Source organism: Pistacia vera, unplaced genomic scaffold (genome assembly GCF_008641045.1).
Source record: "Pistacia vera cultivar Batoury unplaced genomic scaffold, PisVer_v2 Contig23, whole genome shotgun sequence".
Classification (NCBI taxonomy): Eukaryota; Viridiplantae; Streptophyta; class Magnoliopsida; order Sapindales; family Anacardiaceae; genus Pistacia; species Pistacia vera.
The window spans coordinates 601,944-674,032 of record NW_022196035.1 but is presented as its reverse complement, the minus strand read 5'-3'; the positions used below and the strand labels follow the sequence as shown (position 1 = coordinate 674,032).

The 72,089-nt window shown below is 34.6% G+C and overlaps 2 protein-coding genes and 3 long non-coding RNA genes across 6 annotated transcripts in view; 2 read left to right on the top strand and 3 right to left on the bottom strand.

The window, feature by feature from the left end:
- LOC116131168 (zinc finger BED domain-containing protein RICESLEEPER 1-like) overlaps nucleotides 1–1,420 on the bottom strand; it is a 3,188-nt gene extending 1,768 nt beyond the window's left edge. Inside the window, exon 1 of the mRNA XM_031416807.1 lies at nucleotides 1–1,420. This exon is cut by the window's left edge and continues 308 nt beyond it. Coding sequence (XP_031272667.1) covers nucleotides 1–1,420 — 1,420 coding nt within the window.
- Nucleotides 1,421–49,065: 47,645 nt separating this feature from the next.
- On the top strand, nucleotides 49,066–50,971 carry LOC116131139. Its single transcript, XR_004128215.1, has 6 exons — nucleotides 49,066–49,344; nucleotides 49,538–49,636; nucleotides 49,731–49,790; nucleotides 50,296–50,369; nucleotides 50,483–50,553; nucleotides 50,698–50,971. It is a non-coding gene; the product is annotated as an uncharacterized LOC116131139 (long non-coding RNA).
- A 169-nt stretch (nucleotides 50,972–51,140) lies between these two features.
- LOC116131133 lies at nucleotides 51,141–53,565 on the bottom strand. Of its 2 annotated transcripts, none has more exons than XR_004128213.1 (3): nucleotides 53,289–53,565; nucleotides 52,337–52,692; nucleotides 51,141–51,647 (listed from the first exon to the last, which is right to left on the bottom strand). It is a non-coding gene; the product is annotated as an uncharacterized LOC116131133 (long non-coding RNA). The 2 variants fall into 2 exon arrangements; XR_004128214.1 differs by having other exon boundaries at nucleotides 51,141–51,639.
- A 499-nt stretch (nucleotides 53,566–54,064) lies between these two features.
- Nucleotides 54,065–55,802, top strand: LOC116131107. Its single transcript, XR_004128205.1, has 3 exons — nucleotides 54,065–54,490; nucleotides 55,400–55,585; nucleotides 55,674–55,802. It is a non-coding gene; the product is annotated as an uncharacterized LOC116131107 (long non-coding RNA).
- Nucleotides 55,803–64,134: 8,332 nt separating this feature from the next.
- Nucleotides 64,135–65,649, bottom strand: LOC116131178 (ankyrin repeat-containing protein NPR4-like). Its single transcript, XM_031416821.1, has 3 exons — nucleotides 65,615–65,649; nucleotides 64,968–65,503; nucleotides 64,135–64,781 (listed from the first exon to the last, which is right to left on the bottom strand). The coding sequence occupies exons 1-3, from the start codon at nucleotides 65,643–65,645 to the stop codon at nucleotides 64,158–64,160; spliced, it is 1,191 nt and encodes a 396-aa protein (XP_031272681.1). The 5' UTR covers nucleotides 65,646–65,649; the 3' UTR covers nucleotides 64,135–64,157.
- Between the last annotated feature and the right edge of the window lie 6,440 nt (nucleotides 65,650–72,089).

Below are 72,089 nucleotides of genomic sequence, written 5' to 3'. Positions count from 1 at the left end.
AAGAATTACTATCAACATGGTACGAAGAGGATGATGATTTAGAATTGTTTGTGCCCTCTGCATATTTATTGTAAATATTTCTAACACCATCAATGATTTTCTTAAAGGGTGTGTCTACTTGATTACCATAAATCTCTTCGTAAAAATGTTCTACAATATTCATTTTGAATCGTGGATCCAAAATTACTACAATTACTAAAATCAAGTTAGAATTGCCCCAACATTGATCAAAATAACTCAAAAATTGTGATGCGACCTGGCAATAGTAAAGATTTTCACTTTTTCCCAACTGAAGCAATTTGAAAAATATGTGATAAACCATTGGGAAATACACATTTGCAGTTTGTTTAGGTTCTAAGGAGTTCCAAAGATCATCTCTCAAATCTTTTAACACTTTCCAACTGTTGTACAGTAAAGTTGCATCATCCCATTCTTCTTTTGTAAAATTTATGGACTTGAAATCAGGATCTATATGCTCCAATTCACAAAATGCTTCTTTAGAATTCATTACCCACTCAAACGCATCGTCAATCAAGCACCCAAATGGAGGAACACTTTCGGAAATTACTGTTTTGCCCATGGACTGAGCATTGCTTATTGCAGATTGAAACTTATTTACATTTGATGAGATCCTGACGTATCTAAGAAGCTCCGACTGTTTACATAAAATATAATTTCCCGAAATTCTATCCAACGCACCTAGACTGATAATATGACCAAATTTATCCAATAAAAGAGAAAACGACCGAAAATTCCCAATGAAAGGAAGTGATCCTCGTTCATTGAACCAATTGTTAATATTCTTAATAACTTCCTCATTTTCAAATACATTAAAAAGTTCACCTCTTGCCATAGAGCATAACTTTTTGTCCATGTTCCAATCCACAAGCCAAGACCTCACAATTTCATAGACAACTTCATCTTCGTATCTTCCCAGTAAACTAATTATCCTTTTCAATTCCCAATTATCATCGATAAACCAGCTTGTCAGGAACCATAAGCCAAACTGCCTCTCAATTGTTACATTAAAACGAGATGGGAGTTTATGTAAATATCTATGAAGCTTATCCTTCTCTTGTTTGTAAACATCAAGTATATCATCCTTTATGGCATTTAATCCGCACTTAATAATCTTTTGCACCAGTTCAGAGCCATTCAATGCTGGATCAATCAAACTTTTCTCTTTTTCTTTATCTACAACTCCACCTGGATTTCTCGAACCTTGGCAACTTTTTAAATGATTTTTTAGATGTGTGGTTCCACTCTTACTTGAACCTACAAAGTCTTTCTTACAGTGTTTACATTTAGCCAATTCCTTCCCATTTTTATCTTCATACTTTGTGAAATCCTCCCAAACCTTTGATTTCAACTTTCTTCTTTTAGCACTTGATGTGTTCTCTATATTTGGATTCATCACCATTTCATTCTCTTGATTTAGAATATGTTCAAAATAGGCATTTTGTTCTCTTATTTGAGTGATTTCCTGTTAATATACAAACAACTCAATAACCTAATAAGCAATTAAAGGAAAATAAAATTTAGCTCAATGAGAGAGACTGAATCTCTTAAACATATTTAAGGCAACCAAGTCAACTTATGTAGTTTGCTAGCAAGGACAGGGACATTGGCCAAGAATTCCAAGGATAGCTGAATATATGTTTTTTATTATTATTATTATTATTATTATTAATTGAGGCATGTACAATAGAACCTCTTTATAGACATAATGGTGGAACCAACTAATTTTATTACTATGAGAAGATTATAACTTAATAGAGGTATAGTTACAAAAATTATTATTTTGGTTTCTTAGTTTATAATTCATGTTTTAGTAGTATTAGGATTTCAAATTATTATTTTAGTAGTATTAGGATTTCTTATTTACTTTTCCTGATGTAGGAATATTACTTGAAACCAGAAAATATAAATGTCCTTAATGGAATTGTAAATGCATTTGCTACATGGTTAATTGATGTGAAGCTATAGACAATTGCCAGATATTTTAAGCACTGTAAAATTAGGACTCTCGATGTCAATGATGCAAGTTACAAATGAAGTGAATGAGGAGAATCAAAGAGTCATTGCAGAATTGAGTTGTTAGATTCGACAACTTCATTATACTAATCAAATGGATATTATTGTCTTTCTCAATCATCCAAATGAACAACAAGTCGTGTATACTTTAACTGAAGAAGAAATCATTGCTATGATTAGACAACAAGATGAAGGAGATAATATTGAGGATGATAGTACAGAAATCCAAGATGTTTTGTGCCAAAAAGCTCAAAACATGCTTGAGAAGTTAGAAAAATTTTGGCTTCAACAAGAAGGTGTTCATGTTGGTGAGTTATTATGTACCCATAAGTTAAAAGATGTGGTAACAACTCTAAAGTATAAATTATTGTCCCAAACAACTTTAAATAAACATTTTATTTCATATTATTTTTATTTTTAACTGACCTAAGTAATTGGAATTGAAATTTTTTATAAATATATCGAAGTTATTCCTACATAGAGTATTACTATATAGAGATTCTACTGTATATGGTAAGACACATAACTACTAAAACTAAACAAATTACATAAGATTTATCTGACTATACATATAATATAAAGAGAGAGAAAAGGAACCTGTCCACGTTGTAGATCTGTTCCATTGGCATTGGAATATGCAGGTACTTCTCCCTGTTGTGCTAAAGATTCAATCTCCTTCACATATTTTAATGGAAGAAAAAAAAATTTCATTTTGGATCGGACAAGCACGGTATTCACAGTAAAAAATTAATATGAAAGTCTTATTTATCATGAGTTAATTAAGGTCCCATTGGTATAAAATCTCCTTAACCACTTCATTAATGTAATTTAAATATTTTTTCTTGAATTAAAAAAAATATATAATAAATTACTTTGAAATATGGCTATTTAATATCATTCAATTAAATATTTACTCTTATTCTTGGAATACATATACATAACCATTCTTGAAGGTAAATCTTTTCCCGATAGAATATTCAAAATTATTTTCCATTTAAGTGTTAGGTAAGTTTTATTCTACTAACTTTTTTCTTATTGAAAAACAATAAGGAAAAAAAAAAAAGCATATTTCATCCCATTCTATTAAATTTTCTCCTTTCTATATATATATGCTATGAATGAGATTTTACAAAAGGAAATATACTATTGTTAGTGTAAACAAAATAAAATAATTAACATTATATATCTTTTTTTATTATAATTACTATTAACTTTTAATTTATATTATTTTAAATAATAAAGTTATTTAGTGTAACACGAATTGAGCTCAATTAGAGAGACTGAATCTCTTAAAAATATTTAAGGCAACCTCAAATTATATAGTTTGCTAGCAAGGACGGAGACATTGGCCAAGAATTCCAAGGATTACTGAATATATGCTTTTCTTTGTTAATTGAGACACGTATATGGTAAGACACATAACTATTCTAAAACTAAACAAATTACATAAGATTTATTTGATTATACATATATTATAAAGAGAGAAAAGGAACCTGTCCACGTTGCAGATCTGTTCCATTGATATTGGTATATACAAGTACTTCTCCCTGTTGTGCTAAACATTCAATCTCCTTCACATATTTTAATGAAAGAAAAAAAAACTATGTCATTTCGGATTGGACAAACAAGGTGTTCACAGTTAAAAATTAATATGAAATTCTTATTTATCATCAGATAATAAAGGTCCCATTGGTATAAACTCTCCTTAACCACTTCATTAATGTAATTTAAATTTTTTCTTGAATTAAAACAAAAATATAATAAATTATTTTGAAATAAGGCTATTTAATATCATTCAATTAAATATTTACTCTTATTCTCGGAATACATATTCATAACCATTCTTGAGAGTAAATCTTTTCCAAATAGAATATTCTAAATTATTTTCTATTTAAGTATTAGTTAAGTTTTATTCTACTAACTTTTTCTTACTGAAAAAAAAAAGAAAAAAAAAAGCATATTTCACCTCCTTCTATTGAATTTTCTCCTTTCTATATATATATATATATATATATATATTAACACTATAAATGAGATTTTACCAAAGGGATTTTATTATAAGTACAATTAAATTTTAATTTATATTATTTTAAATAATAAAGTTATATAGTACAGCACAAATTGAGCTCAATTAGAGAGACTAAATCTCTTAAACATATTTAAGGCAACCAAGTCAACTTATATCGTTTGCTAGCAAGGATGAAGACATTGGCCAAGAATTCCAAGGATTACTGAATATATGTTTTTCTTTATTTAATTGAGGCATATATATGGTAAGACACATAACTATACTAAAACCAAACAAATTACATAAGATTTATCCAACTATACATATAATATAAAGAGAGAGAAAAGGAACCTGTCCACGTTGCAGATCTATTCTATTGACATTGGAATATATAGGTACTTCTTCCTGCTGTGTTAAAGATTTCGATCTCCTTCACATATTTTAATGAAGAAAAAAAAAAGATTATGTCATTTCGGATTGGACAAACAAGGTATTCAAAGTAAAAAATTAATATCAAAGTCTTATTTATCATGAGTTAATTAGGATCCCATCTGTTGATGCTCGATTTTGCACCAACGAATTTTTACGTGTATAATATCAAGTGACTGTTTGATGTACGTGAAAATAGAATGTCAGAAAAATAAAATAGCTGTAGAGGGATTTTTTAAGTGGTTCGGATGCTAAGATAGCAAGTCCTACTTCCACTGATTTGTATTGATATTTGTGGGTGTCAGGTCGCGGTCGCGAGCTGACTTACAACAGACGAAAAAGTCAAAGCAAAGTTTACAAGAGAGAGATTTCTGTTTGTTCTTTTTTATGTAAAATGGCCGAATCCCCTTAATGAAGGGGTCTTCCCTATTTTATACTGAACTGAAATGTATAATCATTGCTAAATCCGTGGTTTGGTGTGATTGTCAGTGTATAATCAGGCTTTATGTCCCATTTCCCTTTTTCCAAGCTGACATCGCACGACTTGTGGCAGGAGAAAGGACGCGTGTGGGCTCCACATCACTTGGCAGGTCTGACGTGTGCGTGTTGCTCTGACGAGAGCAGGTCGCCCTTCACGTGACTCTTCCCACGTCAGCCCTTTATTTCCTTAGGCATAACAGAATTTTTAAATATAAATAAGATTTATTGAAATAATCAAGTTTTTGTTTGTTTATAGTCTTAATCGTATGTTCTAAGAGTAAGTTTTTATTCTTCCATTCAACAGAGTTTTGACTGCATTAGATATTTGGGTGAATGTGAGAGCACTTAGAAACGAGGAAGAGAAAAGGGAGTAAAATATTGTGTCTAATTTTAACATCACAATTTACCCCTCGATTAAACAATGCGAAACTTATTTAACAGCACTCCACACTAGTTCAATTAGGTTTAGAGTCGTTGAACATGAACCCTAGTTAGTAAATACAGGTACGGCAAAAAATTGTACGGGAATTTTACGGGTATAATACGGCAAACAGTAAAAAATACGTTTATAAAAATTCGACCATAAAATTCGGATATGGGAAAATACGGTACGGATATATACGGGTTTAATACGGTACATTGTCAATAATACGTTTTAAAAAATACGGTAATATCAACCTTATTTTAACACTTTTATGGATTAATTATTAATGTATATTTGCATTGACTTCAATTAAATCTTTGCTTTTGCTTAATCTTTTCTTTGCCTTAACAAATTCCCAGGCCCATGTCTTGTTCTAACCCGCCAGTAGAAAAGATAATTATTTATTTTTTTGTTTGTGCAATAGAAACGTAATCTGCAGTGTTGAGTGTTGACACGTATACTAAAATCCACCCCAAACACAAAACACCCATGACCCATCTTAAAAACCCCCCTCCCTCTCTCTTCTTCAATCAAATCATCTCTCAATGCCTCACGCTCACCCAGAAGGCCAACTGCTTCTTTCAGAGACAATGACATCTGCTTTACAGGCTATTCTTTCTACCAATACTTTCCCTTCCTCAAACTTTTTCTTCTCCCCCAAACACAAACACAAACCCATTAAAAATCTCAACCAGTTCGCCATTCTTCTCCCCCAAACACAAACACAAACACAAACCCATTAAAAATCTCAACTAGTTCGCCGTTCTTCTCCCCCAAACACAAACACAAACCCATTAAAAATCTCAACCAGTTCCCTGTCCGAGCTGAGGAAGGGAAAGTATTGGTAGAAAAGTTGAAAACGTCGAAGAACTAAGGAAGAAAAGCTGAAAATGTCATCCGTCGAAGAACTGAGGAAGAAAAAAGAACCGAAGAAGAGAAGAGATTCTGTTTAATTTTGAATTAAACCCCACTAAAACGACGTCGTTTTTGGGTGAGCAATGGGTTTTTTTTTTTTTTTTTTTTTTGCAATAATTCGCGAATTATACGGGTATTCATATTATACGTGTATAATTTGGCAGTTTTTATAACATACGTTAAAACGCGTTTTATACACGAATTATACGGTTGACCGTATAATTCACTTAGAAAACGCGTATTTACTATCTAGGAGTCATGAACTACATTTATCATAATATATTAACCTTTTTAAGTGTATTGGTTAGATTATCAATTAAAATATACAATTATAAACTGTCTTAGAAATCAAACTCAATTATAGATGAAAAAAAAAAAAATATTACAATCATATGAGGCTAATTAATGGCTATCTTTTTACATATAAATTAACTAGTAACTTATTCCACTAAAATATTAATTAATTAATGGGTAAAAATCGCTTACCTCCTAAGGTTTATTAGAAATTATCACTTAGATGTCAACTATCACTATTTTAATCAAGCTTCCCTCAAAATTATATAAGACTTCATCACTCTCTACCCTAAAATGGTGATAGTTGACATCTAAGTGATGATTTTTAATTAATGGGTAGTGACTAGTGAGTGATGAATTCTTTAAATAGTTTTGGGGAGCTTTTGATTAAATAGGTACCTGTTGATATCTAAGAATAATTTCTAATAAAACTAGGGAGGTAAATGATTTTTACATTAATAGTAATATCATAATTCATAATCACAAAAGTAGTTTCACATTATCAGGAAAGTAATCCCTATATCTTAATTAATCATAAAAAGCTCTATTCTATGATCAATGTTTCTTATAATTAGCAACATGAATATTTTTATCCAAAAGGAAAAATCAGATTCTCAACTTTCTTCTATCCATTTCTCACTCTCATTTTATTTAGGACAAATGATTTGTTATCAATCAGTAAAATTATCGGATCCGTTTTAAACAGTGCATATTTATTATGGCTTTATTTATTAAGCATATGGTTCATTAGTTTCATCAAAAACTTACTCTACTTTGTATAGTTTCTATATAAAAGAAGTTTGTAAGCTAAAGTTAAGCTATTAAGCTTATAAAATTCCTTTTTCACAGAAGTCATCAACTTCTTTAAACCTATAGATGAAATCTAAAAATTATAACCATATCTCACTAATAAAGATTATATATACAATGAAAACAAAGCATTATGATCATATGGGACTGAAAAAAATTCTCTATATCCATAATTTTTGTCAGTTATGGAGCCCTCTATTTAGGCTCCGAGAATTTAATTATCAAAATTCATATAGAAGTTTTCTCGTCTATTAGAGCTACTGACTTGTGTCAATGGCAAACACCTCTCATTCACTCAACAACTCTAACAAGATGTTGAAGCAGTCAACTAATCAAACTACATTAGTTCTAGTACTGAGCTTGCAGGTAATCAATCCAAAGCTTACGCAAAACAACTATTGCTTTTGGAGTTCCCAAGTCCTATCTACCGTTGGCTCACATAAGCTTGAAGATCACCTTCTTGGTAGAGTTTCTTACCCTTCTCCTCTGTTAATTTCTGATTCCCCAATTGAACATCACTTAGGTCAAATAGGGAATACTGTTAAAGTCAGTAATGTTTCTATTGATGAGAAATTAAATCCTGCTTATATAATGTGGAAGAGAACCGACAAGTTCTTGATTAGTTGGCTTTTGGCGTTAATTTCAAAAAGCATGTTTGGTAGTGTTTCAAAATGCAGAAATTCTACTGAAATTTGGTTAGCCCTAGAAAATGAATTCATCACTAACTCCAAAGCAAGAGCCCTGCACCTTAAGAATTTGCTCCAAACAACACAAAAAGGCAATCTAAGTATAGGTGACTATGTTAAGAAAATGCAAGAGATTTTTGAAAGTTTGTCCGCAAGTGGACTTGTTATAGCTGGTGAGGACTTACTACAGTATGTAATTGATGGTCTTGGACCAAAGTTTGATCTTGTTGTAGTGAACTTAACCTCTAGAATTGAGTCAAAATTTGAATCTGTTACATTGCAAGAAGCACAGTTTTTGCTTCAAAAGTATGAGATTCGTCTTGAAAAATTCAACTCGGTTGATCTCTATAATTGTTCTGCTAATATAGCCTGTACTCTCCAAGTTGAATCAGTGAATCAACAGCAGTCTGCCAAAACCTTTGGTTCTACTTATAATATTGTACCCTCTCTGATATCCTTAGGTAACCCACACTATCCTCAACCTTCTATCATACCTTCTCAAACATATAGCGAACCTATTCCTCACAACAGACCTCTTGTATTTGGAATGACCTATGGCCGAGGAAGGGGTAGGAATACTGGAAGAAGAAAATTGATTTGCCAATTATGTAATAAGGGAGGACACTCAGTAGGATAGTGTAATCACCGGTATAATTCTGCTTATACTGGAGCAATACAACCCTCTTTTGATAATGCATCATCTCACCATGAAGACTCTTATAATGGTTCAGTTCCTTTTAATAGTAATAGAGCTCATTTTTCTTATATTGGTCCTGCTAACTTCAATGGTTCTGGTGGAGTTCAAATGCCCTATAATGGTTTTGTCCCTTTTAATGGAAATGGTTCTGCTCATTTCAATGGTACTGGTGGTGTTAATCAATCAACTGGTACTCAATAAGCACACAATGCACAATATGGGGCTCACATTGGTGTTCATCCTTCTTCTAGTGCTGTCAACACTTCTATTTTTGGAGTTCCTAGCCAGCAACCTACTGGTTCAAGTCAAGCTCATTTTGCATCTACTAGATCTTCAACTTACTCACATCATGTTGACATACCATCTTTACAACATACCAATACAGCAGCAACACTCCCCACACAGAAGAATCAGCAGTACACTCTTGCAACATCACTAACCCTAACTGATCTAGTGTGCTATATGGACTCTGGGGCTACTGATCATTTCACTGCAGATTTGAATCACCTGCATATCAGTAAGAACTATAATGGGTTGATCAACTTTAGGTTGGAAGTGGTGAGTATCTTAACATTTCTCATACAAGTCATACCTTTATTCCTAGTAACCTGCACCCTAAATGCTTGCATCTTAAAAATATTCTTTGTGTTCTTAAAATCACAAAAAACATGTTAAGCATCTCCAAGCTTACCAAAGATAACAATGTGATAGTTGAATTTTATGCAAATTGTTGTATTGTAAAGGACAAGTCCACAGGAGCAATGTTGCTGCAAGGGGACCTTAAAGGTGGCTTGTACCAGCTATATTCTCTCCCCATTCAGACCTCCTCCAGCCCCTTTGTGACTGAAAATCAAATTTCTTCTCAACTAGCCTCTGTCACCTCTGTTACCAACATCAAACCAGTCTATTATGATTCTCATAATCATTCCATGTGCTGTAATAAGACAATTAGTTCCTTAGAGTCAAATAGTTGCCTTAAAGATTCATCTAATGTTTCATCAGTTGTGTTGAATAATGAAAACTGTTATCAACCTGTATCGAGTGAGTCATGTGTCACCAATGGTTCTCAATGTATCCCTTCTATTGATAATAAAACTAAGGATGATAGCTTTATAATTTTTAATAGTATTACTGCATTTCCTCTATCTGGATGTTTACAAGCTTCTGCTAATGTATTTCCTCCTGTTTAAATTCTGATGCTTCTACAAATGAGAATGCTTTTACTTCATCTGCTCATTCACATACTACTAATTCACATACAGATGACATGGCTATATCTACTCATTCATATACTGCTCATTCACATACAAATGACATGTCTTGTTTAGTTGCCAACACCTATCATTCTAATTATGGTCTATGGCACAAACGGTTAGGACATCCACATTCCAAAATCCAACAACAAATTTTATCAGACCTGCATATCAAATTTCCCTCAAACTTAAACACCTCATCTAGTTATAACCTTACCTTTTGTGATGCTTGCCAATTAGGCAAATTGCATCAAAACAATTTTCCCATTTCACAGTCTCATGCCACTGCCCCTTTAGAATTAATGCATATTGATGTTTGGGGTCCAGCCCCTTGCACTTCAGTTGAAGGTTTTAGATACTATATTCAGTTCCTAGATTACTACAGTAGGTTTACATGCTGAAAGACAATTTGATTGTAAAATTAAAAGCTTGCTATTTGACCAAGGAGGTGAATATAAGGTTCTTTTCCATACTTGACTGATCTAGGTATTCAAGTTAGATAATTATGTGCATATGTTCATCAACAAAATGGTAGGAGTGAAAGAAAGCATAGACATATTGTAGAGTCAGGTCTTACACTCCTTGCTCATGCATCTATGCCCTTGACATTTTGGTAGCTTGCTTTTGAGGTAGCTGTTTATCTCATAAACAGAACGCCTATTACCACACTTCATAACATTTCACCCTATAAAGAAATATTTCATCAAGTTCTTGTTTATGATAGCTTAAGAGTTTTTGGATGTTTTTGTTTTCCTTACCTTAGGAGCTATAACAAGCACAAGTTTGATTTCCATACGGTTAAGTGTACTTTTATAGGCTATAGTCTAATTCACAAAGGGTATAAGTGTTTAAAATCTAATGGACTGATTGTCATTACTCTTAGTGTTTGATTTAATGAGTTTGAGTTTCCTTTGCCCTCACCAATTCAAGTTCTTCATCTCAAACTCAGTCATCCACTCTAGACACTCAAACCATGACAGTTTCAGTTTTTCCTCCTATAGTTACTTCCAATTCTCTTCAACCATCAGCTGGCACAACTTCACCTATAGTCCCTTGCTCTATGGATAAGTCCTGCACAGCCCATGCAACAAATGGTAAGAATTTTTCTCCTAATCATATGGTATCCACTAACACCACTCAACAAAATTCTCCCCATACCACTAACCCAAATACTACAACAAACACTACAGCCTCATCTTTACAACCTTGTCACCTTATAGTTGATCTCACATCTTCCCAATTCCCCAACACAACAGTTACCTCTCCTTGTACTAAAACTCATATTCAATCCTTAGATAATCAAACCAGTATTCTTTCTTCCATTACCACTCCAAATACTGACACTACACACAAATCATTTTCACCTAACCACTCATCCATCTCACCATGTCCAAACCAGCCTATAAACACTGAGACCTTATCTCAGTCACCCTGTCAGCTTGTGGTTGATCTTATTGCTTCTTAGTTCCCTGATATAGCAGGTGTTTTAAGTCATAACAGTTCACATGATCAGTTCCCAGTCAGTACAGATGTTTTGGATAATTCAACTCTTGACAAATCATATGCATCTTCTGTTGTTTCTCATGTTGTAGCATCAACAAACATGCATCCCATGATTACAAGAGCTAAATCAACTGTTGGATTACAGTTGGTCACTTCTAATCAAGATGATATTCATCTTGCTTACTTAGTTGATGGGTCTACAGCTCCTAAACAAAACCTTAAGTCAGTTTCTGATACACTTAGCAGTCGGTATCAGTTGGTAACTCCCAATCTAGATGATATTCATCTGGCTTACTTAGTTAGTGGGTCTGTAGTTCTTGAAACAGAACCCAAGTCAGTTTCTGATGCACTTAGCAGTAGCAATTGGAAGGCTACTATGCAAAGTGAGTTTGATGCTCTTATTCACAACAACACTTGCACTCTTGTACCCTCAGCTGCAGATAGGAATGTTGTTGGAAATAAATGGGTGTTTCGCACAAAATTTAATGTTGATGGTTCTCTTCAGAAATACAAAGCTAGATTGGTTGCTAAGGGTTTTCAACAAATTCCTAGCCTTGATTACTTTGAGACATTTAGTCCAGTGATCAAACCGTCAACTGTGCAAATTATTCTAACCATTGCAATTACCAAAGGCTGGGATTTTCAACAGATTGACGTCAATAATGCATTTTTAAATGGGGTTCTAATAGAAAATGTCTTTATGCAACAACCTTCAAGCTTTGAAGATCAATCCTTTCCAAAAGCTGTTTGTAAGTTAAATAAGGCCTTAAATGGTCTTAAGCGGGCTCCCAAAGCATGGTTTGAAAAGTTGAAAACTGTTCTTTAGCAAAAAGGGTTCCAAAACTTTGTTTTAGACTTAAGTCTCTTCATCCTTCAGCAAGCTTCAAGTTCTACCTATGTTCTTGCGTACGTTGACGACATACTAATCACTGGTTTAGATGCAATCTTTATCACTCAGTTGATGAAAGAACTCAACAATGACTTTGCTTTAAAGACCCTTGGGTCACTTAAATACTTTCTCGGTTTGGAAGCAACTAGGATATCTGATGGTCTTCATCTGAAGCAGTCCAAATATGCTACTGATCTTCTTATTAAAACCAAGATGATGGAAGCACATGCTTGTTCTACTCCCATGAATGTTGGGATAAAATTGAGTTCAACCGATAGTGAACTATTTCAGAATCCTAGTTTATATAGAAGTACGATTGGTGCACTATAATATTTGACCTTTACAAGACCTGATCTAAGTTTTATTGTGAATAAACTGAGTCAATTTTTACAAGCCCCACTGAACTCCACTGGCAAGCTTGCAAGAGGGTGCTACGGTATGTTAAAGGCATTATCCACTATGGCTTATTTTTCAAATCAGCAAAGGCATTACATGTTGAATGCTATGTTGATGCTAATTGGGGTGGAAATCTTAAAGATCGGATATCAACCAATGGTTATTGTGTTTATCTATGACTAAATTTGATTCAATGGAGTTCTAGAAAACAGAAAGTTGTTGCTATTTCCTCCACTGAAGCTGAATATAGAGCCCTTGTCCATACGGCAACAAAGGTAGCTTGGTTGGAGAGTTTGTTTACTGAATTAGGCTTGGTTTTTCACACTACTCCAGTCATTTGGTGAGATAATGTTAGTGCTGGAGCTCTTCCATCTAAGCCTGTGTTTCATGGTAGGACTAAGCATATTGAAATTGATGCTCATTACATTCGGTAGCAAGTTTTAGCCAAAAATGTGGCCATTCAATATGTTCCTTCTAAATTACAAATAACTGATGTTCTCAGAAAGGCTTTATCAGTTGGTCAATTCACTGATCTAAGGGGAAAGTTGAATGTCACTATACTTGGTGAAGACTACAACTAGGAAGAAAAGTTTTCGTGTTATGCAGTTCTATGCTGATTGCAGTTTTATGCAGTTCTGTGCTTATTGCAGTTTTATGCAAGTTTTTGTGCAAAGAAGTCTTATGCAGTTCTGTGCTGGTTGCAGTTTTATGTTGCTCTGTGCTGGTTGCAGTTTTTATGCAAGTTTTTGTGCAGTGAAGAAGTGCTATGTTGGTTGCACTGGTTGCAGTTTTTTTTATTTTTTTTATTTTTGCAATGTTGTGTTGATGTAAATTTTATGCAGTGATGTGCTGCTAAAGAAGTGTTATGTAGTGTTATCATGCTATAAATCCTATGCAGTGCTGAGCTGTTTTAGCTTTATGGAGTACTGATTAAATGTTGTTTGTAAGATTGTGTTGTTGAAGTTTTTCTGCAGTTGTGTTGTTGAAGATTTATGGAGTACAGTTGAAGGTTTTCTGCAGTTTTGTTCGAGAGAGCATATTGAAGTTTTTCTGCAGTTGTGTTGTTGAAGATTTATGGAGTACAATTGAAGGTTTTTCTGCAGTTATGTTTGAGGGAGCATATTGAAGTTCAAGAAGGATGGAAGAAAGTTGCTGAAGCTGCTGAAGTGTACAAGAAAAGTTGTTGAAGGTTTTATGAAATTTTATGCAGTCACGTTTGAGGAAGCATGTTGACTATAAAGTAAAAGTCAACAATCTATACATACAAAGTGACGTAATACTACTCTTACATTGTGATATCATTCATTATCATTTAATTTGCATTTATCAAACTATTTAACCAATGTAGCTAGCTTTTTGAAAACTTTGGTAACAAACATGACTTTATTAATATATGTTTGGCAAACAAAACACAATATAACAAACGTTATCAGTGCACGAAATGCTAGTTTATCTTTTTGTCTTCTAGTCTCCATTTATTTCGCAATATTTTGCTAAGTACAAACAAAAGCTTAATTTGGTGAGCTTACTTCTTTAACAGTTGCATAATTAATAAGCAGTCCTCCCTTCCATTTGTTACTCCAAATTTCATATAAACCAAAGAAAAGGTCCTTGTCCTCGTCACCTTTATCATCTTCAGGCTTAGGAATTTTAACGATGAACTTTTCTTCAGGCTTAGGAATATCAAATTTCTCTTCACGTCCAGTCTCCTCCAGTGGCTTAATCTTTTTCCATATGGATTTTCCCTTTGCCCCAATCTTAGCCATCAGAGAAAGTGGGAGGCCATTCCACCCAAAGGCGTCAGCTTTCAAAGTAATGTTGAACTCTATTTCATATGACTTCCCAGTTTTTACTCTTTTTGAACCGGTTACCTGAAGCCAACACACCTGCTTTAGCTCGGCAGTTTTTTCTGACCTGTACAATGAAATATATGCCGGATTTTTCAGATTTATAGATATTATATACTACTGTAAGAAGAAAACTCTAACAAATCATGCAGCATGGAAGAAGAAGATGCTGTAGCAACTTTAATTTATGCAATAACTAAAAACTTTATAGGAGACCCCTCACTAGTTTTCAAAAAAGATCATAAGAAATATTACCATACTTAAGATGTTCTACAATGGCAGATTTTAGATGGCATAAATATATGTTTTATCAAAAGTTTACACTAGAACAAACTATAAGAAACCCTATTGGAAAAAAAGGTTTATAGACATTTTACCGAAAGTATTTACCCAAAAGTAAAAAATGCATTAAATAGAAAATTTGATGGCAATATTCCATATGAACAATTAACGTGTGGAGAACTAATTCTATATATTGGACGATAATAATTAGAGAAAGGGAGATTTTCTCACGTTTCATGTCGTATCCAATATCTTGAGTCGTCGCCCCACGAAATATCAAAGTCTTTAGGGAAGATTTTTATACCCTGTACATGTCAAAATTAGTTCTCACTTTCATCATATATATTTCTCACTGTACAACCTAAACTCAACATTTAGGTCATAAATTTAATAAAATATTCCATAAATTCAATAATAATTTGCATAATTTCATCTAAATATCATCATTCTCAAATCGAATCAAGATTCACTAACCCTTACAATTACCTTCACCAAAAAAAACTAAAAAAAGAAATAGAAAAAGAACAATAATCTAAGTTAAAACATGTATCAAATAAAATAAAATACTTTCATCTAAGCATATCTCAAAAAAAAATAAACAAAACAAAACAAAAAAAAAAAATTATGCTCAACAGATATAGAACTTTATAATATATGAATAAATAAATAAAAATGAAAAGATAAAACACGTTATGCTGGACCTTGTCTTCTTCTGTTGTCTCTGCTTCGTCTGGCTTCTTGCCTTCTTCTTGGGTTTTCTTCTTCTTCGTCACCCTCTGGTTCTTTTTCTGGCTGCTTGAGACAAATTGAAATCAAAATTTTCTTTCAAGCCTTTAAGGCTGTCCCGAAATAATCTAAAATAATTGATTTTCATTTTGATGCCTTTGAAATGAATCTTTTTTATTTTTTGAGAATAAAGTCTAATAAGAAGAAAAAAGTGTTGTGTATAGTTTATTGGAAAAATATTAATATAAATTTTCATTATATTATTTACAGGTTTAAAATATAACTAATATGACTTAAAAAAAATTCAATTTCTTTTTTCTAATTTGATAAAGAATCTTAAAAATAGAGAACTTTTTGGTAAGTGACTAACCCTGAGTCCCTGACTCTAACTGCATTTCATTTTTGTGTTAGTGAAGAGGATTAAAAGAAAGAAAGAAAGAAAAAAAAAAAAAAAAAAAAAAAAGAGGATTATTCTCACTTTAATATGTGGTAAATTTATAATAAAATCAAAAATATAATTTATGTTGAAACAATACCGGAGTAGTAGGGGAAGGCTCCTGGGATGATGATTGACCTTTTAGCGTTAGAAGTAAAAGAGAAAAAAAAAAAAAAAAAAAAAGAATGAATTAATTTGTTTTTAAGTAAATAATAGTATACCCTAATTAATATATTGGGTTTTGAAGAAGAAGTTGGAGAAATATGTATTAGGGGGAATTTTCGTTCTTCAAAATTAGGAAAAATAAAAAAACAAAAAAAAACTCTAAAACATATATCCATATATGAGAAAAAATATGAGACGCAATTGGTGCAGTAATTTTTTTTTAATTAAAAAGAAAAGAGCCCTTGGATCCCAGATCCAAGAATTCTAAGACTCAACATGTATATCATAAATTTTATAAAATATTTCATAAATAATATTTTTTTCCCAAATATCATTATGCTCCAATCAAACCAAGGTTCAGTATCTCTTACAATTTCCACAATAATAATAATAATAATCTTAGTTAAATTATGCATCAAATATAATTAAAATAAAAACTTTCATCTAAGAATTCAATACATATATATATATATATATATATATATATAAGAGGGAGAGAGAGAGAGAGAGAGAGAGAGAGCACCTTTTGATTTTCATCTTGAGGCTTTTTGTTGAACAGCTGGAAAAGGTTCCGCACTGCCTCCTTCCCACTCTTAATTGTTTTGCTCATTTTCAAAATAATCTTCTTTCAATTACCGACACTTGATTTATATTAGAACCATACTATACTTACTCACCATCTTACTAACCATCTTACTATCCTTTGTAAATATAACGAATAGTACTGGTACTATATGCATAGTACGGATACCATGTAAAATTTTAACAAAGGTTGTATGGCAATTAGTACAAGTGGTGAGTAAGCATAGTATTTTTCTTTATATTAACTTTTAATGAAAACTAAATTACGTTAAGGTCCATGAGTTTTGAATAATAAACATTTACGCTCTTTGTTAATAACTCGTATTCATCATATATTCCCTTTGACCACACCCCAGAGTTGTCAGACCCTTTTACAGCTGTCGATTGTCTTGTCCATGTCTCTGCTCAAGACAAATTCATGTTAGAAATACATTTTATTTTTAAAATTGAAATTTTTTATATTTTTTGTTGTTAAATGTGAAATAAATTTTCTATTTAAATAATTAATTCTTAAATTCATTTATTTTGTTAAAACAGGAAAGAAAAATATAATAACTTAAAATGCTTTTAAATAGTTACATAATAAAGTATTATAAAAATATTATTAATTATTTTTATATGTTAAAAGTTTTATGTAAATATTAAAGTAAACCAAGGATTAAATTGTCTTCTTAATTAATTTACATTAATTAGAAAAATTGACTTGCCAAACGCCTACAGTCAACGAGGAGGCAAAGGACACTGAACACATTGTCACCACCAAACTATCGCAAAAGAACAATTTTCCCCCCTTAATTTCAGAAACACCCAACATTACCCCCATCTTGGAGAGTAAGTCGTTGAAGAAACAGAAAAATTAAAGTTGGAAACAAGCATGGACGGCAACTGGCCTACACGATCTGGGTGGTTGGATTTGCGGCGGGTCTCTGGCTTCCGCCGATCTAGGTTGCTCGATACGAGCTTGGTGGCTTGGTCGCGATTGACCGACCACCAGATCTTGGGCTGGACCACCACCAGATCTAGTCGGTCGTGCGTTGATTTGACCCTTTCTGGCCAGATCCCATATTATATAACACCTTATTTTCCGTCATATCATGCATGCTTTTGATTCTAACACTACAATTAACGTTTAATAATATGCCACTTACAGACAATTTCAACAACATTGTTGGATTAATAAATATAATCTTAAAAACATTAAATATACTAAAAAAATCATCTAAGATCAAAGTTCAGGAAACAATTCAAAATATAAATAGGAATATAAAAGAATCTTTAATAATTATTGCAGGTGTTATACAAATAGAAGCAGTTAGAGCATAGAGGATAAAATAAGGCAAAGAAAGCAGAAGAGCAAATGGGAGAGGATATGAAAGTTCTCAGAATAATTTGATTGAAAGCATAAACATTGACTTCTTCAAGCGTTGGAGAGAAGTTTTCGGATTTTTCTTAGCAGTGATATGCCGATTGGAGGGGTAGGAGAAAATGAGAGAGACAAAGACGTTGGATGAGCAGTAAAACTTCAATAATTGATTTTTCATAACTATTCATAATCAAAAGTATGATGAAAATCTTTTTGACCACAGGATGTAAGGATAAGAACTGGACAATGAAAGCGTGGCTCGATAATTGAGGCTCCGTTTGGTTCACAATTTTATATTTTTGGAAATTTTTTTTTGAAAAAAGTTAAAAAAAAAAAGTTGAATTGGACGGGTATTACGATGTAGGATTTACAAATTAAAATACCCCTTATGTTTATTTTTTTACAAAATACCCCCTATAATAAAACATTAAAAATTAACAAAAACACCCCCAACCCACCCTCAAATACGAACAGCTAGCCACCACCGCCGGAGGGTGGCCGGAGTCACCGTATCGATGCATGACTGGCTGGATCTTGCCGATCACCGACAAAGGCCAGATCTACGGCTAGATCTGGCCATTGACGACCAAATCTGACCGTATTTGCTATTCAACGACGGCCAACAAACGGTCGTCATCGTTGGTCAACGACAACTATTTGTTGGCCGTCGTTACCGATTGGTTATGGTCGGAATCTGGTAAATGTGAATTGTTGTGGTGTTTTTGCAATTTTTTAAAAAATATTTAGGAGTATTTAATTAAATAAACAAATTTAGAGGGTTTAAAAAAAGTTGAATAATATTGTGAGTTTTTGGGTATTTTACTGTTTAACTTTTTTGGGAATACTAAAAGTAGTATTCCCAAAATGCAACCAAACGAAGCCTGAGTTTTTTTCTGGAACCGTTGGATCGACATGTTACGTTAATTATTGCCTTGAGGCAAGAATCGTGACGCAAGATAGATGACGTAAGATAAATATTATGTAGGAAACAGAAAATGAAGCCTGTGACAGGCCCTTGGTAAATACTGAGGAATAAAAGCAATGCTAGTTTTACAAAGACACATATAAATGGGGCATACAAAGATAATTCACATCCTTGATTTTTATGATTTCTCTCTCTCTCTCTCTTTCTCTTTTTCCATTTTTTTTTTGTTTTTTTCTTCTGGATAATGTCACTTTATAACCCTCTTTGTATGGATCTTTGTAAGGATATCATTTTTCTAGGAATAATTAGGTTGACCCACTTATTTGTTTGTCAACTTGGTTTGGAAGTAATATTAAAAGCAAACCCTTCATGTAAAACGTAGACTAAAGGAAATTATAAATGAAGTACATCATATTTTTTCTTTTTAATATATAAACAGATAATTTTCTTCAAAAATAATAATATGTAGTTAGAGAAAAAGCTAAGGGCCCATTTGGTTCACTCTTGAGTATATTATAGTAATAAAATTAAACAGTAAAAATGACTTATTCTCCAAATATTTTTCTACATTATTCAATTTCTTTTAAACCTCTTAAATTTGTTAATTTAACTAAATATCTCTAAGTATTTTTCTTAGAAATTACAAAAACACTCCAGCCACCCTCCGATGATGGTGGCCGGTTGTCTGTATTAAATGAGTGGGTTGAGAGTGTTTTTGTTAACTTTTAATATTTTATTATAAGAGTGTTTAGTAAATAAACAAACATAAAGGGTATTTTTGATAATTTCCAAATCTTACATGGTAATACTTGTCCAATTTTACCATTTTCAAAATATTATTCTAAAAACTATCAGAATAATGAATCAAATGGACCATAAAATTTCTTTTTATAAAAACTTAAATAAAAAAAAGTAAAATATTCGTTTTCAAGCCAAAATTTAAGTTCATACAACCTAATATATATATATATTTTCAGCTTTTTTTCTAACTACACTCGGAACTCTCATATATATAAAAAGGCTGAAAATTCTTTTATATATATAACCTCAATCATGTCACTAGCTGTATCAATTTCCAACACAACATGAGTTGGTTGCCACACCCCACTTCATTAAAAAGGAAAAACCCATCTAACTACCATTGTTTTAAAAGCTGGATCAGAGGGCAACCCGCTCAGCTTTTCGGGTCACAGTGGACCGTCGGTTGGACAGGTGACATCATCACACATCATGATGACATAAGCACATTTTAAAAAACCTGTTAATGCCTCTTCTTGGATGAGTTTTGCAACTCAGAGCTCATTGTAAATTATAAAAAATAAAATATAAGGCCTGATACAACATTGAAATCATTGAAGAATGATGTTCAAGTCTCTGTATCATGAGAGTGAGTGTTAGACCAGTCGTCACGGTCACAGAATTAAACCTAAGTATCATAGTTAGCGGTAAGCAAGGTCGAATCCACAGAGAGCAAGCCTAACGACCTAATGTATATTTGAGTTAACGAAAGAGAAATTGACAAAATGATTGATTAAAACTAAGGAAACTAATTACTTGCAAGAAATTAAAAGCATTAAATAAATTGCTAACTAAAACACAATATTAAAAGCGTTGTCGTTACAGGTTCGGTTTGACTCAAGACCAACTCTCACAATTCCTCTCCTCGCTCTTCAATTTCCTAATCCTACAAGGCTAGGCAAATCAATAGAAATATCTCCTGGCAATCTAGGCATAATCTATCCTGTCTCCCCGTTGTCTTAGTTACAAATCGATTGGTTAAAGACTATCATTGACTAACCGAAAAATGCTAAACCCTTAAACACCACTTGTTGGTACAACGTTAACAAGTACAACCTACAAACTTGTATCATCCAATCAACTAATTACACAATAAATGCATTCCTAGTAGAAATGATATTAAACGCTACTACAACTTGATTGCAATCAGTACCGAAGCAATTTAAAGTCATAATCAACATTCAATAATCTCAAACCGACATTCAATTATGCGAAAAGTTATATATCAATAAATGTTCTCAATGGACATTATCAATTCAACACGTCGAGCATCAGAATAATATTAAAGTATCACAAACAAACTGAAACGAAAACAAATATAATCTGAATACAAAGAAACTTAACCAAATATCTAACATTCGGGCTCATCCAACTAGTCGAGAGCTAATGAGGAGATCAGTGGAGTCAATCTCGATCTCGCATACACCGTAACGGACAACCGGGAACTTAGTCGCTCATGGTGATGATGACTGAGGCTGAAACGGTGGAAACGAAGCTGATCATGGCGAATAGGAGGTAACCGACAGCGATATGATGCGAAGAAGGGCCGAAAATGACCAACGGACAGCTCGAAATACGAACAGCCACACTCGCCGGAAAACGTTAATTTTTCGACGGGTCTTTCGGAAAACGGTGGCGGAAATGCGATCCGAAGGTACCGATGGAAAGCTCTGGTGATGGGGAGTTCAAATCAGGTCCTGGGGAGGTGAGAAGTCATCGAAAATGAGCAGGATCTGGGCTGGAAGATGAAGAGGCGCAGCGGCAAAATCGCGGATTCCGACGGTTTTCGCGGCTGCTGAAGCAAGGGAAGTGTAGATCCGGCCGTGGGGAATGAAGATCAAGTCTTGGGGGGCCGAATCGTCTCCGAAAAACGGCCAAAACTGGCCGGGAAGACGAAACGTCGCAGTGGTGGAAGACGAATCGTCGCGGCTTTGTGATGTTTCACGGTGGTGGTTTGCGGTAGCTGATGACAGATCGGTGCATGGGGAGATGAATCGTTGCCGGAGGGAGACGAAGGGTCGCCGGAGCTCGCCGAAAAACTGGGTGAACAGCCTCCCCTGTACGCGACTTTTCATCTTCTTTTTATAGAACAAAATGTAAAATATCATTTTGGTCCCTACATGTTTGAAAGTGACAAAATCAACCCCAAGATTATGACAATTTGACCCCTGAATGGCATAAATGAGACAACATCAACCCTAGAAAATAAATCACATCCTAATATCAACTCACACAATCTCAAATTTCAATCAAACATGCCAAATTAGTAAGAAAAACTCAAAATATGATTTTTAAACATAAATTCATAATTTCTCTTAATTGTCTCAATATAACTTCAATTCAATTACACATAGGGTCTTTTTGTCACCAAAGTAGAGTCACTTTCATGACTCTAACAGTGAGTTAACCCTATTCATAGAGATTAGAGATGTTTGATTCTTAGGTGAAAGACTACAGTAACATTACATGTAAACTTTCTTCATTCTAAATTTGTGTGGATTGATCTTATAAAGAAGTAAATAATAAAAGAATGGATGAGATGGTCGCTTATCCAACTTCACCAAGATATTAGTACTGAACTATTAAATCAAACCTGTGGGGGGTTTTATGTCATTATACCTAACAAGTTTGGCAGATCACTAAATTTTAATTTTATGAAGGCGTCAACTAGGTGGAAAAGTAACCTGCCCCGCCCGGCCCGACCCGCGGCGGGTTACATTCTTTGGCGGGCCGGGCCTAACCCTCCCGCCTTAGGCCCGCCAATTTGGGGAAAACCCGCCAACCCTAACCTGCCGGGTTAGGCGCGGTCCGGGCAAGGTTAGCCCGATTTTTTTTTTTTTTTAATTTAACTTTTCAAATAAATAATTTAAATATAATTGTTTTTAGTTAACTTTTCAAATATCAATAATTCAATTCAATTCATTTTTTTTTTTTTTGTTAACATTTCAAATATTAATTCAATTTTAATACAATAAATTGTAATATAAGAAAAATTAGACTTATTCATTTAATTACAACAATTATTGCCTCGTTAAAAACCTCACCAAGAAAAACCCAATGGGAGAAAACTTGGTAAAGAAAAAGAGTGCAATAATTGACAATTAATTTACAATTACTTTTACAAAACAACTAATTGGGGGTGGTTCACTAGGACCTCCCTCATCTATATCATCTATATTACAAAATGAAATATTCTACTAAAGTATTGTCGATAACCCGTATTGATCTTGATGGCGCGATCGTTCCCAATCTCGAAGACATGTGAGGACTTCAACCATTTTTGGAGCAAGTTTAGTCCTCTTTTCATTTAAAATCCTTCCACTTGCACTAAATGTTTGTTCGGATGAGCGTTTGAGACAGGACAGCGAAAACATCCAAGGCAAGTCTTGATAATACTGGAAAAATACATTTTCTGGCTCTCACACTCTAATATCAAAGTGACCTGTTGAAAACATTTCAGGGTTGTCAAATATTGTTGAAGTTCATTACTCTGCGACTCCATGGAGGACATTATATAGTTGTTGTTGTTGTTGGTGGTGGTGCTTCTGAAGAGGAGGCTGTGCTTCAGATTCGGTCCTCTTCGGCCTTTCAGTGCATTCCAAGAGTATAAGTCTTCATTTGTTGTTTCTTCTGCTATAGCTTCTCTGGATATTTCGCCTCTTTGCGGCTGCGGGTTCCCATACCTGTTTTCATATTGGAAATATACTTCGAAAAACTATTTTTTGCCTCTCCTATTTGATTGACATATGATTTGGTTTGTAAATTTTCACTTAAATTGTCAAGGCCATTTTCTAAACTTGCTAATTTAATTCTAGGATCAAATATGCACCTAAACAATAAAGAAAAGGAATGGGTTTCCAATATTTCAAAAAAAAAAAATTTCCATTGCCTTTATGGTGCATGTAAAATTTCTTTGTCTCTGTTTTTTGTAAATAACTCGGAAATTTTTATAATTGTATGTTTCCAATGTAGTAGGATAATACACACTAGAAAGTTGTAAAGTGATTGGTAAAAACATTTGAGAAAAGATGAATACTTTAGCTATCTTCCAATCATTTTCTACCAAATAATGAGGACCTCTATTATTTTCTATAAAATACTAATTATATTAGCATAAGGTAACATGAATCAAACATTAATAAGAACTATTCTCTAATAGGCATATCTAAAGCAAAAGTTCTAGGAGACATATTTGATTTTATACAAGCTTTTTAAATTCAGCATTTCTTTTATTACTACCAGTAATCCAAGCTAAAGATTCCCTAATTCTATCAATATTTTGTTTAATTGTTTTCATACCATTTTTCACAATTAATTAATAACATGACATGCACAACATTGGTGAAAAAACTTCAAATTGTTATATAAAAGATAATTATTTTGAAAAAATTCTATAGCTTTACTATTAGAACTTGCATTATCTAAAGTTAAACTTATCACTTATCAATAATATCATAATCTTCTAAAACTTCAACAATTTATTATAGATTTCTAACCCTATGATCCACATCCATAATCTAAATCCTAATAAAGATTTATTTAATTTAAATTCATTATCAAATAATGACTAGTCACACAATATAATCTTGTTTAGCTCTACCACTCCAAATATCGGCAGTTAAAGCCAACTAATATGACAAGTATGAAATTATTTTTTAATTCTAATTTCATTTTTTAAACAATTTTATTAAATCATTTCTAGTTGCAGTTTTAGAATAACTTTTAAATCCTGGAAAAAATGAATTTTGAACAAATCTTTCAAAATATTTATCTTCTGCCATATTAATAGATTGATCAGATGCAGCAATATATAAAGCTAACTTTCATATATCATCAGAATTATAACGTCAAGTAGTACCCATATTAGTTATTTGAGTTTGATTGCTTTCTCTATTCCATGTTGATAATATGTTTATAGCATGCCTTTTTAAAGTTAGTACCATTACCTGAATCAGCTTTATAAACATTTGCACAATATTTGCATCTTGCTTTCTTGACTTGAACGCCATTTTTTGTCTCGTAAAACTTGTCGAAATGCGCCCAAACGTCTGATGTGTGTCTGTTTTCGCTTTCGCGGTAGTTGATGATCCCGCCTCAGCTTGAATGAAGTTGGACGAGGACGACGATTACGAGGACGACTTCTAGAACCACCGGGAGCTTTTGGAATCGTGCATATTTTGAGGGTGTATCGGATTTTGAGACTGGATTGGGACAGCGGGACTATTTGATCTCCGGCATTCATAGTAAAATCAGCGGGATAGGACTAGATATAGTTTTTTTCATCATTGAAATTGATGGGAGAGAAATATCTATCCATTGTAGACTTGTAGTTGAAAAAAAAATTGATGTAGAAGAATAAAAATTAAAGAAAGAGAATTGGAATATGGAATTTGGAAAATTGGAAATATGAATTGAAAATTGCAAAAACTAATAAAAATTAAATAGAGCAAATTGATAACAAAAAGATTAAGAGAATAAATGATAATTGAGAGAATAGAGATTAGAGATTAGAGAATATGAGAGAATGAGAGAATTTGAGTTGTGAGAAAAATATGAGAGTTTAGGGCCAATTTATAGAAAAAAATGGGGAAAGAAAATGACGAAAAAGACCCCTCCAACGGCTATAAAACGGCTATATTTCAAGGGTAAAAGGGTAATTGAAAAAAATAAATAAATTTTACATTTTTTTTTTAATTATTTTTTGGCCAACCCGCCTGCAACCCGCCGGGTTGCGGTCCTCTTGCAGAGAGGACAAAATAGCAACCCGCAGGCCGCCGGGTTGCCATTTTGCAACCCAACCCGACCCGCCCGGGGGTTACTGGTAGGTTGGGCTCAACCCGGCCCGCCATTAAGGCGAGCCGGGTTGAACCCTCTTCATTACGGGCCGGGTTAGGGTTGACCCGCCTAACCCGACCCATTTTTTCCACCTCTAGTGTCAACCATTGTGAATGACTCCTAAATGAATGAATCAAGCATGAAGCAAATAATTAAAAAAAAGAAACGACGTCGAAGCGAGCATATCATAGCATTTGGATTTGATTTGGAGAGGAGTCTTCTGGAGGGGAGTCCTGTGCATGTGCTGACACAGAATCAAAGAGAGAGATAGAAACAGACAGAGAAGCAATCAAGCAAATCGGAGTAGACGATGATCAGCGGCAACAACAACAACAAAAATCTATTGCTAAAAAAATTTCAAAGGCAAAATCTTGTAAGGGTTATCTCTATTACAATTCCGTTCTCAAATCCCATCATCGCAACCCCCGTTGCATCGGCATCCCTCGTAATCTCCCTCAAGGTTACTAATTTCTTTTTCACGTTTCAACTTCCATTCTCCTTGCTTTCTTTTAACGTTTTCCAATTTGCTGCTAATGTGTTTTTTACCTGGATCGTTGACGAGAGGAGGAATGGAGCTATCGTCATCCGATCGTCATCGATTTTCAGCGAGGGAGGAAGGCATCGTCGTGATTTTAGAGACTGAAGTTGCGATCAATTTCAGCAACGAATGGTTGCGATTTCAGCAAGGGATGTTGCGATTTTCGCAAGATTGAGTTTTGATTTGTGATCTTTTTCAGATTTTTGTGATTTCATTAAAAAAAATTCAGAGTTTTTTGCACGTAGAGGAACTGAGGAAGAAGAAACTGCGCAGCTCAAAGGGAGAAAGGGAGAAATTAGGGTTTTTTTAATTTTTCAATTGGACCGGTTTTTCTTGCGGTCCGGTTGGACCGGCAGTCCAGTACTGTTCATGTAGTCCATTACGGGTTAAAGCGGTTTATTGCGTAATAGCGGGTTCAGGGTTGACTCAAACTGACCACGTGACCGATTCACGGTCCAACTGGTTGGACCGACTGGTCCGGTCCAGCTTTTAAAACAGTGCTAACTACCTTTCATCATCTTTCATTTTATGCTCTTGATTCTAATACTTGTATTAAGATAATGATCAATTTCAACACAGATCGAAGGTAAAGAAACTGGGTCCACAACCTAGCTGGAGACAATACTTTTTCAGATTGTAATTAATGGTGCCTTGTATATTGAGCTTTTTCTGTATCTATGGATCTCTACTTAAGATTGAATCAAAAAGATCCTTGTCCCTTTTGATTATAAATAGTCTGTTACAATATTTTCAAACTGCAAAAAAATATCTCCAAAATCAACCTAATAGAATTTCTATTGTGTGTTGAATTTTTTCTCCTCAATTCCAAACATTTGTCTCTCTGAAAGCTACTTGTGGTGTGTCCCTTGATCTCCTCCTCTCTCCTTACTATCCAACGAGTGAAGAACTTCAGTCATAGTTGGACTCAAGTAAGATAAAAGACTCTCACACTTTCAAGTACATGTATTTAAAAAATGTTAAAAGATAACTAATTCTTTATGATATATACATAATATTTTCAGTGTTTTTACAAACTTTTAATTTAGAAGAGCTTTCCATTATGTTATTTTTCAAGATTTTATTTAATAATCCAAATTTCTATCAATGTTGTCTTTTGGTAATGTTGGGTGGTTATTTGAAGTGGACTAACCCAAGTCAACTGGTGTAGTAAAATAATTGGATATTTACATGCTTCTTTTTCCGAAACTAGAGGTTTCAAGCAATGTTCTGAAAATCGGACCTGACCGTCTGATCAGACCGGTTCGACTGGAAACCGATGGCATATCCAATCTGGTATCTTTTAAAAACTGTTAATTTCATTCAAACCGGATTGGACCGCAGTTGGACCGTCAGAATAGTGCCGAATCACGGTCCAATCACAGCTCAATCTCGCCGGATTCCGGTATCATTTGAGGGAGAAAACAACACCATTAAACTTGGCGGCATCTCTACAACAAAACCTAGCCATTTTTAGTCGCCGTTGTCCAACCTTTGTCGCTTGCCGTCCACCTAAAGTTTACGCGACCGTCGGACTTCTTTTGTTGATTCCGGCGAGTCCCAGCGCCGATGGAACTCCCTAGCACCACCATCAGATTCGCCGGCACCTATACATCAAAAGCCCCATGATTCCAAACCTCGATTGGCCGTCGATCGTCGCTGCCGCCACCATCACCAATCTCTTCGATTGACAAGGGTATTTTGGACAGATTTCAAACCTTAAGGGAGTATTATAGGGGTGTTTTTAATGAATTTCAAACATTCAGGGAGTACAATGTAATTTTATAGAATACGATCCAACCAGTCAAACCAAAAACTGGACGACCCTTGAACGGGTCATAGTCTGGTCTGATTTTCGGAATATTGATTTCAAGTCAAAATCAAATTCTTAAAAGTCTCAAGACTGGGCTCAGGCCTCAGGGAAGAGTTCCGGATTTTTAATACCCGAACCACTCCTACCCTAGCTTTTAGCCCAAGTTTAATTGGTTAAAAAAATAAAGATCTTTTTAAGATTTTTCTTACAGATTCGGGGCTGGACAAAAATTTATTAGGCGACTATTTAATAAAGATCTTTTTGAGTTTTTTGAAATTTTAATTTATAAAAGGTGTTATGTAGGTTTTTACAGAGTTAGCTATTTTATGGAGGTTATAGTAAATTCAAAACTTTATATAATATATCTGAGCCAGAGGTCGGGCTTATCAAAGTCAGGCCCGGTCTCAGGATATAACATATACTTGTGCTCAGCCCAGGTCATTTCTTTTACATCTCTAAGGTTGATTTAGTTATTTTTTTCAACTTCACATATTAAAGCATGTGAGTGGGGTTGGTAACACTCACCCCATTTAACTTTATTTTATTATATTTAATTTTGTTAAAATTTTCTTTTAACTTATTAATGCTTACAGTAATAAGTAATAGTATTATATGCACTCCATTGGCCGTAATTGTACATTAAATTAAATTAATGTTAATTTCCATATATTATCAAGTACTTTTAAGTTAATTTAAGCATCTTTGATAAACATGTGTATTATTGTATTAGAGACAAAATATTTGTAATTAATTAAATTTTGAACAATAAACTATAAACTTAGAAGACAACGTTAATCTTCAAGTAGGTGGACAAAATTCATACGTTATCTCTTTACTATGTGGTATTTCCTTAACGCAGGTTGATGGTATTGTAATATGTTACTAATTAGCTCTCTTGGCAATAACTAATAGCACCCTATATGTCACATGTGTAGCCAGCTATATCACTCCCACCCGAAATATTAAGCTATACAATTGATTGATCAGGTAGAATTAATAGGAGAAAATTTTTGCAAATATTTTGTTGGATTCTTCATTAATTCTTCTCTTGCCTCCATAGGGACGTATTGGAATTGGAGAATGACGACGGACACAGCTCTTCATGAGGCTGCTGCCAATGGGAACCTTGAGGCGATAAAGCTCTTGGTGGAATACGATAAGGAGCCCTCTAATGATGTTGAAAATACAGAGTTCCTTGAGGATATTAATGACGAAGGCGAAACTCCGCTGTTTAAAGCTGCTGCATATGGGAGAAAAAAGTGATGAAGTTTTTAGCTTCTGAGCGATTTGAACAACTGATCAGAGGAACAAATTATGAAAATTACAGAAACAGGAGAAATGAAAATAGTAAAAGCTACACAGCTAAAAGACATTCACCGCCAAAAGAAAACCCATATCAAGGAAAAGGCTAAACTGTCTACACCCCTAGAAGAAAAAACCATAGAACTGCAAGGAGCTTCCATTAATCTGCACGTTGCATCTGAACCTTCCAAATCGCCTACACCCCTAGAAGAAAAAACCAGCGAAGTGCCTGGAGCCTCCATTCTGCACGCTGCCATCCAAGGAGAGCATTTTGGTCTCTTTCTCTGTCCATCTAGCTTGTTTACTTTTGCTTTGAATTGAAATATTCAACTGCTATCTGATGTGCTAAGTTTTTTTCAAATTTTCGCTCACATACGGCTCTACTGTTACTGTAACGGGATAAAGGCTTAGCAACATTGAAGGAAGAAAATGGCAGGACCAGTCTTCACCTGCTAGCCACTATGTCCTCTGCTTTTAAAAGTGGATACCGAATGGGCACATGGATCAGCAGAGTCTTTCTACTTCTGTATGTACTCTCCAACTTTCTATACCGTAACATATATTAATAAGAAGAGAAATGCCAGGATGCTACAATGACAAAGGGTTTTACAAAAGCCCTTTACAAAGTGATGTGATAGGTCTTTTAATAATTAATTAATTATATTAATCAAAATAATTTATTCAACCCAAATTCTCTCTCTTCTCCTCCCTCTTCCTCTCTCTCTCCTCATCCTTCTTCACCACCATATCAATCACTCTCTTATCCCTCTTCTTCGCAAACTCGGCCAGACCTCTCACCGTCTCGTTACACTCTCTCTTTGCCTTCTTCCTCAACTTCTTATTCTCCTCCTGCATCACTTTCCTAGATCACCGTACTAAACCCTAACCAATAATTATGAAACGCCGTCACCTGACTATACAGACTCTCCAAATTCTCCATTATCTGCGCCTACGCACCGTATCCAATCCCAAAACTAATTTCTTAACAAAACTGAACTCATTCCTATAAATCTTATCAAACAAATCCGAATAAACCTTATAAAAACCTTTACCCGAATCTGAATACCCGTAAAAGGCTGTGTTTGAGAAATAAGAGAAGAGATTGGGGACGACGAAGTTTGGTCTGGAGTTCAGCGACGAATTGAGGTCGGAGAAAAGAATCTGAGAGCGGTGAGAATCGTTCCAGGCGAGTTCTTTGGGGTCGGAGAGGACCTCGTCAGCATGAACGAGTTCTTGGAACTGAGCGGTAGCTTGTCGGGGTGGTGCTGAAGGGCTAGCTTCTTGTAGGCCGATCGGATTTTGTCCGGCGACTAGCCCTTGAAGATTTGGGTTCATCGGCGTTTTATGACACTTGGCTAATTTTTTTTTTTTTTTTTTTGAATTTGGGTTAAATAAATTATTTTTAATTAATATAATTAATTAATTGTTTGTTTTTTATTTTTTTAACATTTTTGTAAAATTTGTGACACAAATTGATGATCATTAATTTATATTAATCTAATAACTTAAAAATAGTTAACTTAACTTCTAGGCATTGGATCAAATTGATTCAATAGTTAAAAATTTGTGTCACAAGTTTTTATTTAAATGATTACCTCTATATAATTTATTGACTATTTAATTAGAAATACTAATAAAAATGGTGTTTATTGAGGATCTTATTTGAGAAAGTTTGGTATTGAAACTTTCGTAGTAAGAATTTGACTTTTGCTTCGTTTTAATTTACTTTGCTACATTGCATGAATCATGTAAATGCATAAACATGAATAGGGTGGTGGATACTGGGAAAATTTTGTTCACCAGTGAGAAAAATTTGTGAAGCAAAGAGAACGCATAAACTTGCTTTAAGACTTGCCAAGAGCCTAATAGCAGTAGTTGATTCGTGGACTGAAGATGTCATCCCAACAATTTCATCACCTGAAAGAGCACCAACTGAAGAAGATTCTAAGCCAAGCCCTTTGTTTATGGCAACTGAAAGAGGAATAATAAAGATTGTCAAAGAGATACTTAAACGCTATCCCCAATTAGTTGAGTCTGAGAATCGTCTAAAGTAGAACATATTGCATGTGGCCATTAAGCACCGTCAAAAGAAGATATTCGATCATGTGAAAAAGATGAAGATACCAATGACAAGGTTAGTCCGAGGGATTGACAAAAATGGCTACACCATTTTACACCATGCTACAAACATGAGGGATGACACTACAGAAACTCGCCCTGCAGGACCTGTATACCAACTGCAAGAAGAGTTTAAGTGATACAAAGTAAGCCCATCTTTTTCCTACTTCAAAATTTTTAATCATGTATGGATTAAAAAATGACCTGTGTCCTCAGGTATACATAAGTAAATATCTTTTATTTTTTAAAATTTTATTCATTATTCGAATCCAATAATTAACAATGAAAATTTAAAACAAAAAAAAAAAAAAAAAAATTAGAGAATATAATTGACAACCCTCGTTGTATGTACTCTAGTTTATGCGTTAATTACGGTGACAATGGTAGATTTAAGAACCAATAAGTGTTGCTATATGTTTATATATGCAGTGTATAAAGAAGGTGACACCCCCCCTCATGTTGCATGATTCTGGGTATAACAAGACAAGAACTCTTCAATATGAATCACAATAAACTACTCAATCAAGCACAGAGAAAGGTAAAGGAGACTTCTCAGTCTTGCTTGGCGATGGCTGTTCTCGCCGCCACCGTGGTGTTTACAGCTGTCTATAATGTACCCGGAGGTTCCAATGATAAAGGTTATCCAGTTCTCCTCAACAACAATTTATTCTAGTTATTCGAATTGATGGTCGTTGTTGCTTTTCTCTGCTCCTTAGCCTTGGTAGTAATGTTCTTATCAGTCTTCACTTCACCTATTGGTTATGAAGAATTCCTTCACATGCTCCCTGGAAAACTGAGAATAGGATTCTCCTTACTCTTCATTTTGTTTTGTACAACAACAATTGCATTCGTGGTAGCATTCGTACTCACCTTACGTTTCCAAAAGCAACATTGGACCTACACTTTCATGTACACTACTGCATTTTTTTCATTAAGCATATATTCACTCACATAATCCCAAGTTTCAATGTTATAAGAAGAATGATGATCATGAGGCTGAACCCCCAGTATGAGGGATTTATATAAGTTGCTCGAAATGATAAAGGAGACTGATGTGTCACCAATGCGAGAGATTTAATAAAAGGCTTATATATTTATTAATTTCCGAGTGAATATTTATCAATGGTGTGTGTCTTGTTGATTCTTAAGTGTTGTTGCTAAATAACTTCGTTCATCCGAAGCTTCTAAGGCTAGTTTAATTGGGAGTGATTTGTCAAATAATATTATTAAAATAGGTTTATGGAGACTTTGGGCATGTTTGGCTTATTATTTCTGTCCATATTCTTAATCCTATTATCTAAATAATGTTTGACACATTATTCAAGAAATATTATTCTATTTTTTTTAATTATGTTTAGATCCCATAAGGTTATTAATTTCATTAAATACCCCTTGAAAAAAAGTTTAAAAATTAGCAAAAACACCCCTGCGACCCATACTTGCCAGATTCCGTCCGTCGGTGGTAGCCAGAATCTGTACAACGGCCTACCTGTCGACCAAAAATGGCCTGAAGTTCACCGATCTTGCCTTTTCCGGCCAAATCCACCACGGATCTGGCCGTAACGACGGCCAAAGAAATCTTGGCCATCGTTGACAAAAAATGACGACCATATCTTTGGCTGTCGTTTTGACCTTTTCCGGCCGTTGCAGCCACAGCAGGCCGTGGATTTGGCCTTTTCTGGCCATATCCGTTGTGGATCTGGCCGGAAAAGGCCATAACGACGCGTTACGACACAGATCCGACCGGTCTGTGTCATAACGCTATTTTTTAGCCAGATTCCTGCGGTAGTGGCCGGAATTTGGCACTGCAGGTGGTGGGGGTGTTTTTGTCATTTTATACATTAGGGTGTTTAATTAAAAGCAAACCTAAGGGATTTTTCATAAATTTTTAAATTTTACCTCGTAATACTCCCCTATCCAACTACCCAATATTATTCCCAAAATTCTATCCAAAATAATAAACCAAACGCACCATTTGATATTTGTTGATCAGTGTTGAATGACATTTCCTACCATTTTAATATTTTTAAATGTTTAAATAAACTATTAATTATATATTTAATGAATTAAGTTTTTATTTAAATTTATATTGTATATATGAAGGGCATTTTTTGTAATTGACTTTCCAAAACAGTTTTTAATCCTAAAAGCTACAAAGGCCTATTCTTATAATTTTTTCATAAAATAGATTATTATAACGTGTTTCTGACAAATATTTAAGGTGTTAAATTTATTTTCTGGAGGTTATAGTAGACGGAAGTGATTATGAGCTCCCATTATTTTTGTCTTTAGCCTAGTCTTCAAGTTTAAGTGAGGATATAATTGTTAATTTTGATTGATTTGATCTCATGTTTTATTGTTAATTCTGATTAATTTAAATTCATTTAAAGCTTTAAATTAAAAATATAAAAGAAGATGAATACATTTTTTTTTAATTGCAATTATATCCCCACCAAACTTGAAGATGGGGGGCTAAAGACAAAAGTAGTGGGATCTAAAAATCACTTCCCTATAGTAAAATTCAAAACCTTATATCTAAAAACTGAAGTATGACATAAAAGCTTTACCTTCAATTCAACAGTTGTATAACATAACAATTTCAAGAATTAAAGAAGCAACAAAAACATGAAGGAGAAAAGATCTTCAGAATGATCAAACATATTTCAGAAGTCGCCTCTTCTCCTTTAGCAATAATTTTGTCAAAATCATCATTTGTAATAGTGCTATCCTGGGATTTACTTTTAATACTTTACAATCTCAGCATGAGATTTTCTCTTTTTTTTTTTTTTTTTGAATGATCAAACATTAACTTTTTCTATAAATTGTTACTTTTTAAACTAAAGAAATTAAATATCAATCCTCATATTCACAATTTCATGTAAGAGTAGGGGTAGATTCAAAAATTTCTATTAAGATATGCCAAAATAAAAACTAATTGCAAAGTAATATTTTTGTCTATTAATATATCTGTTAGGCTAGGTCAAAATCCAGAAATTATATATATTAATATTTTTTTAATTCGAGAATGGGCCCCCGCATAAGAGTTACGCGGTTAAAAAAAAATTCTTTCCAAAAGTATCATATTCACATGTGATTTAGTAGTCATAAATAAAAGAGTAAACGATTTGATCCCACCCAAGGTTTAGCAAAATGACAAGTTTTCTACCTGGTTTCATAAATTCCAGATTCCTACTCTTACATTAACACCATTAGTATTTTTAGGTTCTGACACAGATGCAAAGAGGGTTATTACTATACTGTCAATGACAAATAACTTAATAGATTACTTTTTAACCCCTAAATTTTAGTAGAATTAAATATAATCATCTTACTTTCAAATTTATTTCAATAACAAATTTTTTTTCGACCTTCACATCATCTATTTATTAATTAGAGCTTATTATTATTTTATTTATAAATTGAACAAACCTAGCAGCATTCCTGATAGAGAGTGACTCCAAAGTCCAAACTATCAAAAGCCAGTATTGTATCTTGTATTAAATCACATCATAAATATAACCCAGATGGTATAATTCGATGAATTAAAAAAATATATAATCTTAGTATAAAATATAATAAATGAAGGACGCTCAATATAAAAAAGAATAATACTCCTTTCTCTAATTCTCAACTACAAATTAAGGAATAAAAAAATTCACAAAAATTTTAAAAAAAAAAAAAAAACCCAATACATTACATTGTTAAAAAAAATCCGATATCCGATCCTGATCCGCTCCGCGCCGATCCGAAAAAATCGGATATCCAAAAATTGGGATTAGATACGGATCATAATTTAAAAAAAATCCGAATATTCGGATCGGATACCGGATCAGGATTGTTAAAAAAGCAGATATCCATATCCGATCCGGATTTTACTAAAACTACGTCATTTTGATTTTTAAAATAATCTTAACACAATTTTAATTTAACTCAAACTCAAATCTCTCAGTCTCTCTCGCTCGACACTCGACAGACACTCAAACTCAACTCTCTCAGTCTCTCTCGCTCAACTCTCAGTCTCTCTCGCTCGACACTCGATAGACGACAATCACAAACTCATGACTCAAACTCACCATTGCCATCTTCATTCTTCAGTCTTCACTTACAGTCACCAACTCACCATCGCCATCTCTTTCACTCACTCCTTCCACCATCAAAGCCAAGATCGTCAACAACCCCAAATCGTCAGTTCCTTTCCTAAATCCCTAATTGAAGCCCCAAATCGATCGTAAGTACAAATAATCATATTCTTATTCATCTCCATATCGTAAATACAAATAATCCTTAATTTTTTGTAGTGGTTGGTTTCTTTTTTCTGGTAAATACCAAGAAATGAGTTTTTAAATTTCTTTAGATTTGCTGAATTTTCTTTTTCCCTTTCGAAATTGTAGTGTTTTGCATTATAAATTGCTAAATTTTCTGCCTTGTTTTGTGATGGATGCTTTGACTATGTATTGTTGGATCTTCATTCATGGTTTGTTTTCTGCTATAGGACAATGAAGAAAAAAATGGTTTGTTTTTTAATATCATAATGATAATCTTAAACCGTCAAGTTCAATTTTTGATCTTTCTGTTTTTATGTTAGGGTCTAATTGAAAATTGCTTGGAGTTTAGGGGGAATTTTGATTCAAACTGCCAACGTTTGATGCATTGATCTCAATGCATCTGATGCATTTTAATTTCCTTGTGTTCCTGAAATTGAGGCATGTGATTCTAAATCATTTATAAATTAAGATACAGCTGAATTGTTGTGTTCAATTTTTGAATTCAATTTCCTTAGTTATTTACATTTTGAAATATTTATGAGTTTATGGTTTGATTTGAAGTGGGAATTCTTATTTGTGCGAATGTTCATCTGCAGTCATTTGAGTCTAATTATCTTTGATAATAGAGGGATTAAGTTAAAGCTTGTACTTTTCGTGGGAAATTCGATGAATTTGATGATTAATTTTGTGGTTTAAATAATTGAAATATATGGATTACCAGTAAACAGGTTAAATAATAGGAAAACATTTATATACGGAATCCAAATAAAAAGTTTTTGCTCACAATAGGTTCAATAGAAGATAGAATCTAGTGGTAATACATTGATATTGTTTCTGTAGTTTTATGATCATTGATGCTATTTTTAAGACTTAAAGTTGCAGGATGCTTATCTTGTTCACTTATGAAATTGAGCTAATTCTGTTCTACTGTACTAACTACAGTTATTATGGACTACTTTATTCAGTATCTGTAATACTTAAAACTTGGGACATGTTTAAAATTCCTTTTGATTTATTCTCCCACCCCAAACAAAGAATTTGTAGGTTTGGTATATTGATCACCTTAAGGCTAAAAATTATGTGCTCTTATTTGTTTATACTACTTAAACATTAGCTATTTATGGATATCATAATGATAATCTTAGAAGATTCATCTATAATCATACACAAACTTACCCTAATATACATTTATTTTGTGTATACTAATTTGAGAATGTGCTAATTATATCTTTATGGTGCATTCAATTTATTGATATCATAATGATAATCTTAGAAGATTCATCTAAATCATGTAAGTATCACTTAAAAATAAAATGGGATTTACTTGTTAATTATTTATTTCAAATGTTTTAATTGATATATTCTTTTGTATTGATATTGTAGATGTCATCTACGGGTGAAAATAATAGTACTACCTGTGAGACTTCAAATGTCATTCATATATCGACACCGGTGACAAGTGACCATGTGAGTCCTATTCCTGAAAATGTCGTGTCTCTACCAGGAACACTACTACCACTACCACCACTACCACGAGCATCCAAACGTGTAAGTTCTACTACTAGTAGTACTAGGAAGAATGCTTCTGATGTGTGGAACCATTTCACTAAAAATGATTGTGAGAATAGGGAGAAAATGACGGCTTCATGTAATTATTGTGGGGCTAGTCTTGGTTGTACAAGTAAAAGTGGTACTACTATGCTACGTAATCACTTAAACCAATGTTATAAATACCCTTTTAATTTAGTGGACAAGAGACAAAAAACCTTAGTTTTTCAACAACTCTCAGGTGACTTTGCTAGTGGTGTTGCACCTACTTCCACCTCCACACCCCATTCACTTGTGACTTGGAAATTCGATCAAGATATGAGTACACAGGCTGTAGCTAAAATGATAATTATTGATGAGTTATCGTTTAGGCATGTGGAGCATGAGGGGTTCCGATACATGATGAGTGTAACACAACCAAGGTTTCAAGTTCCCTCTCGTACTACTGTGGCTAGGGATTGTTTGAGCATTTATATTGATGAGAGACAAAATTTGAAAAACTATTTTAGTAAATACTCTCATAGTGTTTGTCTAACCACTAATACATGGACATCTTGTCAAAATCTTAATTACATGTGTCTTAAGGCCCACTTTATTGATGATGATTGGAAAATGAACAAAAGAATTTTGAACTTTTGTCCGATTACTAGCCATAAAGTTTTAATTATTGGAAAGTCAATTGAAAGATGCTTGATTGATTGGGGTATTTCTAAAGTGTTCATTGTGACGGTTGACGATGCAAGTTCTAACAATGTTGGAATAACTTATCTTAAACATCGGTTAGAACATTGGAATGGAAGTGTGTTGAATGGTTCCTTTCTTCACATGAAATGTTGTACACATTTATTGAGTCTAACTATTAAAGAGGGGTTAAAAGATATGGATGACTCAATATTTAGAATTCGTTCTGCTGTGAGATATGTGAGGTCTTCTCCAGCGAGATTACATAGGTTTAAGGAGTGTGTGGAGCAAGAAAAAATTGAAACAAAAAGTCTTTTAGTTCTTGATGTAGAAACAAGGTGGAACTCCACTTACTTGATGTTGGATGTTGCTTTAAAATTTAGGAAAGCATTTGACTTGTTGGAAATCCAAGATAATAAGTATAGAGAAGAGCTTACTAGCGGGGAAAGATCATAGGGGTTGCCTACACATATTGATTGGGAATATGCTCGATACTTATTACCTTTTTTGAAAGTTTTTTATGATGCAACTCTACGTGTGTCAGGTTCCCTTTATGTTACCGCTAATGTATACATGGAGGAGATATATGGCATTGGCTTGAAGATTTTGATATGGTGTACAAATGATGATCTGAGCTTACGTTTGATGGCAGCGAAAATGAGAGGAAAACATGAAAAATATTGGGGAAATGTTGATAATATCAACATAATGCTATTCATTGCAGGAGTATTGGATCCTAGCAAAAAGTTAGAATATGTAAATTGGGCTATTGATAAGTCGTATGATGTTGATAAAGCCGGTAAACTCAAAACAAAAGTGCATGACACTTTGTTTGCTCTATTTGAGGAATATAGTTTGGCTAAGGCTTCTCCCAGTGTGCAATCAAGTCAATAAACTAAACTTGCAAGAAATATTGATTTGACTGATGCAAATGTTGCTCTCAAGTCGCCATGAAGGCTATGTTTAAAGAGCAAAAGACTGGACAACATGCTTTGGAGCCTAAATCTGAGTTGGAAAAATATTTAAAGGAAGCATGTGAAGATGATGAAAACGAGAACTTTGATATCTTGACTTGGTGGAAGATGAATTCATCAAGATATCAAATTCTCTCTTTGATAGCACGAGATGTTTTGGCTATGCCTGTTTCTACTGTTGCATCGGAGTCAGCTTTTAGTAATGGAGGTCATATATTAGATTCATTTCATAGTTCTCTTACTCCTAAGTTAGTGAAGGCTCTTATTTGTGCACAAGATTGGATTCGGGCTACGCATACACCGTTCGTCAATGAGGAGAGCTTGGATGAAATATCAGAAATTGTGTCAGGTAAAAATTTTGCTTTATTTTCAAATAATTAATATTTAGTTACAACTTACATCTTTTGTGTTGAATATATTTGGTATCATTACTCATATTGTGTTTTTGTCCAACTTTTTGTAGGGATTTCATCTTTGGCAATGGAAAATTCTCATGTTCATCTAGATGATTGTTAACTAAGACCATTTCTATGTCATTTTGTATTGGTGCAGTCCCCCAAAAGGTAGAATATTGATTTTTTATTTTTTAATTAGTTTTACAAAGAATAGGATTCTTTTTCTCACATACAATTTAATTATATATGTTGGATAAAAAATGTTGTTATGTTAGTGTTGTTGATTGCCTTCTGGTTATTTGATGTTGTATTATGTAATGTGTTGATTGTTGAAGTGGGAAAATCCAGCCAATTGGTGGGGCTGGTTTGTTTGATTGGAAAAATAGAAGTGTTTTAATTTATGAGTATGACTTTGTTGGTCGTATACTTGCTGTTTTGGATCCATTAACATTGGTTGGACATTTTAGAGGTTGCTAACATAATGTTGTCTTTATATATTAGTAGGCTGAATTAAATTTTAGGGATGAATAATTAAAGAAGCATAAATTCTAAACTTAAAGTTTGTATTTTGTAAATTGCAGGTAGCTTTAACTTGAGAATGAAGAACCCTGCTCGCACTTCAGTCCAGGAAGGAAATAGAGTGAAGTCGGTGTGACGAAGTTGGCATGAAGATAAAAAAATGTATTAGTATTAAGTTGGCTATTTTGTTTGTCTTTTTATTAAATTTGTAATTGTAATTTGGGTAATAGATTTTGTGTTAAGTTGGCATTAAACAACTTGTGGATTAATTTGTTGATAATCATGCATTGTAATTTCAATTTTATTAGAAGAATTATTTGATTTTAAATTTTTAATAAGAATTTTCAAAAATTCGGATAGATTTCCGATATCCAGTTATCCGATCCGGAAAATCGGATATCCACATATTTCGGATCGGATTAGAAATAAAACCATTCGGATCGGATATCTGGATTTGAACAGCCCTATTTGTATGCACCAAATCTACACCCAACTCAAGCACAAACCCAATAAGGGAACAGTTTAATTGCCTAACCCTATGTCATCACTTAATCAATCATCTTTCCCAACCAGTTTCAACCCTTTTTCTATTTGTCTCCCGAACCGCCTTTGGTTCAACAACTTCAACGGATCATCTTTTACGTCACAGAACATCTGCCTCCACCCTTTTGGCTCCACTCCACCCCTAATCTAGGCGTTCGGTCCTCTGACCGCATATTCCAATCTACAACATAAGCCGAAACCTTTCTTCGAAACTTGCTCTTGAAGTCTGACCATTGTCTTAATTGATCTGTTGTAAACAAATGGTTTAAGAGTTGATGAGCTGGCAATAAAAATAACCACATTAAACTTTTATCTTATACCCTTATATCATAATAAATCGATGACCATGAATTTGTGTTCCAATTTAAGTTAAAAGATCTCGTCCATAATTTAATTTCGTTAAAGTTTTAATTTATTAATACTTACAGTAATAAGTAATAATATAACATGGTTGTTATTGTACTTTAAAATTAAACATTGATGTTAATTTCTATATATAATCAAGTACTTTAACAAATGTTAAGTTGATTTAAGTATTCTTTTATATTCATATGTATTATTATATTAGATTTTGAATGAAAGAATGACGACGGAATGATTATGGCCTCATCAGGTAGCGCTGGAGACATTCACCACCAAATAATAACCCATATCAGGAAAGAGCCTAAACCTGATACTTGAAAACCGCCTATACCTACCCTAGAAAAAGAAATCATAGAAGTGCAAGGAGCCCCCATTCTGCACATTGCCATTCGAGAAGGGTATTTTGGTCTCTTTCTCGGCCCATCTAGCTTGTCTACTTTTGTTTTGAATTGAAATCCTCAACTGCTATCTAATGTGCTAACTTCGCTCAGAAATTACTATTGTTACTGAAACAGGGTAAAGGCTTGTCAACATTGGAGGACAAAAACGGCTGGAACAGTCCTTATCTGCTAGCCACTACGTCCTCTGCTTTTAAAAGTGGATACCGAATGGCCATATGGATCAGAAAAAGGTACAGATTGGATGATTAAAAACTCATTTTTAGCATGACGTAATTTGTCACAATTATCATGGATTCTGGAATACTTTGTTCCATTTTGTTGGAAGTGTTATGCTCTGCTCTTTGAGAGAACAAACTCTTCTTGTCAAATGGCTAATGATAAAATTAGTCCATGACTAAAATTTAGTCAAAAGATACCAAATGCAAAACCCACAAGGCCAATGATAAAATTTATTTTTGAAATGCAGAACAGCACAATCTCGACAAGCAAGCAGTGGACTTGACATAAAGGAGGCACATGAATTTTATTTTTAAAGGTTTGTTGGCGACTTCGATGTGTTAAGTACAGAGCCATACTTTGGGAATTGAAATTTTGTCTGTACCACCGTTTGTATAAGTAATGACAATGGTAATCCATCTTGGTGGTACTCATGTCATTGAGAAATTTCAGAGAATTTGACAATGGGAGTTGCAAATTGAGAAGAAAAAGCACTTTGACAGGCTTATTCTTCAAAAATAAAAATAATGTTCCTACATCAAGTAATGGAGCTTCTAACTCTTCTGGCTCAGATTCTTTTCTTCTTGCTTTATCTGCCTTTTTTTCTTCATGAATGGCAGAGCGAGAGCCAGAGAAAGTAGCTCTGGAATCTGATGAGGTCGAACCTTCTTTTTCCTTCTTGAAACTTGATGAGAATCCAAGCCCATCATGCTCATCACAAATGCTAGGGATTTCAATGAAGACTTAAGGACAACATGAAGATCAACATTCGGCCCAAGCATCCCAAACACTCAAGGAAGCTCACAAAATTGTCCAAGAGGTCTTAAGGTTCCAAGGCAAGGCTCAAACCCAATTTTGTGACCAAAATCGTGAACAACAAGTGGGAACAAGTTACATTGGCCCAAGCCCAAGTTTTGGGTGTCATTTGATTCAAATTTTGGATGAAAATCCCTAAAATTGTTGTTAAGGACATAGGTCCTTAAATTAGGGAAAGGTTGTCCACTTGATCATTAAATGGTTATGGCTTGCTTTTGGCTTGTGTGGTGGAGACTTTTTGTTTATTAATTTGCATGCAATATTTTAATGTTTCCATCATGTAATATTTGCTAGGGTAAATCCCTAATTTTTGTAAAGCCTATTTAAAGGCCACTTGATCATTTTTGTAAAGAGATTGAATATTGAAGTGAATAGTGCTTTGTCTTGAGAATTGTTTTCTCTTGTTTCCTTTACCCAAGTTCGACCAAACTTGGTGGTGGAGTGTCTATCAAGCTGGTGGAGTTTCCTTTAGGCTTGATTGATTCCTTGGTCATCTCTTATGTAAGTTGTTTTTCTTTAGTTTCAAGTTAACTCATTTTCCAGATTTTGTTTTGCATGGTGTGTATGAATCCGTTTGTGGTGCATTTGAGCATGAGTGCCTTTGTGTTGATTGGAGTCTGATCTAAAGAGTTGTTCTAAGTTGTTTTAATGGTTGTGTGCGTGTATGGAGAGTGTTAGCCGAATGGTCTTAAGGAGTTGGAAGAAACCCTAGCCTATGTGGAGTTAAAAGTGGTTGTTTTAAGGTAGTATATGAATTGTGGTTGTAAGAATTCATATTATTTGGTATCAGAGCTAAGGTTGAGGATTGAATTTGTGAAGATTGGGATATTGATTGATAAAAAAAAATTTGAGAAGTGTTGAGTGTGTGTGAAGTTCGGCCAAGCCAAACAATTGTCATCCATTGTGCAATTTTTCTTTTTCTCTTTCATTGAACACTATTCTAAACACCAACCCTAACCGCCCACTTGACATCCCATCCAAACCAAACCAATCCCATCCAAATTCATCTAAAAACCAAAAAACCCTAAACCCTAACCATATTTTTAAACACCATTTCCTAGCTTAATCCCACATCACTATTCACAGTTTACTATTCATAGAACACTATTCATAGGTTACTATTCATAGAATACCATTTTTTTATTTCCTAAAACCAAATTGTATAAATTTCATCCTCTCATCCTTCACACCTTAAATAACATTTCCCATCTATTCTACAGTGACACTGTTCATCCAAAGTTACTGTTCACAGTAGCCAAATTTCACCCTATCTCCATGGCAAACAAGAGCACTTCCTCCCCAACTTCACCCCAACCTCCATGGGAGTGTGCCAACCTGAAAATACAAGAAGAACTTGATGATGTTAAGAAGAATATGTCCAGTATGATGGAGTTGATGGTTAGCATGTCTAAGGACATTGCTAATCTATCCCAACCAAAACCCACCTTTGAGGAATCCCTACAACCGCCCAAACGGGAAGGTCGGCCGCATTACCGTCAAAGAACCATAATTCAGACCCCACTGTATATGGAAGATTTAAGAGATAGTAGTGGATCCGAGGCTCCTAGGAGGAGAAGAATTGATGACGATAGGGGTATCAAAATAGACTTGCCTGAATTTTAGGGTAGCCTAGACCCTAATGCTTTCCTAGATTGGCTGAGTGATATTGAGAGAGTGTTTAAGTTTAAGGGGTATATGGATGAAAAGAAATGTAAGGTAGCTATTCTGAAGTTTAAAGGATATGCTTCCTTGTGGTGGGAAAACACTAAAAAAGAGAGAGAGAGAGAGAGGGGAAGACTAGAGTAAGGTCATGGAAAAAATAGAAAAGAATGTTGAAAAAGAGGTTCTTGCCCGACAATTACAAGCAAGATCTCTACATGAGTTTGTATAATCTTAAGCAAGGAGATATGAAGGTATAGGAGTATATAAGGGAGTTTGAGGGCCTTATGATGAGAAGTGATATTCCAGAGCAAAAGGAGCAAACAATCACTCGGTTTTTGGGAAGATTACAAAGAGAAATAGCTCACAAAGTGGAATTGCAACCTTATCATTCCTTGGGGGATGTATGCAAGCTAGCCAACAAGGTTGAGAAGCAATTCCAAAGTCTGAAACTTTCAGCACCAAAACCATATTTCAAGGGCAGCAACTCCTACAAAGGATCCCCATCTTATTCCAAACCTTATGTCAACAACAACAAAGACAATGGCAAGGAAAGAGTGAATAAAGCACCTAAGGAGAAACCAAAATTTGTGGCTCAAGGAGGCACCCGAGGGGATTTGAAATACAAGAAATGTTTTAAGTATCATGGCTATGGACACTTCCAAGCCAATTGTCCCAACAAGAGGGTATTGTCCCTTAAAGAGATACAAGAGATCGAAGAGGCGGTCCGAGAAGAAGAAAGTGAAGAGGAAGAATCCGAGAGTGGTGAGGAGATTGTTGAAGAAGCTGATGTTGGTGATGCATTGATTTTGAAAAGGGTTTTGCATGCACAAGTTGACTCCACCGAAGAACAAAGGGGAAATTTGTTCCAAACCCGTTGCACCATCAAAGGGAAGGTATGTTCGGTTATTGTTGATAGTGGGAGTTGTACCAATGTAGCTTCCACCACCCTTGTTGAAAAATTGAAGCTTCCTACCCAAAACCGTAGCCACCCTTACAAATTACAATGGTTGAGCAATGGGAGCACCCTTAGTGTTACCAAACAAGTAGTGGTCCCTTTTTCCATAGGTAAGAGATATGTGGATGAAGTGTTGTGTGATGTAATACCAATGGATGCTTGTAACTTGTTGCTAGGTAGGCCTTGGCAATTTGATAGGGAAGTTGTCCATGATGGGAGGAAGAACACTTACACTTTTAGGTTCAACAAGAAAACCATTACCTTAAGCCCTTTACCACCCCATCAAACACTTTCCCCACCATCACCAACCAAAACCGAAAACTCACAAAAGAACCTTTTCCTCAATGGCAATCAAATAGAAAAGGCCATCACCAAACACAAACCCATCCTAACCTTGCTTATTGCCGAGAGGAGAGAAGTTGATGCTAGCACACCCCATCCCCTAGTCCAACCTTTATTGCATGAGTATGAAGATGTTTTCCCTAATGAGTTACCACCCGGGCTGCCACCTTTGAGGGGAATAGAACATCATATTGATTTGCTACCCGGGGCACCTTTACCAAACAAACCAGCCTATAGATGCAATCCGGGAGAGTCCAAAGAGTTGCAACGACAAGTGGATGAGCTAATTAGTCAAGGGTATGTGAGGGAGAGCATGAGTCCTTGTTCGGTTCCAGCCCTCTTGGTACCAAAAAAGGATGGAAGTTTTCGGATGTGTGTGGATAGTAGGGCTATCAATAACATTACCATCAAGTATAGGTTTCCCATACCGAGGCTTGATGACATGCTTGATGAGTTACATGGCTCTTGCATCTTCTCCAAGATAGACTTACGGAGTGGGTACCATCAAATCCGAATGAGAGAAGGGGATGAGTGGAAAACAGCCTTCAAAACCAAGGGAGGGCTTTTTGAATGGATGGTCATGCCTTTCGGCCTCTCCAATGCACCAAGCACCTTCATGCGATTGATGAATGAGGTACTTAAACCTTTTTTGGGCAGATTTGTTGTTGTTTATTTTGATGACATATTAGTGTATAGTCATAGTGAGGATGATCATAAAAACCATCTTAGGCAAGTGTTTGAAGTGTTGAGAAAACAAAAGTTATATGCTAAGATGGAGAAATGTGAGTTTTTTATTGAGAGGGTAGTCTTCTTAGGCTATGTGGTTTCGGGAGAGGGAATTATGGTTGATCAATCCAAGGTTGAAGCAATTAAAAATTGGCCCGAACCTAAGTCCATTAGTGAAGTAAGAAGCTTTCATGGTTTAGCCTCCTTTTATAGGAGATTTGTACTCAACTTTAGTACCCTAATGTCACCAATCACCGAGCGCTTAAAAAAGGGGAATTTTGAGTGGACAAGAGAGGCAAAAGATGCATTTGAAGTGATTAAAAGGAAGCTTTTTGAAGCACCCATTCTAGCTTTACCCGATTTTTCTAAGGTGTTTGAAGTGGAGTGTGATGCTAGTGGAGTCGGGATAGGGGCGATCCTTACTCAAGATAAAAGGCCATTGGCATATTTTAGTGAGAAACTTAATGATTCTAGGAAGAGATATATCACTTATGATAAAGAATTTTATGCCATTATTAGAGCCTTAGATCATTGGAGTCATTGTTTGAGGCCTAAACAATTTGTGTTGCATTCGGATCACCAAGCTCTCAAGTTTATCAATGGGCAACCTAAGTTGAATTCAAGGCATGCCGAATGGGTTGAGTTCCTTCAATCCTTTTCATTTGTATCCAAGTACAAGCAAGGAAGTACTAATGTAGTTGCGGATGCATTATCAAGGAGGTACTCCATCCTTTCCATTTTGGATGCAAGAGTACTTTGGTTTAGCATGATGAGGGAGCATTACAAAGAAGATGAACAAATGGCCGAAATTATGGCTAAGTGTTCAAAGGGGAGCTTTGAGGATTATGTGGTTCAAGAAGGTTTTTTGTTTAAGGGAAACCGGTTATGTATACCACAAGGGAGTTTTAGAGAATTACTTATTAGAGAGGTGCATGGAGGAGGGCTTGCGGGTTATTTTGGGGTTACCAAAACATTGGAGATTCTTAAGGATCATTTCTTTTGGCCTAAGATGATTGGGGATGTCCAATCCATAGTGGCTAGGTGTGGGGTTTGTCATAGAGCTAAGAGTCATTTCAAGCCAGGGATGTACACTCCATTGCCCATTCCTAACCAACCATGGGAAGACTTGAGCATGGATTTCATTGTGGCATTGCCGAGAACCCAAAGAGGTAAAGATTCCATAATGGTTGTTGTTGATAGATTCTCTAAGATGGCACATTTCATTGCATGCAACAAAACCAATGATGCATCACATGTGGCTTCTTCAAAGAAATTGTGAGATTGCATGGTGTACCAAGGAACATAGTGTCGGATAGGGATTCAAAATTTCTTAGCCATTTTTGGAGGTCTTTGTGGAGTAGATTGGGTATCAAACTTTTGTTTAGCACTTCCCATCACCCCCAAACTGATGGTCAAACCGAAGTCACCAATAGAACCCTAGGAACCATCCTTAGAACCTTGGTGAGCAAGAGTTTGAGAGATTGGGACAACAAGTTAGCCCATGCCAAATTTGCCTATAATAGGTCCTCTAGTGCTACCACTAACCACTCTCCTTTTGAAGTTCTTTATGGCCTTATCCCTATCACTCCCATAGAACTTAGTATCCTACCCCTTGATATCCAATTGAGCCTTGATGCTAAGGAGAAGGCCAAGTCCATGAAGAGGTTACATGAAACAATTAGGGCTCAAATAGCAAAATCTAATGAAGCCTATAGAAAGAAAGCCAACAAACATAGGAAACCCACCATTTTCCAGCCGGGTGATCTTGTATGGGTTCATTTGAGAAAGGAGAGATTTCCTTCCAAGAGGAAAAGCAAGTTGGCACCAAGGGCCGATGGTCCCTTTGAAGTCCTTAAGAGAGTTGGGGATAATGCATATAAAATTGATTTACCCTCTAAATTTTGCAATGTTTTGGCTACTTTCAACATTGGGGACTTGTCTCCATACTTAGAAGATGGCATACTTTCGGATTTGAGGACAAATCCTTCTCAACCCAGGGAGGATGATGAGAATCCAAGCTCATCATGCTCATCACAAATGCTAGGGATTTCAATGAAGACTCAAGGACAACATGAAGATCAACATTCGGCCCAAGCATCCCAAACATTCAAGGAAGCTCACAAAACTGTCCAAGAGGTCTTAAGGTTCCAAGGCACGGCTCAAACCCAATTTTGTGACCAAAAACGTGAACAACAAGTGGGAACAAGTTACATTGGCCCAAGCCCAAGTTTTGGGTGTCATTTGATTCAAATTTTGGATGAAAATCCCTAAAATTGTTGTTAAGGACATAGGTCCTTAAATTAGGGAAAGGTTGTCCACTTGATCATTAAATGGTTATGGCTTGCTTTTGGCTTGTGTGGTGGAGACTTTTTGTTTATTAATTTGCATGTAATATTTTAATGTTTCCATCATGTAATATTGGCTAGGGTAAATCCCTAATTTTTGTAAAGCTTATTTAAAGGCCACTTGATCATTTTTGTAAGGAGATTGAATATTGAAGTGAATAGTGCTTTGTCTTGAGAATTGTTTTCTCTTGTTTCCTTTACCCAAGTTCCGCCAAACTTGGTGGTGGAGTGTCTATCAAGCTGGTGGAGTTTCCTTTAGGCTTGATTGATTCCTTGGTCATCTATGTAAGTTGTTTTTCTTTAGTTTCAAGTTAACTCATTTTCTGGATTTTGTTTTACATGGTGTGTATGAATCCGTTTGTGGTGCATTTGAGAATGAGTGCCTTTGTGTTGATTGGAGTTTGATCTAAAGAGTTGTTCTAAGTTGTTTTAATGGTTGTGTGTGTGTATGGAGAGTGTTAGCCGAATGGTCTTAAGGAGTTGGAAGAAACCCTAGCCTAGTTGGAGTTAAAAGTGGTCGTGTTAGGATAGTATATGAATTGTGGTTGTAAGAATTCATATCAAAACTTTTTTCTGTTCAGCTCCAGATTCTGCTTGTCCAGTAATGCTAAGGTTACACCATTTTTTTACTTCATTCTCTTACACCATGAGTCATATCATCTGCCACGTCACCCAACTGCCACGTCACTTACCCCTACGGTTTTTTTTTTTTTTTTTTTTAAAAAAATTTGCAAACTCCTAAATTTCAAATTTCCCATTTGCGCTAAAACAGTAAAACCCACATCCCAAATCAATTTCAGTTTATTCTAAATCAGAAACCCTAAAATTCTTCCACAATTTCCTTTCAATTTTTGAAACCCTAGCCACCACAATCTCCAACCTCAGCCTTTCCCCACGGCGACCACCACAGCCGCACCAGTTTGCTACCATCTAACTCTATTATCTGGCCGTTAAGAGTCACTGGTAGGTTACTGTAACCATAACTCATCTCTCCTGCGCGATCCCAGTGGCATCTCTCGGCTTATCCAAATTTCCTTCATTTTCACAGGTTATTACTTGTAAAAGCTGAAGTTGTTTATCCTTTTGTTTTGCTCTTCGGAAACAGTGATTTAAATGTTTTTCAATTCTTTTATTTAAAATGTTGACATAAAGGAAAGGGCAAAGAAAGTAAAGTAAAAGTGATGTACAAATAAGTGAAATCAGCTCCATTTTTTTTTTTTATTGTGAATATGTTGAAACAGAGGAAGTAGCGGATTTGAGATTTGGTTTCAGTTGAGGAGCACTAATTTTAGCTGTCATTTTGGGAGTATTTATTTTGATCCCATGAGACCGTGAATCTGGTAATCTTTTGATTTCTCCCTTCATTTTCACTGATGCAAGTGTTTGATTGTGTATGCGTTCCATGTTAAATTTGTGTTTGTTTGTTTGATGCAGATAATTCGAAAACGGATCACTCAATTGTTAACTCTAAAAATAATTGACACTAAATATAAGGTATTTTTTATCTTGGGAACTTTAAAAAGTAGAATAATACTTTGGGTACTAATGGATGAGTACTAATATGTGTACTAACTAAAGCGCGCATAGTACGGGTACTATGCTTTAGTTAGTACACATATTAGTACTCATCCATTAGTACCCATAGCATCACTCTAAAAAGTATTGTTTGAACTATTATATATTTGATTTTGAAGCTGATTCTGTAGTATTTTACTTGCATAACTTTATTTTGATGCTGGGGACTTTTAGAACATAAGAAAGTTTGAATGTTTTTCTGATCAGAAGAAAAGTAATGTATGATTCAATGGTTTTGGGTATGGAAAATGAAAATTAAGCTTCATCAAACTTTAGTGCCCAAAATAATCCCATCTTTGTATAAAAATGTAGTATTTGGAGAGTATTTCTAATGATATTTCTTTTGTACTTAGTTGCATATGTCATTGTAAATATGTGCTAGTTAACTGTTAATTATTTGTTAAATGTTCTTTTGTGTTGTTAGGCATCCAAAATATAGTAAGACTAAAGTCTTTGCATAATAAGGGAACTGATTGCTGGATAACCACTAAGAACAAGGTATCATCTCTATATTTGGCTTGATATTTTTATCTTGAACTGGGAACTTTGTTAATGGTGTTAATATGTCTGTCTTTCACATTTTTTGGTTGATATTTGGGGCGTGGCTGCAGTTCTGAGTGTTGAATCTGATCAGAAGAGAACAAACTAAAGAACTTAGTCATGGCACCATTGCAGCAACAAGGTGACTTTCCCTTTCCTTCATTGCCTCTTTCAAATTTCTTTTATATTTTATTTTCATGATTAACCTGAATGGTAAGGTCCACCAGCAAACCATATAACATAATTAAATTGGTTCATTAATTATTATGTTCTCCCCATGTTGTAGATATTCAGCATGCGAAACCGTTGGAGGTCGTTGTCGGTACTTGGTAGGACGATGCAAGCAAGAGCAATTGCAATTTGGAAAAAAAGAGGCAGAAAAAATAAACTGATAAAAAACAGCCAGTTCACTTCACACTCTTCATGTTGTAATGTCGCTTGTGTACAAGTTTTCATAACCCAACTCATTCAAAAACATAGTTAAGACACATGTTCTGTATAATTTAATTATATATATTTTCTTTATATGCAACATTCTCCTTTTAATGGAAATGCCCTGTTGGATGTATTTTTCATTTTCATTGTATGACAAAAAAGTCAACCATTTGTAATTATGTCCAGGACATAATTGGATGAACATCATATCTTTTGTTCCACTAAACTACATGAACTGCATTTTTCATGCAGTTTTCCAATCTTGATGAAACAACAGAGAAGGGAAAAAAAAAAACTGCATAAACTGCATTTTTCATGGAGTTTTATAATTTTCCAGCACAAATGCAACACTGCAGCAACAAAAATCTGCAGAAAAAGCCCCAGCACCACACCACCAAACTTCCAGCAAACTCCCCTCAACATCACCACCGAAAACAAGTGCAACCAGAGAAGAAATGCAATAACTAAGCTTAGTCAAGCTCATTGCATAGAATAAGAACAGTTATTGGATACAAAAGGCCAAATAAAGTATTTCCAAGAGGCACCTATGACTGTTGGATCTTAGTCAAGATTTTATTAAATTTCATGAACATAACACAATGAGAAAAAAAAGGTGAATCAATTATCTAAAACTGTCCGAAGGAGGCTCATCTTTCCTCATCCCACTTGCTCTTGGGTTTTTCTCCTGAGTTAGCAATTGTGACCTTTCTTCTTGTTTTTCCACTGTATGTTCCAGCTCCGCCTTCAATTGCATAATGCATACACAGTGTCCATGCCTTATGCAGAAACCAGCCTACAACCCTAAACTTCGTTTACAAAAACCAATCACTTAATGTGCATATCAATTTCAGTAACAGAACTACAACTAAAATTATCAACAATGCTAGCAAATGACCCTACAAATTTACAAATTATGACATCGTATTCTTTAACAACTCAATTTTCAGATCGACAAAACCAAAAAAACAAAAAAATAAAAAATAAAAAATAAAAATAAAAATAAAAATGGCACACATATACAACAAGAAGATGTTGATTACTGACGCTCCAACAATGAATCAACAGAACAAATTATCTGTATATCTTTACCATGTACATAAAAAAGGCAAGACCAAACTATAAGTACATCTTGTTAAACATACTGCAAAATCATGATGCTTGTAACAAGTTTAAAGTTTTACGCCCCATCAAGTAAATGCACATAATTCATAGATAGAGGGAGAGGCTATAATACATTAATACTAAACCAAATGTATGGAAATCTCTCAACGAAAAATAAAACCAGATGCAGGAAAAAAGCCCATTATCATCCAAGCTACTGAATCCATAATCATTAGATAATATAGGGTAAAAAAAAAAAAAAAAGGCAAACTGAGTTTGTTAACATTTCCAGTCAGATATTCAGGCCAAAAACCTTCCAAAAATGTGTATATACTACTATTCTATCATTGCATCTTAATTCCCCATTGTATCACCAAAGAATATCTTACCAACCGGCCTTGACAGTGGTGATGAAGCCATAGCTGTGTGTAATATGCACATCACGTCTAAAAAAGGAACACAATCACAAGGCCACTTACACAACTCCTCCAAGAACAACACCAAACAGATATTCATCCGTAGCCAAACCAATTGTACCTTGCTAAATTGGCAGTTATGTCAGAGAAACATGGTAACGATACAACAATTAGAGATAATGTAATACACACAGATATATGCAGCTCTGTAGTGAATACAAACAGAAATTCCTTGAAGTTCACCATTCCGTTTTTATCCAGTCCATCTCATCTACAATACCAAATCACATGCTCCTCGAAAAGTTACCGGCAATTGAGGTATGCAATAGCTGAAAATAAGGGAAAAAGAAGCAGATTTATAACAAATAAATATTACAAAAAAGGAAAAAAAAATAAAACATCAAAGCTTGACCAGCAGCATAGTACTACAGCGAAGGGGAGAATCTTCACCCAACATGACAAAATGTATGACATTTTTTTATAAAATTTCAAACTAAGCAAAATGTATTGACATTTTTTTGAAAAAATTTCAAAGTAAACAGATTGCCTATAAAATGTTAAAAACAAATGCATCCATGCATAAAGAACAAAAGATAGGGGATTCAAACAATGATGCAACTTCAATCCTTTTAATTTTGTCCACTTCTCCGAAACTGCTCTATTAAATGGAAATTTCATTCTTTTGGTGCTAAAATATATAAAATGCCCAAAAAATGACCACGTAGCATTTAGGTACCAGAACTGGAATTTCTACTGAGCATATGATGTATAAACATATATAAATCATTAACAATGCAACTCACCGATGCATAGCAGCAATCTGGCACTCATCACAATAAATCATTAATAATTATTTTTAGTGTAATCACTGTTTCCCAAGAGCAAAACAAAAGGATAAACAACTTCAGCTTTAAAAAGTAATAACCTGTGAAAATGAAGGGAATTTGGATAAGCCGACGGATGCCACTGGGATCGCGCAGGAGAGATGAGTTATGGTTACAGTAACCTATCAGTGACTTTAACCGCCAGATAACAGAGTTAGATGGCCGCAAACTGGTGCGGCTGTGGTGGTCACCGTGGGGACGGGCTGAGGTTGGAGATTGTGGTGGCTAGGGTTTCAAAAATTGAAAGGAAAGTGTGGAAGAATTTTAGGGTTTCTGTTTTATAATAAGCTGAAATTGATTTGGGATGTGGATTTTACCGTTTTAGCGCAAATGGGAAATTTGAAATTTAGGAGTTTGCAATATTTTTTTTTTTAAAAACCTAGGGTTAAGTGACGTGGCAGTTGGGTGATGCATCTGGCACGTCATGGTGTAACCGTAGCATTCGTGATTGGAGTTACTTAATTCATGCGTTTCACTGACTCTGAAAGATGAGGTAATTAACGTCATCTTCAATGTTTTAAAACCTGGTCCGGTCCGATCGGTTGAATCGGTTAAATCAAGATCCGATCAGTCAGTCGGGTCGGGTGAGCCATATAACCAATAAAATCATTCTGTCCAGTTTAACCTGTCGTTGGACTGATATAGTATAGCACCCACCGGTCCAACCGGTAATTTTACTACAAACCGGGTTATGCCAAAATCAAATGCATTAATACAAAATTTAAAAAATAAAAATATTAAATTTAATAAATTATATTAAGTATTAACTACACACTGACACAGCACACGCTTAAACGGTATCAACATTTCCCCCCATTTCACGCTACTTTCCTCTTTCTTTGAACTCTTTCGTCTGAACTCCTCTGAAGTCTGAACCATTTTGCATTTTCAAATTTTCATCATCCACGAACTCCCCTTCACCAGTTCACTAACTTCACCGTGAATCTCGTCGCATTAGCCTTCACCATCACCAGTTCACCGCGGAATCTCGTCGTCTCCCCTTCACCATTTCGCGAACTGTTCTCACTCCTCTCTTCACCGCCGATCTGCTCGTTTCTTCTGTCACCGTCGATCTGGAAGCTGCACCATCGTTGTCATCTTCTTCTTGATCAGGAACTCTCTTCTTCTCTTCTGCAGTTCTGCTCTGTTCAGTGTTCAAGTCATCAAGTGTTCGTCCGTCACAGTCGAGCTCCACATCTCCAACGGTCAACAGCAGCTCGTCTTCAGTCTTCACCAACACCAGGTATTGAGTCCCCATTGTCTCAGCAAGTCAGCATTCAAAGACATCAATATATATTCCTACCTTATTGCATCAATCAAATATGTCAACTCAAAGACACGCTGCTTCACTTTCTGATTGATTCCTGCATATATATTCCTACCTTATTGCATTTGTCATTACATTTATAAAATGTGGTTGGTGTTGGCAATTTGATAATATATAATAATAATAATAATAATAATGTCATTACCTTATTGCATCAATATGTGATCAAATCAGTAAAATTATGGATTGAAAATTGATGGGAAGATACAGTTTAAAGAGAGACAAATGATGGTACATATATGTTTTTAGTTTTCATTTGATCAATGTATAGGGTGTCTGAAGTTGAAAAGTTTATTTAAATGTACATAATTAAATTGGTATTTGTAATTGCATTTTATTTGAACAAATTTATGATATATATGGATTCGGTGGTCCATCATGGAATCACATGCAGCTTGAAATGAGTTTGGCATGTATTTTCCACGAAGCTGTTGGGTTGAACAGCTTGGAGTTGCTGGACACTTGTTCCTGAAATTGAAAAGAGAAGTTGTTATCAGTCAGTATCTATTACCACATAAAGTCAATTTTCATATTGACATGATATTGCTTACAAGTTACAAACGGGATATGATAATGATAATGATATCATTATTCTCATTGTTTAACTGAATTTGTTTCAATAATTTTGAATTTTTACGCTTTTGATTATATCAATTTATAGATATACAGTGAATAGACTAAATTGTCATAAACTGTGTAAAGGAATTGATGAAGTCTTGACAAACAGTCCACATCAAAACAATTTATGGAGGATTGCTTGCAAATGTAGCCTTTGAAAAATTGCAGTAGAGATCATCCATCCTTATTTGTTATTTGTGTCACCAGGGTAGAGATCAAGATTAAAGGCAAAGAATATGTCATTATCTGGGTCTTGTCAACAATCTGCTTCCATGGATGTTTCACAAACTTTTCGAGGAAGAAATGATATAGCATGGGCACATGTTAATGAGGGACTGGATGAAAATAGGAAGAAGATATTAACATGTCTTTACTGTGGCAAGATAATCAGAGGTGGAGGAATTTATCGAGTTCAATTGCTAGTTTATATTCAATTAGTTTAAATTGGAAGATTTAACTTATGATTTTTCTTTTTTGCTAGAATTTTTTGTAGATGATGTCGCCGATGTTAATAATGATGACAATCATCCATCAGGTGGTGTGTGAATTGTCAATTTTAATTGAGGATAGAATGATGGATTGATTGATTGAAGACCATTTGGTGAAGATCAATTTTTGTTAGAATGTTGAAATGTTGAGTCGTTGACTTGAAAGTTGGAAACTTGAAACAACTATTATGTTATTTTTCTTCATTCATTTTGTTATTTTGATTTGTATTATTGATATAATGATGTTTGATGATGTTTTGCTATGGATTTTTTATTTTGGAGTTTATGATTTGGACTTTGGAGTAAAATTTGAGAAAGGAATGTATTCTGTGAACAGTAACTTGATGATGTCATCATGCTGATGTCATCAAGTTATTGTTCACCGATTGAACCAGCTGGTTCAACCGGTTAAACCGGTCGACCCGAGACCCGGCCCTCTTGTCGGGTTTTGTCTCGGGTCGGTTTTTAAAACATTGATCTATACTACTATTATCCGATGAAGTATCATTGGCTATTAGATTTTTGGCGAGTTCAAAGGCCAGTATATGCTTGTAACTCTAGAGTCGTTCCTGTGAGAAACTTAGACAGTTAATATGACACGACCCATCTTGACTCTCTTTATCCCATAGGCTCCGGGCGGCAGGTACAATATGAGACTCCAGTGATCGAGATGTGCTATGTGGGAAAAATGTAAAACCTGTTTATGAATAAAAACATCATAAAATTCTTCTAGCCAAAACATTTATAAGCACTCTTTTATTTTTTTTCTCACGAATAGACGTAACGTCATTTGCAAATAAATAAATGTAACTGAAATTTTCACAAAATGAAATGTATGGTATCAGATTTTTCCATATCTTTATTAATACAGAGCAAGAAATAAATATATGATGAAGAAAACATAAACTTTGCAGCGGAAAATAAAACACAACTATAGAATATATGATAAAATGAAGTCGTGTGGCCCAACCTTGAGTGGGATTCACTCCTCTGCACGATCTCCTTCTTGACCTGGTGGGGGGAAAGAAAAACATTTGAAAATGAGGGGTGAGCTAGAAATGGTCAGTGAGTGGGGAATGGGTTAGTATGTAATAAAACATTTCAATAGACAATAAAAACACTCATGCTTATAAAATTTCATTTCCATAAACACATTTTATAATATAAGTTATCTTTCATAACACATGTTGAAATCTCTCATGGCAAGACTTCTTTTTTCACACTATTATGATAAACGAATCAGTACTCATATTTCTCTAAAAATATCATTTCTAAGAAACAGTTCATATATGGATAACATTTACATTTACAAGTTCCCATTTTCAAATAAATGATATACATATATGTACATATCCAAACCATCTCTCAATCACATGTGAAAACTCTCACCCAACTAATATCCAGGGGTAAATATGTCCAACCCGACAAGATCTAACATCGCGCGAGTTGAACCACTAATTCCATCCTGCTAGGCGGAATCGTTCACCACTCAAGCCTTCGACTCAATGAGTCCAGGCATCACTCGGGCTACCAAAATTATATCCCGCGTAGCGATATCTGCCTCGCTTAGGCCTTCGACCCACTTCGGCTGACAAATCAAATCATGTGTAGCGATATCTGTCTTGCTCGGGCCTTTGACCCAATTGAGCCGGCAATATCAATCATGTGAAGTGATATCTACCTCGCTCAGGCCTTTGACCCACTTGGGCCGGCAATATCAAATCATACGCATGTGTAGAATCAAATCAACATCATAAGGGGGTTGGGTACTACGTAAGGTGGTTTGAAACCCATTATCATCTCATACTTATTCTCAAAACATTTTTCTCATGAGCATATAATAGTTGCATAACTTAAAAATATAAATGCAGGCTTTCAAATGTTTTCAAATCTAACAATTTCAACCCATTTTCATTTCTTTTTGAACTATTGCCACAAAACATCAAAATTCCATCTTTCTAATGTCAATCAACAATTTCCAACAATAACATTGCAATAAAGCTCATTTATATAAATAAATCAAACATATTTGGCAATTTAAAAACAATCAACAAGTATAAAAGAGCATTTAGAGATAACTTTGTTAAAAAGAAAGTTAGGGGTTTAGATTTTTCCACTCACAGTTTGAAGCTCGACCCTTAAGCCAAAAAATGATTAAAATCTTCTAATAATGCCCCCGCTTGCCTCCCTATACACAAAATCAACAAATACTCCATGCATAAATCCCCATAAGGTAACACCTCAATATTAAAATCATTGGACACTGCACACACCAAAAGATTAACATAACTTCTTCTTTAACAAAACTGTCTCATAATCGAACATCAGTCGCTCTCGGATTTTTCTTAAAAATTATATTCATTATTTTAAGTCATAATTTTAAAGGGATATTCTAGAGACACATAATTTGTTCCATAATTTTCTCAAGTCATTCCGGAATCAATAACTATTTAAAACACAATTTTCTTTAAACTCATTCAAATTTGTCCCCTGTTTCCAGAATTGGGGTTACTAACTTGAAAAATTAATAACAATTCAGCGCTTAATCCAAACCTCATGAAACTCTCCAAAATTAAACTAGACACATATAGGATTCACCAGAATTTAAAATCACTCAATTTCAATAAGAATAAATGCATCAAATCATTTTCCAAATATACATGTGCTGCAGAAAACGAAAATTCAAGAATTCACAAGGCAATTTCAAAAATCCATATAAAATTCAATCCTTCGAGTTTTTGAGTAAAATAAATTTCTAAACACTCCTCAAGAAGTCTATAACAGCATATCCAAAATTCAGCTTCAAACAAAAACCAAAACATACAAACAATTTTTGGAATTCCAGATGGTCAGATTTTTGTACAGTAAACCTTTATATAAAAATTACATCTTTAACCAAATTTTGTTTAGGAAACACAAGTATATTCTACCCACACCAATTTATTGAAATCAATCTCGCTATTTTAGTTTCGTTTTCATGAATTTATACCAAATCATAGACAAAACAATCTAAAGAGAGTTCTTTAAACCAATTGAATCATAAATCACCAAAAAGGGGAAATATCAAGCTTTACTCACCTCCCATTTGCTCAATCTCCCTTCGTTCTTTCCGATCACCAGAATTTGCTCACCGGCGACCACTTCCGTTGTTCTCTTCTCTCCTTTCTCTTTATTATTGGTTCCATCTTCCTCTCCCTTCTTTCCTTTCTTCTTCCTCTCCTTTTCTTCTTCTTCTTTCTCTCATTTTCCTTCTCTCTTTTCCTCTCTTGTTGTTGTTGTTCTTCTTCTTTTCCCTTTTTCTTTTCATTGAATGGTCACTGTTCATCAAAATATCTAAAAAATTTTAGGGTGCGTTTGGTTTATTATTTTGGATATGATTTTGGGAATAATATTGGATAGTTGAGTAAAGTTATGATTACGAGAATAGGATTTGAAAAATATATGTTTGGTAGAGTATTTTTACCTTAATATTTGTGTTGAATATTTGATCGATATATTTTTTTATAAATGATTTATTAACATAATATTTTAGTACATTTTGTTAAAATAATATTATTATATATATAACTTATCAATTTAGATTTTAATAATATTAAACATTTTATTGGTAATTTTGTCACCAGTAAATATTAAAAAACAAAAACCTATATTAATTTCAAGTACTAATCCAACTGTTTAAAAACATCACATTAATACATATATGACAAAAGTACTAATTATCAACCCTTACAATCGTTCTTACATGTATATTCTATTAACAACTACGACATGGTCCACTGTGTTGCCCACAGTGCATTCGTTATGTTATCAGGTACAGTCGTCATATTGTCTATAATTCCTTGCTGTGGTTGACTCGATCTTTCTCCATTTCGGCCATCTTCTGCCTCGTTTTGGCGATCACAATATACTTGCTCATTACCCGTATTTTCAGTATACTGGTCGAAGATAGGGTGCTTCATATTGTACATTCTAATATAATTATGAAGTACACAACATGCCATAACAATTTTCCCTTGTTTGTCTAACGGGTAATTGTTCATTCCATTCAGAATACGGAACCGTCTTTTCAAAACACCAAAGGTTCTCTCGACAACATTGCACAGTGAAGCATCTTGCAGTTAAACAACTCTTGTGGCCCCCTTCGGTTACGGCGGTGATTAGAAATATGGTAAGCCACTCGCCTATGAGGGGCAAGGAACCCCTCTCTATTTGGATAACCCGTATAACCAAATAGTATTTTCCTGTAATAAAATCATGCATGTTATTTGAATTAGAGGGCCTCAATAGTAGAGCAAATACGCTATAATACGTCAAGAAAATACTTATACCTAGTGGAGGATGTGGGAATCCAGAATTAGGATCATCAATAATTGAATTTAAAACTCTTGAATCAGGCGCAGATCATTCCCATCCAATAACAAAATAAGTAACATCATCCTAAAGTCGCATGTAGCCATTACATTCTATGACAACGTTCCTTTGCGATTCCGGTACCTATTGGCAAATTCATGTGGAACCGAAGCATATACATGTGTGCTATCAATGGCTCCAATACAATCCTATCATCAAAATTGAATTTTACTGATATTAACCGACTATGAACATTAATAACACAATGAACTTAACTATCCACTAATTGAAAACATAATGAACCAGTACCTTAAAGAAAGGGTAATATTTTCAGTTGGCTGATATTTCCCATGGAACCTCACTGAAGTTAGGTGGTTTGATAAACTCTATCTTCAACTCACATATCGCCTCGCAAACTGCACCAACATATCTAGAGATCGTCTCACCCGAATGTTGGAAATCCTCCATTATCGTTTTGATTGTCTCGTTTTTGCCAACGATTGTTAGAAATATCATAAAATTATGTAAAACAGTCTTTGTCCATGCGGCACTTGTCAAAGATCCTAACAGCATGACCATTGAGTACTTCCAACATGTACTCATGACCAGTTAATATGGATGTATGTCGTGGTTCACGCCCAATTGTTTCTAACGCGGCAACACCGTAGAGTGCAATGGCTATATTTGTCAGTATTTCTTCTTCGTCATCTGTAGAACGTCATCTTCTTCTGTACAGCTAGACGACGCCATTTAAACCTGCACATTTGCAAAACATTGATCCACAATTAACAAAATATAACAGTCAATATTTAATTCTAATGATAATCCAAAACGGGGTTGAAACATGTAATATCACATAAAACAATAGCACAATTAATAAGTTCATACAGTAGTGTTATAAATTCTAATTGTAATGACAAGTGCCCACTGATGCATACAAAAGGGCTAGCAAACACTTAGGAAATATAGTGTCATCTACAACTTCGGAAAGTCGTTATAAATCCAGTTTGTGTTTTCCTCGGACGGGAGTTTCACGAATATCTCCCGCCACCGTGGATTTTGATACAAGTACTTGACAACCGGTAGGTAAAACTGTGTGGGTATTTGCATGGCCGTCATGATGTCAATACAATTGCTCATGGAAAACAGATCAGATGGACCATTGGTGTTCTCTTCGTCCCTCTCATCTGCACTGTGATTCCTAGTCCTCGATCCTATAATCTGCTTCTCCACAAGCTCGTTAGTCAATCTACCAATGAAATCCGCAAGTGATTGTCCCGAGCCTCTTTGCCTACTCCTATTTCTTGCTCTTCCATGGCCAGATGTGTTTGGTCATTTTTCCTTTGTCGTCCGATCTGGATCAGGTTCAAAGTCGCTATCATCCATGGGAACCGCGCCCTGATTGGAATAGCTGGAGGTCTCCACCGGTTGAGATGTAAAGTCATACGCATATCTCCTAGTGGTAGTTTGCTTCTCAAATATGATTTCATAAAGGTCCTTGTGAGGAAGTCCCTTGTGGTACAATTGTTGCGCCAGTGGGTTTTGCTAGTAATGCAAAAGAATAATATATTCATATTTGGCAGTTCAAAAAAAAAAAAAAATGCGTACAATTACGGTGTCGTTGATTAATATTAGTTGAAAAAGTTGAAAATTTACCTTCACATATTCTTGCCAAACCTCTATGGGACATGTTGGACTTTGCGACTCATGATCCCACCTGAACCCCATGTGTTGCAACAATTTCCGCCATGCTTGATATAGTCTTCGCAGGCGAAAGTACTTAGAGGTTAGTTGTGCAACGTTGAGTCTCCTCCCAGCCACTGATGATATGTTGTACAACATTTCCTGGTAATATGCTATTTTAATTGAAGTGCTGTGCACAGTTTTCGCCCGCTCAGACAATAGGACTAGAAATTTGTGGGTCATCTCAGTAGACCAGTTCAAGTTATCACCCATCTAAGGACAGTACTGTGAGAGCAAAAACCAACATTGGGACAACATACGAATCACCAATCACATTACAAACAGACATACGCACATGTAAACGTAATCAAGTAAACACAGATAAACTTATACCTCGTTTGATCCGACACTGCTTGAAGATGTCAATGCAGGGGAAGATAAAAACAATGTCAACCAACAGGGTGTATGACAAACTCCAAGTCTGGAAAAACGTCGAAACTTACGCCTCTACTGCAAATAGTAATCAATCCTACAACGTCGGGACAAATTATACTGACATTTGTGCATATGATCGTAATCTACAGAACAAATATATTAGTTAGTGAAATTCGAACAAATTATTTCCAATAATCCAATAATTGTTTACTCCCAAAATTTATCCGTTACATACAACATGTTACATAAAGAACATATGAAACTGCACAATATTTTGACGCATGTGCTAAACATTGTAAGCAACATAGCACATGCTGTAACCGTTAAACCCCACAGACAAATCCACAAACCCAATCGTGCTCATGTGCAGATATTAGTTTCAGTAAACCAATTATAAAACGCATAATTGCAATCAAAATTAAAAGGATTAATGAAAAGAAAAAACAGTACTAACACAAATTATTTCCAATAAAATAAAAATGAGGAAAATTGCATCTCGGGTGTCTTGAAAACAAATAGGTCACGGAGCCACAAACTGGATTTGGGTACTTTGTGGGTCTCTTTCCCTTCTTGAATATTTTGGACAGATATGCAATAAAATCACAAATTATATGCAGATGTTTTGTACACAATATAACCTGCAAAAAAAAAAAAAAAAAATTAAAAAAATAAAACACAATCGCCTTTCCCTTCCCTGAATATTTTGGACAGATCTGCGACAAACACAATCACCTTTCCCTCTGGACAGATCTGCGACGTGGGTCGTTCACGGTGAATCTACGACGTGGGAAAGATCTGGTGCTATGGGGTGGTTCACGGTGGTGGGTGGGTTCATGGTGAATCTACGACGTGGGACAAATCTGGTGCTATGGGGTGGTTCACGGTGGTGGGTGGGTTTCGCAGTGAATCTGATGTGGGACAGATCTGGTGCTGTAGGGTGGTTCACGGTGAATCTACGATGTGGGACAGATCTGGTGCTGTGGGGTGGTTCACGGTGGTGGGTGGGTTTGGCAAAAAAACTGATGGGGTTAGCTGCTGTTTCTCCTAGCTTCCTAGTTCTAAAGTCAGCTACGACAGGTAATAGAGAGATGGTCTTTGGGACAGATCTGGTGCTGTGGGGTGGTTCACAATGGTGGGTGGGTTTTGCAAAATCATTTGTTGAATGTGCTTTGTTTAGGTGGTGCTGTGGGGTGGTTTTCTGATTCACGTTTTAGTCGTTTGTTGAATGTGCTTTGTTTTGTATTTGTAGGTGGAAGATTGTGGTGGAGAAGAAGTTGGATGTAAGAAGAACAAGATGGTTTGTCACGGTGGTTGAGCACTAAAGAAAGCTGAGAAAGAGAAATAAAAGCTTCAAACTGTCTAACGGTCAAAAACCTGTCAGGATTGTATTTTCAAGGTAGCATTGTCTGAATAATAAGCCAAATAGTATTCGCAAAATCAGTTTGAGAATATGGGAACAAATAATAAGCCAAACGGAGCCTTAATTAAGTCCTCACTTATTTCCCTTTTCTCCCTAAAACTTTCAAATTATTACACTTTACCCCAGAATCACAAAATAAAATTTAATAAAACTCCATAAAAAAAAGTATGGGGTATTACATAATAAGCTATTTTTATTACAATTAGATGTTTCCTACTTTCAATTAAGTTCCTATAAGTGGACATTTATGATTACAAATTAATCTCTATTAATTGTTTAATATCCTTTTTCAGTTCTTACTTGATGAGGAATATTCATTACCAGAGTCTATAAATTTTACACCATCAACTCTATGCATAAAAGTGTATATATAATCTCCTTTTTAACTCTTCTATATAGACTTGAGATTTGAATTTAACAATACAGATCACTGCATCATGTCCCAACTCATATTTATTTAAAAAAAACACCTTATTCCTCTCGCAAAATCAACCAACACATGCATCAGTGTGGCGATAGCACACTTTTAGATTACACACACCAATAATATGAAGAGGAAATTCAATACATAAAGCCAGAGAATAAAATATCAATATGTCTTCTTCCTCTTCCCAGGAAGAGCCCTCTGAAATTCCTTGAAAAAGTCCTGCATAATACCAAGAAACACAACATACAACGGACACTGCAAGATTGCAAATACTGCGATCGGAATAAATGCAGCTGTGTAAATGAGCACTGAAGTCAACCGCTTCTTCAAACGAATGATAAGCAAAAGGGAAGCCGTGAAAGTTATCATGGTACTGATAACCGATATGAAGAGCAATGTAAATCCAAAGGTCAGCTTTCTCGGAACAGAGTAAAGGTAATCTTCTTGCTCAATTGGTGATGTGAGAATAGAGAGGAACATCACAACCGAGGTCAAGGAGCTGGCTAAGGCCACCACGTCCATGACAGTGAAAAGCAGAAAGAGAGGAGAGTGGAGGAAATTGGGAAGACCCTGTTCATTAGAACCGCCAGGCACGGTGTAGGTTGCCGCAAAGATGACAGTGGCCACCAGAACCGCAACCGTAGAGCATGACTCCGAGGTTTCTTCTATCCAATCTTTTGCTTCCTTATGTTGATCCTTGTGGTTATCTTTGAAGAGGTCTTCTGCAGTTATTTTGTCCTTGTTCCGGTGCATGACATAATGCCGAGGCATCAATTTTTGTACATTCTGCATAGTGCATAGAGACAATTACATTATAACATAATGTATAAAGGTATAGAAAGAATTGCCTTGAAATATTTTATATAATTTCTAGAATTTCAGTTCGGATTTTTAGCAAATCAAGAAATTGATAAGAAAAAACGACTAATAAAAAAAAAAAATTAAATAAAACTTGAGACTAGAGGGCTCTACCTGGTACCACATCAACTCCTCCTGAAATTGGAATGCAGGACCAGGGCGCTTTCCTCCTTCGTAATGTTTTCTTTCTGCAACTTGGTGTAATATGGTGTTGCCATTATTGTCAATCTTTGAAGCCAATTTTTGCACTGACATTTCCATTTTCTTTAGGCGTTCAAATATTTTATCTTGACGGTGCAATATTGCAAGATGTAGTATGTTGTGTCCATTATTACTAACATGATCAACTGCCTGACGATATTCATTGAGTATCTCATTAATAATCTCTTCTATCCCTTCACGAGCTGCCAAGAGTAGTGGAATTTCAAGTAATGTTTCTGACTTCTCTGACGTTGTTGCTTTGCTTCCTTCTTTAGAATTTTGAGGCCCCTTCTCGCTTCCTTTGCCTAGTCCTAAAGAAATGCTGCTGTCTTCTTCTGCTTTGTAACTATATTTCCACGAAAAATCTTGTTTGGCTAGCAACTTAACCAGCCCGAGAGCCGATTCATGCTTATTCTTTTCCTTCCAGATTGCATCGATGGCTGCCCATCCTGTGCATGAAAATAAAGAAAAATTATGCAATTATGGTAGTAATTGATTGCAATAAATTAAGCTACAACAAAATATAAAAGTGAATAATATTGTAGGGAATTTGTTCAAACCTTTCAGGCAACTACAAATGACGAAATACATCCGAGAAATTGCTGCATATTTTGTAACTTGGTCAGAAAGATTTGTTGAGTTGTGTAATATGTGGAAGATATCCTTCACTTATGAAAGAACTTGACTCATCAATTACCTCCACGTTTCTTTGGTTGCTGAAGGATACTGCTTCTCATCCCAGTTTCCACATCTTCTCTCTGACTTGATGGAAGCTGAGCTAGCGCTTCATCGGCGTCATAATCATTCGGAAGACCTGAAATTAAAATGAAACGGAATTAATTGATTAATCTGTGTTTTGAGATAAAAAAAATAAGTAATGCCTGGCAGTAAAAACAAAAAAAAAAAAATATAATGCCACAAACTATAGCAGTGGCAGAGCCAGGATTTTTGCCCCGAGGGGGCCTCCACGGCTCCACCATTGTTTGCCAAACAACTAATGAAAACTTTTAAAACCTTAAGCAAAAGAGTTTACAGCAACCACAATCCACCAAAAATATTCCACACAAATTTAGAGGTCAATCACAACTCTAACATAATTAAATTATATAAAAGTGTACAAAGAGATAGATTAAAATCACCAGAGAAGCAGTCAAACTTCATGTTGTATAACTCCAAATCCAGACGTTAATATCAAAATTCAATCGTCTAGATTAAAGATCCACACATCCTTTGCATATTGACCAAAAAATAAAGTTAGAATGGCATACCTAAAGTTTTAAATATATGAATATTGATTGTTTAAATATGAAAGCAAGTTAGAATGGTATACCTGAAGATCTTTAATTTAACACGATTTTCTGCTTCGATATATTCTGAAAGTGTTCAATGATATCTTCATTTTCAATTGTAGCAAAAACTTCCTTTTCAATGTAAACCACCAAGCAATTGTTCATCCAGTCGTCTCCCATTCGATTACGTAAACTATTTTTCACAAGATTCATTGTATAGAATACCTTTTCAATTTTTGCATTAGCCACTGGCAAAACCAATGCTAATTTAATAAACAAGAAAACTTTGTTGTAAGCAACATCTTTCTTAAACTCAACCATTTTTTTAGCAAGGTCGACAATCCCTTTGACATGAGTGAAATTGGCATTGGTGCTAACATCCTCATAATAGTTTTCAAGTTGATCATCGAGCAATCAAATATCGTGTTGAGGAAAATCGGTAGGATAGAACTTTGCAAATTCAAATAATTTATCTTGTTAAATGCAACAAAAGAGTTACTTGGATCAAGAGATGACATACATTGAAGCAACTTCACATTTACTTCATCAAAACGATTATTGAGTTCTTCTTGAATGTTATCCAAAACTGTATACATCAATTCCACCTTAAAATGATATTTATTCGTAATTGGCGCAATCCCCCGTTTTGTCCTCCCAAAGTTATCTTCCATATTCTCCAAGATTGGTATGTCATTATCTTTGCACATATCAGAAGCTTCTTTTAACAATATGTCGAAGCACGTGTCTTCATTTCTCATTTTATGCAATCGACGCTTTGAAATTTGTACAAATTGTATGGCATTAAGAAGATCCTGATCTTTTCTTTTTAATGCTTGTGACAGTTCATTTGTGATTCCCAATACTCTTTTCATTAAGAATAACAAAAAGACAAATTCAAAATTCTCCATAATTCATAATAAACTCCTTGCTTGACTTTTGTTTTGCTAGGCGTCTCCTTCAATCTCAATCACCCTAAGCACATCAACAATAGAAGAAAATAAATTTATGACACTATGAATTATCCCTATGTGTTAACCCCAACGTGTATCTCCTAGTCGTTTAATAGTGCATTTTTTATTCAAACCTCGTCCCATGTGAAGATCACCATTAGAAATCAAAGATATCACATTTTCATATTGTTTATCACGTAGAAGATCTCTGCGCTTACAAGATGCCGCTATAGTGTTTGATAACATAGAAAGAGATTGAAAAAATTCACCCAATGCCGAATGGTTACTTACAACTTTGACCAGCGTCAGTTGGAGTTGATGAGAGAAACAATGAAAGTAGAAAGTTGATTTATTTTCTCCCAATATCAAAGTCTTCAAACCATTGAACTCACCTCTCATATTGCTTGCTCCATCGTAACATTGCCCCCGTAAACTTGTCAAACTCAATCCATGCTTTACAAAAAAAGCATCTATTGCAATTTTCAAAGACTTTGCAGAAGTATTCTTAACATGCACAACCCCGATAAAACGTTCAATAACACAACCTATGTTGTCCACATAGCGAAAAACAATAGCCATTTGTTCTTTCCCTGCCACATCATGAGATTCATTAATTAGTAAAGAGAATGGTTGTTTATCTCTCACAATTTCTGCAATAATTTTCTTGGTCGTCAAATGAGCACAAACACTAGTTAATTCCCTTTGGATGTTAGGGGCCATTATTTGATGGTTTTTCGGAGCATTTTCCAGACAAATTTTTTTATGTCATCATTATGATTGGATAGAAACTTCAATAGTTCCATAAAGTTACCTTGATTTTCAGATTCAATCGACTCATCATGACCATGAAATGCCAATCCTTGATGTAAAAGAAATCTAATGCAATCAATTGATGTATTCAAGTGAATGCGATAGTCTAATTTGGCCTTTTTCGACACGCAAGCAAGATTTACATCGATGTGTTGCCTTTGGTTTATCAAATCAACACACTTAGCATGACATTGGTTATGAGTACTAGAATGATTTCTAACATGTTTTTTCACTTTCGCTTTATCTTTCCAATTATTAAATCCCTTACTCACAAAAACTTCACCACCTGCTTGGTCACCATAATCAGTTTTGAAAAGATAACAATTTAAACAAAAGATGCAATCTTTTGTCACACTATATTCCATCCAACTTGGACCTTCTTTGTACCACTCTGGTGTAAACCTATGCTTTTTATCTCTGAAAAGAGTGAAAGAAAAGTTATGATCTTTAGGTTGAAAAGGACCTTTCAACAAGTATGCTCTTCGAACTTCCTCCTTTTGCTTGTCAGTACAATAAATTTCGTTAATTGGTATCCTCAATCCTGGATCAGTTTCAAGGTCATCTAAATTGAACATCCCAACCAAAGGTCGAACTTTTTTTACTTGGTGTTGTTGTTGCTGATGTGTGGCTTCTTCTTCTAATGGGATTTGATTAACCTCAATATCAATAGAGTCTCCACCAACAATTTCTGCTGGAATTTTCTTTAATCTCTTGAAATAATTGGATATCATAGCTATTAAATAAAAAAAAGATAATATGATACATGCAAAGAAAGACCGATGAAACTTTAATTAATAAAATTACAAGGATTGACTTATCACGTTTTTAGATGTAACAATTAGATCTAATTAAAATATTATTTTAGCAATTAATTAATCATTTTATTGTGTTAATTTTCTTATATTTAAAATCATTTTAGTGAAATTTAAAAACTTATATAATTTGCTAATCAATTTTTTGACTTATTTAAATTATTGGCATAAATCAACTAGATTTAATTTAGTTACTATTAGAGCATACTTAGTCAACTAATCACATTCTAAAATAATAAAAATATTATTATTAATATATTAATGATTGGTGCTGTCCTCTAATTATATAAAAAATTAATTTTATAAATGTATTTGTAATATCTAAAGTCACAAATTAATATTCAACCAATTACAAAATCAAACAAACACAAAACAAACTCACAAGATTTATAACTTTTTTCATCAGAATAAAAAACCTCCATAAAAACAAATATGATTTAACCTTAGAATAAACTAAATTAAAATAAGTAATATATATACTTAAAACTGATAAAGAATAAAATAGTCTTCAAAAGTTATAACTTCAACTGAGCCAATAAGACAAAGAGAAAGAGAGGCGCACTCCCTAAATAAAATCAGGGATGCAAAAATTGTGATTTTATAGAGATTGGCCGCATATGGCATATATATAATAAATTTATACTAATAACTAGTGGGCCCTGCAATATTTATGATGGGTGAGCCTCTGCATTACGCCATTACCATATTAGCTTTTAGTTTTAGTTTGATTGTGGGCCACATGTATTGTACCTTTTTGATATGAAAATCATTAATTATAAATATTGGCAAATTTTTTTCAAAATCTGAGGGTAGGCCTAGGCCTACTCTCAAGTATGTTGGATCCGTCCTTGAACTATAGTATGAAGACTTACAATAATAGATGAGTTCCTTTAGCATGCTCAAGTGGCTTTTACTTCTGAAAGCTGATGGCATTAAAGCTAGCATGTGAAAACCTTTCAGGCCATTCATGTCCTTCTCTTCTCCAAGTTGTTTGTGCCTTTTTAGTAACCAAGTGGCGATGTCTGTGATTACAACATGCATGAAAGAGTTATAACTGTTCTCCATCCATTTTGAAGTATAATACTTGCAAGTTTTTGATATATATATATAAATTAATGTTTCTACTGCTGGAGTCCCATACCGACTAGGCACGCTCAAGCCTACTAGTTTATAAGAGAAGGTAATCCTCTCATTCAATAAGGTCTTATTAGGTAAGGAGTTAGGTCCACCTCAAATTTTATCATAATATTAGAGCCCAAGTTCAGTTCAGTTGAGCTTAGTGTTTGACCAGCGGATAAGGAGTTAGAGCCAACAACTATCTCCATCAACAGGCATGACCCAACATATGGGCTTGACCGTGAGGGAGAGTATTGGAGTCCTGCACCGACTAGGCATGCTTAAGCCTACTAGTTTATAAGAAGGGGTAATCCTCTCATTCAACAAAGCCTTATTGGGTGAGGAGTCAAGCCCACCTCAAATTTTATCATCTACTTTATCAATGGGTATAGACAGTGGCAGATTCAGAATTTTTGTCGAGGGGGGCCTCCGCGGCTCCGTCTTTGTTTGTTAATCAACTAGTAAAAACTTTTAAAAATCATAAAACTTTAAGCAAAGAAAATGATACAATATCAAGCACCTAAGAAAAAAGAATGCAATAACGCAATACTTTCCTATTTGAATAAATTCATGAGAAGCAAAATTTTGAGTAAATGCGTTAAGTAAACCTTTTTTAATTTTTTTTTTTTTTTTGGGTTCCAAAGATTATAATATAAATTTTCATGACTTTGACCAGACCTAACCCAAGCTAAAGTCAACCAAAACTTAAATCAAGTCAATATTGTGTTAGACTTTTAATATGAATTAATAAAAAAAGAAAATTTTATTGATATAAACATAAATAGTAAGTCAAATTTCTTTATTTATTTTAAGTAGCAAAACGGTGATGTTTGAAATGTAGAAAAGTGGTGAGTGAAGGGTGATGAATAACATCTTTTAAAATATAGTTAAAGTTTTAATTTGGGAAAGCAAGTTCATTCTTAGAATTAAAACACAAAATAAACTCACAAGATCCTTGTATTTTCCCCCCAAATTAGAATAAAAAACCTCTAAAAAAAAAGTATGATTCAACCATAGAATAAACTAAATTGAAATGAGCAATATATATATCTAAAATTGATAAAACAAAAAACATAGTTAATTTTAACATCTTGAGTAGTGAAAACTTCGACAATTTCAGTCTTAAAAGTTTTAAGTTGAATTGCATGAGGAAGAGAATGAGAGAATGAGAGAGTAAAGAATCTTGGAGATAAAATCATAAAAAGCAAGTAGAGTCGAAAGAAGAGTGGAAAGAGTTTTAAATTTTTAATATGATGTGGGCTTGAAATATATATATTAATAACAAGTTTTTTGTGGGCCTAGATATATGTATAATAATTCTCATTTTTTAAAAATCCAAGGATAGGCCTGAGTATATATATTAATTGCAATTTTGTGGGTCTATATATATATATATATTTAAACTTGAGGCCTACCCTCAAAGGGGCGTCCCTAGGTATAGATACCTATTGTGAATGTGAATGATATCTACAGCATATAGGTAGATATAATGTACATGCATGTCTATATAGTATGAAATCAAATGTATGAGGAAACTATGGATATCAAACTCCTAAAAAATAAGTGTTACATAACTTTTTCTTTCTAGAAGCGTGATGAGAAACATAAATTAAGCATATAATATTAAATGTAAGCTTTGTAATAATGTGAGTCTGTCGCACATAGTATCGTAATTGTGTATTTATTTATTTTTAACATCAAAGTCCCAAAAATATTACAAGTACATATAACATTTGGTACAGTTTTTTTTTTTTTTTTGAAACAATAAAGAGCCCACATACTTCGGTTTTCCGATTTGAATTGTTCAATAAGCTATATAAAAAATCGAAGTGAGAGATAAGAAACAGGTTACCAAAATGTTGGGCGAGGACAGCAATATGAAAAATGGAGATAGTATCATATCAAGAGAAGTGACTGGTTTTAGTTCCCGCAACTTTCTCAATTTCACCAGCCAAATATTTCACCATTTTCGCATTACCAAGTGCAGCTGCCCTGTACAGCGGGGTCTCACCTAAATTGTTCTTAACCTTGAGAAACTGATCCAGTTTGCGTGAGGGA

Excerpts from the sequence above, each read along its gene's own strand:
- LOC116131178 (XM_031416821.1), bottom strand. The coding sequence starts at position 65,645 with ATGTATTTCGTCATTTGTAGTTGCCTGAAAG. Across the intron at positions 65,504-65,614 it reads CATTTGTAGTTGCCTGAAAG|GATGGGCAGCCATCGATGCA; the intron begins GTTTGAACAAAT and ends TTTCATGCACAG. Across the intron at positions 64,782-64,967 it reads AGGAGTTGATGTGGTACCAG|AATGTACAAAAATTGATGCC; the intron begins GTAGAGCCCTCT and ends TGCACTATGCAG.